This window comes from Cupressus sempervirens, chromosome 1, assembly GCF_028749045.1.
Source record: "Cupressus sempervirens isolate cs-2001-9-10 chromosome 1, ASM2874904v1, whole genome shotgun sequence".
Classification (NCBI taxonomy): domain Eukaryota; kingdom Viridiplantae; phylum Streptophyta; class Pinopsida; order Cupressales; family Cupressaceae; genus Cupressus; species Cupressus sempervirens.
In genome coordinates, this window is record NC_143118.1 from 214,989,230 (window position 1) to 215,061,318 (window position 72,089).

General features: G+C 33.3%; 2 protein-coding genes across 2 annotated transcripts; one reads left to right on the forward strand and one right to left on the reverse strand.

Annotated features, from left to right (window-relative positions):
• Positions 1–13,930: 13,930 nt before the first annotated feature.
• On the reverse strand, positions 13,931–14,929 carry LOC149576912 (putative LRR receptor-like serine/threonine-protein kinase At5g48740). Its single transcript, XM_089795335.1, has 3 exons — positions 14,436–14,929; positions 14,129–14,351; positions 13,931–14,032 (listed from the first exon to the last, which is right to left on the reverse strand). The coding sequence occupies exons 1-3, from the start codon at positions 14,927–14,929 to the stop codon at positions 13,931–13,933; spliced, it is 819 nt and encodes a 272-aa protein (XP_089651461.1).
• Positions 14,930–35,969: 21,040 nt separating this feature from the next.
• Positions 35,970–40,391, forward strand: LOC149576913 (putative LRR receptor-like serine/threonine-protein kinase At1g67720). Its single transcript, XM_089823690.1, has 15 exons — positions 35,970–36,148; positions 36,252–36,801; positions 36,889–37,385; positions 37,484–37,607; positions 37,699–37,770; positions 37,868–37,936; positions 38,051–38,122; positions 38,221–38,292; positions 38,437–38,627; positions 38,735–38,949; positions 39,047–39,173; positions 39,258–39,326; positions 39,421–39,613; positions 39,720–39,852; positions 39,980–40,391. The coding sequence occupies exons 1-15, from the start codon at positions 36,025–36,027 to the stop codon at positions 40,265–40,267; spliced, it is 2,796 nt and encodes a 931-aa protein (XP_089679816.1). The 5' UTR covers positions 35,970–36,024; the 3' UTR covers positions 40,268–40,391.
• The last annotated feature ends 31,698 nt before the right edge of the window (positions 40,392–72,089 follow it).

The window sequence follows — 72,089 nt, forward strand, 5'->3', positions numbered from 1 at the left end:
AATTACTCTAAATCATTATAATATTTAAAAGATTTTAATTGGTGTAAGAAATATCATGATGACTAATGTTATAATAATATTAGGGGTAAACATGATATTATTGTACTATTTACTAGAATGTAATTAAGGTTATTGTAAAATGTCAATCTTCTAAAAATCAAAAAAGTTAGTCACAACCAAAGAGAAAACATTACCATCCTCCAGGGGACTCCCAAACTTTGCTTCAATGGAAATATTGGGACTTCGAAGGAAATCTAACACATCCAAGTCTTTTAGGGGGATAAATCGCTTGATTCATTTCACATGAGTACTCCAACCTAGAATCCATCTTAGGAGTTGATGATTGTTTATAGATCCACTTCTCATTATGCCCTAGGGTGAGATGAGCCTAAACAACCTTCTTAGCTTTTTTGGGGCAATTTTTATCCCATTGACCCATTTTATTGCAAATAAAATAGGCAAAAAAGGAGGGATTCAAATTTGACCTCCCATTTTAGTAAACCCTATGTAAAATTGATTATAGTAAGATATGATATGTTGTCCAATCTACAAATATTAATGCAAATAAGAGTAAAGATCCACCTTGACCTATATGTTGTATACTAGTCAATAGCTAACAGTTGGCTAAAGTAAGAAACAATACCTTAGAAAATAGTTGAACATTCCAAAACTCCAAAGATAACCTGGGGAATCTAACCCAAACATAGACAAAAGAAAAAGTATTCCTCAAAGTTCCATTTGGCATCCCATTTCTAGAATGAGAGAGCTATTTTACCATTATTTCAAGGACCCCAACAAAGGATTCTATTACACTCCTCTTTATTCGAGAACTCAAAGGATAGGAAACTCTTGGGAAGGGAAAGTATCTCAACTTAGCCTTTTAAATACCATTTCTATTTAACATACGAACAAACATTTTTAATATTAGGACTAGAACCAAGAAAAATACCAATAAGAATCATCTCCAACACTAGAATAGGAGAATCCAAGATTGTGTTAGGGATAAAAATAAAGAACTCCCCATTCTGGCATCCTAGTTTAATAGGTTCAATATGAACCAAGTTCTTATTGTTCAAGATGGTCCCAAATAACTTCCCCCAATATTTTTTATCCCACTTGAACATCCATGTCATAAGACCCCCTAATCCAACTTTTGAAGAGACCTCAAGACCCCCTATTCCAAATCAATCATCACCACTAGAAGATAGTGGGACTACTACCTTAGATGCTTCCATCGGAGTCCTCAAAAGTCCATCCTTTAAGGAATTTTTGGAAACACCTCATAGAGATTCTAGGAATAGAATAATATTAGGAATAAAGCCTATAGCAAGGATAGAAGCCCCACAAGTTTCCTCCTAATATTTGACATCTTTCTCACCACCACCATCAAATTTGAACTAGCCTCATCATCCTACTCTTTTGCTGACCTATCCAAGCTCACCATTGTTTAATTCTCTTATTGTTTCTCCATTAAGTTATAGTTTTCTTCAAATATTTAAAAGTATTCATTCTCAAATAGTTTGATCACTCGCACTACAATTTTCTAAATCACTAAAATCTCAAATAGTGAAAATTTGATTAGAAACAACCATTAAATCATCCCAATTTTCTATGTAATTATTATCTTAGGTCACATTTGAAAAAAAATGTTTCATAATCAGTAGCCATGAAAAATCATAATAGTATCTCATGATGATAAGAATGAACCTTTATTAAGGATCCCTATGAGGTACATGCAACCAATCAGTTAAAGGGATGGATTAAGCAGAAAAATGGATGAATCACAATCGTTGATTCATACCTAACCCTAAGCCTCTTAGGTCTTCCTAAGGAGGACAAAACCTAAAACATTATATGTGTGAAGAGAGAAGATTGCATGCACAAACAGAGCATTCATGGTGGCTAAAGAATTGTTAATCAAGTTATACATTGCAAAATCAGTTAGAGGAGAGCAAAGGAAATAAGTTAGAGGGAAAAAGTGATAAATTTGATTAGAGAGGATAAATGATGCATGCAAAGAGGTGATCTATTATGTAGCAGCAGTGTGCTAACCTTAGGATCATTGTTGAGACATTCTAGCAAGTGAATCGGTTAAATCTCTTAATAGAGTAGTCCTAGCAGTTTGTTGTAAATCCTCTAATAGGTTGCTTACTTCATTGTAATTTTTAAGTCCTTTGATCAGGCACACTTCTAATAGGGTGTTGAAATCCTTTAACAAGGGTAAGATCTAACAATCTTGTAAGCCTTTAACAGGGTAGACCTTCCATAGGGTAGATCATAGTTTATGATCAAACATTGTAACCTTCATTCAATATACTTTAGAACTGTAGTAGTGAAGATTTTTGTGTGTCATCCCCACCTTCGTTTTACCTTCTCATTGGACAGTTTCTGGATAACCAAATATTCTATCATATATGTGTTCAATGTTTTATTTGATTTCATGCTATTGATGAATATGTTTAGCTCGCTATTTCAGTTTACATGTGAATTGTGGAATGGATGTGTGGTGAATGATTTTATGGTTAAAATTTTGAAGGAATGATTCATCCCCCTCTTAGAGTTTACTATCCCTACTATATTTTCAACAAAAGATGGAAGGATTTGATTTATTTGACCTAACACTAAGATCGATGGTGATTTTTAAGTAATAAAAGATCAAAATTGCCTAGTTAAGGAGGCATAAGGAATGAATTTTAAGGCCAAGTTCATTTTTTCTTGTCAATCTTAAGGAGAAGTTGTGAAGAGGAAGATAACAGAGGTGAAGTGTTAAGAGTTTGCGAATTGTGATTGCTTGAGGAGGTGCCAAGTAAACTAGTGATGGAGATGTAAATGGAGGCTAGCCAATGAACCAAAAGATGAGAAATTAGAGATATGAATTTTCAAAGTGAGTTTTACTTGACATATTAAAACTATTGTTACGTTCTAACCATTGTATCAGTCCAAAATCCTTAATCAAGGTTGACCTAATAGTAATTTTGTAAATCCTTTAATGAATATGGCATTATAATGGAATGCTCTAAAGTCCTCTAAGAAGGCCACTCCTAATAGGGTGATTAAATCCTTTAACAAGGTCACATTTAATAGTGTCTTGTATAACCATTGACAGGGTTGGCTCTTAATTGAGCTCACTTCAAAAGAGTGAAAAATTGGTAGCATGTTACTTGGTGGTTTTCTCCGAATTGGGTTTCTACATTAAATCACGATGTCAAAGTGTTATTATCATGTGTGGATGTTATTGTTTTGCATGCTATATTTTATAGTAGTTTATTTTCTGGTAGTTGACATATATAGAGATAAAGAGTTAAGTAAATCCATGAAATTTTAAATTTTTGATGATGTGCTATAGAGACAAAGTGGGTATGTGATTTTGTTTAAGTTGTCTAAAGTTTTTAAAAGTTGATCTGGCACATCTGGACTGCAGGATAACTTTTTCAGCCCCACCTCTCAATTATTCTAAATTATTATAATTTTTTATAGATTTGAATTGGTGTTAGAAATAGTGTGATGACTAAGGTTATAATAATATAATGTGTAAGCTTAGTATTATTGTAAAATTTACTAGAATGTAATTAACATTATTGTAAAATGTTAGTCTTCTTTGAAAATTCAAAAGAGCCAGCCATAACCAAAGTGGAAACATTTCCATCCTCCAGGGGACTCCCAAACATTGCTTCAATGTAAATATGGGGACCTTTAAGGGAATCTAACACACCCAAGTCATCTGGGGGTATAAATTTCTTGATTCACTTGACCCAAGTCCTCTGACCTAGAACCTATATTAAGAGTTGATGCTTGTTTATAGATCCACTCCTTATTTTTCCCTAGGGCAAGATGAGGCTAAATAACCTTCTTAGTTTTTTTGGGGAAATTTTTGTCCAAGTGACCCATCTTATTGCAAATAAAATATCAAAGAGAAGGGATTCAAATTAAACCTCTCATTTCAATAAACCATACTTGGAATTGATTGTAATAAGAGATGACAAGTTGTCCAATCTACAAACATTAACACAGATACAAGAAAAGATCAACCTTTACCTATATTTCATACACTAATCAATAGACAAGAGTAGGCTGAAGCAACCAACAATACCTTAGAAAATTGTTGAACATTCTGAAACTCCAAAGACAACCTAGGGAATCTAACTAAAATAGAGACAAAAGAAAAAGAAAAATTCCAAAATAAGAAAGCCATTTTATCATTCTTTCAAGGACCTCCACAAAGGATTCTATTACACTCCTCTTTATTCAAGAACTCAAAGGATAGGGAACTCTTGCAAAGTGAAACTTTCTCAACTTGGCCTTTTAAATACCATTTCTATTAAACATAACAACAAACATTTTCAATATTAGGAATGGAACCAAGAAGCATACCAATAAGCATCATCTCCAACACTAGAATAGGAGAATTCAAGATTAGGTTAGGGATAAAAATAGAGAATTGCCCATTCTGGCATCCTAGTTTAATAGGTTCAATACGGACTAAGTTCTTGTTGTTCAACATGGTCCCAAATAACTTCCCTCAAAAATTTTGATCTAACTTGAGCATTCATGTCATAGGACCCCCAAACCCCACTTTTGAAGAGACCTCAGGACCTCCTTTTCCAAATCCATCATCACCAGTAGAAGGTAGTGGGACCACTACCTTAGTCGCTTCAACCAGAGTCCTCAAAAGTCCATCCTTTAAGGAATTTTTAAAAATAGCTCATAGAGATTCTAGGAACAGAATAATATTAGGAATAAAGCCTACAACAAGGTTAGAAGCCCCACAAGTTCCCTCCTAACATCTGACCTCCTTCTCACCACCACCATCAAATTTGAACTAGCCTCACCATCCTGCTCTTTTGCTGACCTCTCCAAGGTCACCATTGTTTAATTCCCTTATTATTTCTCCATTAAGTTACAGTTATCTTCAAATATTTGCAAGTATCCTTTCTCAAATAGTTTGATCACTCGCGCTACAATTTTCTGAATCACTAAAATTTCAAATGGTGAGAAATTGATTAAAAACAACCATTAAATCATCCCAATTTTTTATGTAATTATTATCTTAGGTCACATTTGAAAAAAAAACATTTCATACATAGTAGCCATGAAAAATCATAACAATATCTCAAATAGAGTCATCAACACTAGAAATAAGAAATATTGTCTCTCAAAACCTTGATTCTCATTAATCCACTAACAATGTGAATTTTAGAAAATATATTTTTCTATGCAATTTTTGCTCCTAAGACCATGCTTGGCCATATCAAGCTGATGTAGAAGGTTACTTATTAGTAGTAGAAGGATCAAATTAAAAGGATCGATCTTACTAAGGAATCATTTTAATTCTTTTATTTTCACACCTTCTCATTCCCATTCTTTCACAAAGGTATCATTGATGTTCTTATACTCTACCAGATTAGATGGATTATTTTTTCTTCCATTGAAATGTTTTCTTATAACTTTAGGTGGTCTTATATTGTTAACAAAACCATTAAATCTGTAGTATCTATCTATATGCCTTAGAGTATTAGTGAATAATATTTGTTAATATATTTACTTGTAAGATGACTTTTAGTTGAAGTCTTATATCTAAGATATTTGAGATCTATAATTAATATATATGTTCAATGTTGCAAGACAATGTACTTATGGTAACCATCTATGTCTCCAAACTGCATGAGTCATCATTTTACTATGTTTCCATTCCTCAAGATATTATCTTGTTATTTCATTTGATCCAACACTTTTCAAGAATCAGCCAAATATTTCTACTTTAGATATTTAAGTAATGTAAGTTTAGCATGAAATGTTGTACATTTGATAACAATGTAATTGTACTTTTACTATTTCAATAAATGTATCTAACCACAATTTTTTTTTTTTTTTTTAAAGCAGAAATACCTCTTTTACTTACCCATTGTGCTATCTAATATTGTATTTACATATTTTATAAGGAAAGATGGCTGAGTATTTCTTAAATTAATATTTTTTCAAATTTTAACAACATATATTTGATTATTTGGACTAGATTTCTAGCATGGCATGTTTTTATGACATAGATACCAGAGTGTCTATGACTATCGCAAGGCTATTGAACTTAATTAAAGAATCTTATTGTTCTATTCGATAAAATATATAAACAATTTAAATTTAAAAAATCTAAAAAAAAATCTTATAATTTGATTAAGATATTCATTAAGATATTCACTTATATAACCAAAATCAATTCCAAATATAAGGAAAAAAGGGCTAAATATTCTATTTGTACAAGTCAATTATAAATATATTGAAATGAACAATATTTCTCTAAATAATTAAACAGCACACATAATATTATAATCAACAAAATCATAAATATATGTTACCTTTCAACAGTTTTATGATATCTTCGCACACTATTATAAGTAGTTATATAGATCCAGACATGCAGATGACATTACCACTAGAGAATAATAATAAAGGGACGATTTGGTAGATAAACTAGGAAATAAAAGGTGCCAGCTCCGTTTATGTAGTATTAAACAATTGAAAGGGTGCCACGATTATTAGCGTATCATAACTTCTAATGTAGTACAAATTAAGGAGGTGAAGCTATGATCGTCTGTGTGGTGTGTTCCAAGAATGGTCTGATCAGGGTTGCCCATCGTTACGAGTATTGAGAGGTGATTGCGCAGGACTTCCTCCATTCATGTACGGAGCTCCTGCTGGAGCCATCTGCAGCAATTTCATAGCCTCCTTAGGACCGTCGGGTACAACAATGGATAAAAAGCATTGTGTACTTAATAAAGAGAAGAATAAGATCTTTATAAGGGATTAATGAGTTTTGGCTTATCCAATCCTCAGTGATTCTATAATCAAGAGCATATAGTAGGTTGAAAGGCATGACAATTAGCTTATTATGCCCAAAATAATTCAATAACATCAACTAAAAACTAAAAATCTATGTTAACTTTTGGAGAGATTCTTGGAATGGTCAAATTCCACTTTTCAATAATTTGATTTTTTTGAGTATTATTGAAGTGTCAGAACTACACTGGGGTACTCAACTTTATCAGTATGTGGCATATGTTTGTGAACTTTCAGGAAAAGTGTTTTGGAAGGATCCAGCGGTTTTACCACTTTCATCTCAGGAAATTAGACAATTCAAAGATATTTTGTCTTCCAGGCAAGTCTTCTTTTCTAGATCTCAAGATAGGATTTTATGGGCTCTAGCTAAAGATGGCAATTATTCAGTAAAAGAGAGGGTTATAAAATTTTGCAGCAAAATGTTTCACATAAAGTTACGTGTAAGGCATTTTCATTTTGTTGGAATCATATTGTACTTCCAAAGGCAGGTTGTTTCACTTGGCTTGCACTAAAACATAGGGTTTTGACCAGTGACAGATTGGCTAGATTGCACATTGCCTCCTCTTTTAACTCTGTTATTTGTGATGAGTGTGAAGAATCAGTGGATCATCTTTTTGTCTCATGCTCATTTTCTTATCAATGCTAGAGTTTTGTCTTGAATAAGCTGCACTATAGTACTCCTCTCCAAAATAATTTGAGGGATCTTTTCCAAGCTTGGCCAGTCCTTTATCCCAAATCATTATTTGCAAACCTTTGGAAATGTATCCCGGCATTGGTTGTTTGGTTTATTTGGTGGGAACGTAACAAACACATTTTTAGAAAAGAGAGCCATTCCTTAGAAATTGTTTTGGAGGGAATTGAAAGATCTATCTCAGAGGTGACAAATTCAAGTTTGCAAAATACAAAATTTAATCCTATTGTTACTTCTTGGGACTCTCAAATTATTCAAAGATGGAAACATTTATTCATTCCAAATGGTTGGAAAATTGGTAATTCCTCCACTTCTTCATTATCCTGTAAGCAAACAGGATGGAGGCCACCAGATGAGGGATATTGGAAATTGAATTTTGATGGCGCATCAAGAGGTAATCTTGGCCCTTTTGAGTTTCGTGCATGTATTAGAAATTCAGATGGAGATGTTGTGGCAATTACAGTATCCCCTTTGCCTATTAATACAAATAACATGGCAAAGGCACAAGCTCTGTTAGCTGGTCTTATTTTAGCAAAACAACATAATTTTTGGTTGCTACATATTGAAGGGAACTCCTCTGTCATTATTAATGCCTGTATTCATAGGACTATCTTCTCTTGGAAGTTAAAATATATTCTTATTCAAATTTGGAGGCTCCTAGATGAGTGCTTGGATGTTTGTATTTCACACACCTATAGGGAAGGAAACCATGTTGCGGATTTTCTTTCGAATTTGGATTGTGATGGGTTGTTGATTTCATCACTTCACCCTTTATCCATAATTGAGAAACATGTTGCCCTCAAAAAATTAATTCGGGAAGATAAGTTTGTTGGATCGTGCTTATGTATACCAGTTTGAAGGAAGGTGATATTCAGTTCTAGATATACTGATGGGTGGTACTTGATTCACCCTTTGTAATTATTTGTTTGAAATATCTAAAACTATGTATACATTAGGGATGATGCTGGGTTTTCTTCACTGATTCTTTCCCAGTTGACTTCGTTGAATCAGATTAATAAAATATTATAGTGGCTTGCCACTTTTCCCTTTTAAAAAAAAAAAAACTAAAAATCTATGTTATTTTTTTTTCTAATGTCATATAGCTAATGATAAGTTTTACATCTCCACCCAAAAGGATTTGGTGGTTTCATATGAGATAGAAAAAACTTGTTATCACTTGCTTCAACATTTCACTTTTAGATTCTTTGAGGATAATGGTGAATTATCCATTAGATGACTTGTAGTCTTTATATACTATTTTTAATTTAATAAACATGTAATATACTAAATTGTAGACTAGTGATGAGGAAATAACCCAAGACAAAATGAACACAAGAGGAAAATGAGAATTTTATTATCAGAAATAATATGCTATTACATTCAACAAACTGAAAATAGAATCCACTACATGCCTTATGGGCTTACAATATTATCAAAATTTGGAGAAAAACCCTTCTCATAGTACCTTCACCCATAGTTCACAAAAAATGCCTTTACAATGCAAGAAATGACCTTAACTAACCCAAATTAGGTTTATAGTTAGGAATACATTTTAGAATATATCATTTAGCACCCACCGCCAAATTAGAAGGTTCTAGAAGGCATGTCAGAAGTTGGTGCAAAATTAGAAGAATCTAGAAATGGTAGTCCAACTTTTAGGAGGCATAACTTTTGATGCGAGAGTCTGATTGACTAATCATTTACATTTTTAGAAATCTCTCCAAGAACCCTATAGCAATATGGGGAGGCTTTACACATTTCCCATTTTTAGGCCCATAGAAGGCCATTTAGTGCCTCTAATATGACTTTGAAGCATTCTTAGGGGGTCTCCAACCAACTTAAAACTACAATAACTTTCAAACTGTAAAGCCTTTTGACTCGATTCTTCTTCTGGAATACTTTAAATTACAAGTACAATAATTGATTCAACTTACACCCTCTAACTAATCATAATTATGGATCAATTACAAAATATCATATTTTTTGCACTAGTACATATCTCAAGGTGCTCAAAAACACTAAACCATAAAACCAATAGTGGAACTATGAGAGTTGTAATCTCTATTTGGCCCAAATGGGTATCCATAAATACACACACCTTAAATAGAAACTAACACTAAGAATATTTTTGGGTGATACAAGATTGCCCTTACAACACTTGATGCTTCTACACCAAACACCCATGGTAACTTGAAAAGTGACTCTATCCCTTTATAGCTGGTACAGGAAAACCCAAATGGGCAACCTTTGTCTTGGATAACCAGGTTGTATCTTTTAATAGTCATCCTTCCACTTCACTCAGTACTCCTCATACTACATATTTATGGTGCTCTGGCCTACATAACTTTCCAAAATTTCTTCAATCTCCTCCTTCTCAGAAGTAGGAATGAGACATAGCTCCAAAATCATCTCCTCCTTTGCACCATCATCATGATATTCTGTTAAGTCTATAATATTGAAAGCATGGGAAATATGGATCCCATCCGGCAACTCCACTTTATATGCATTTCCTGAATCATGTTTCTTCAAAATCTTGCAGGGCCCAAATTTCTTCATCTTGAGCTTGTTCTAGTTGCTAATAGAAATCATTCCTTCCTCAAGTACACCATAACTAGATCCCCAACTTGGAACTCCTTATGTCTCCTCTTTGAGCTTTTCTAGGCTTACACTATAGGTTTATCTTGGTAATATGTGCATGTACCTCTTCATGTAGCTTTTTGACATATTCAACAAAGTCTTCTACCACAATACTAGTCCTCTCTCCTTGCTCCATCATCCTCAATTTTGGTACAATCCTTGGACTACTCCCACACATAATTTGGAATGGCAATCTACTAGTACTCCTATTTAGAGAATTATTGTAAAATAATTTTGCTTGTGGTAGAATCAAATCTCATCCCTTGGGCTTATCTCCTACTAAACACCTCAACATATTGTCCAGACTTGTAATCACCACTTATGTTTGTCCATTAGGCCATGAATGATGTGCAGAATTGAACTTCAATTTTGTCTTCAACTTCTTCCTCAAAGTCCTCTAGAAATACTCAATAGGTTTAGTATCTGTGTCATAAATAATACTTTTTGGGAGACAATATAACCTCACCACCTCTCAGAAAAATAAATCTGCAATATGCACTACATCATGAGTCTTGTGGCATGGAATGAATTGCACCATCTTGGAGAAGCTATCAACAACCACAAATACTGAGTTATTACCCCTTTGTGTCCTTGGAAACCCAAGAACATAATACATACTTATGTCCTCCTAGGGCTTTGATGGAATAGGAAATAATTGATAGAGTCCAGTACTATAACTGACTTATTTGGTGGTCTAATGTACTAGATAACTCTGCAAAAACTTCTTTACATTCTGTGTCAATTGAGCCCAAAAATAGTGCTCACTAAGAAGGAATAGGGTTTTCCTGGCCACCAATAGGGCTATCTTGAACCTTATGTAAGTGTTTCTATCCTCATCCTCCAACTCCCCATAATTTCTCATAGTCACCTTCCTTTTAGGTCTAGGAGAAAATTTCTTCTCAATATTCTCAGTTCAATCCAAGCTAACACATCTATCTTGGCCTGGAGTGGTAGAGAGATTATTTTCTCTCAATCTCTAACTAGTCCTAAGGATTTTTTCTGTTACCCATAACTCCCACAATTCCACATCTAGGACCTCAATCTTTTCAATTTTAAAGTCCTTAAGGGCGGAGAGGGGACCTTTATCATCTAGGGGATGGTTGGAATATGAAGAAACTTGGGGAGTAGAAGAGTCTTTAAGAGGGGAGGGAGCCATATATTGCACCTAAGGGTTAAGGGCCTTATGAAAATTGTAGACATAAAACATAAGAGCTTGGTGGCATATGGTATAGCTCTTTCTCTCATCTCTTTTCTTACACTCATTCCACACACAAGATTCAATAGAGTGTAACAATAGGTGAGGAAAAGATATAATTTTTGTATTGCTAAAGTAATTGAGGATAGAAAAGTGATAATAATAGAGGACCTTAAACCTATCTTCAAGACTAATGTACCTCACAAGAGCATTGTAGACCATGTACCAAGGCTTTGGAAGTTTTTCACAAGAAAACCTATAACATAAGCATTCAAGTTCCTATCCCAGTCAAAAGAATTTTCTCAAACTTGCTTTATTTGCGACCCTAGCGTATTTCCTTCAATTCTTCCTTTCTAGGGATAGCCCATTGGATTCATAATGAACTCCTCACTAAATTCAAATGAGACAACATTAATAGTCCCCCATCAGTCCTTGTAAGATTCCATGAATTGAATGGAGACCTTTTTCTTGTTGTCTTCAATGCATTCCATAAAAGGAATCAAACCCCATTTACATAGATAAGTCCAAGAAATTTTTTCCTTCAAAATAGAGTCCTCAATTCTTAGTGGCTTGATACGAGTAGTGTTACACTTCATCGTTGTGTTGTCTCCAAGCTCAACCACTGAATCTTTAGAAATTTCTAACATACTCATAGCTCTAAGAGATCAAAGAAACCAAAGAAAATGGGAAGAAAACCAAGAAGAACATCTTTTCTCAATTGACAATAAATCACAATAATAATTAGGGCATTAATACCATGGTAACACTTGGTTTTATCACAGGTAAGAAAGGAATAAAATATTTTCCCCACTTTCCACTTCATGCCAATTTCGTAGCCATATAACAAATGAGGAATACTTGAGGCCTTTGAAAAATGGAAAGTCTTATCCTTTGCGATTGTTAAAGATCACTCCATATCCTACCTAGGGCTTTGAACATGTCCTTACCATAATGAAGCATAGTTAAAGTAGTTATTGAAATGATAAGCCATTTCAAAATCACCATTGTATAAACATCTGCAAGGGTAGGCACCAACTCAACTCTACCACACACATAGCACAATTTTGAAAACACCATCATAACAATAAATGTTTATCTTTTTGCACACCGTCAAAAGTTTGTACTCCATTTCCCAAACCTGTTGATTTATGACACTAAAGTATTGAAGTATATAATTGTAGATGTAAAGAAGTTAAAATAGAGCATGCAGATTCTAATCTTGAAAAAGTGATGCAAATACTGTTGCCTATTACCATAGTCAATTGTTAGCCAATGAGTTTAACGTTTGCTTTAGAGATTTGTTAGAGGAAGCATAAGAGTGACATCATTTTGTGGATTCATGGATGATGTCAATTTTAGACATGGTAGGAGGATGACACTAACCAACACAATCAAGACAAGTTGAGCCTGAATTTCAATGGCCCATTTCTCTTCAAGACTCATTTCCAAATTTATATCCATTATTTGGCATATAGCTCTCTATTTATGTCGGTCAATGTGTAATTGTGGATTTTTTAATTTCTCCATGTTGTTTCAGATCAATTTTATTCAATCCATACAAAAGGCTGATAATTTTCACCCAATTTCTACTCAGCTCTTTTCTATTTTAATTGCTTTGACGCTAGGTTAAGTAATTTTCATTCTCCAATATGAAATGATATGAATAGAATTTTTCTATATTATTGTAGTAGAATTTTCATTTTCTAATATGAAATGACGTGAATAGAATTTTTCTATATTATTGTAGTAGATCCTATTCCTTGCCTTGTAATAGTATTTGTTCATCACATAATTATATGTACAATCTAAATTCACTTTAGTATATTTGTTTTTTAAACTAGGGTTATATGGTAGCATTCATGAAGCTTGACCATATACTAAGATTAACATGCACAAATTTTTACAATCAGTCATAGTAGAGAGATGCATATTCTGGATTCAATTGTGTGCCATATTTTTGTATCGATGTTTCGAAAAGAGATAGAGGAGATAAAATAAGTATGATTTGAAACATGGATGCAAAAATATGGTACAAAATCAAATCAAAAATATGCATCCTCCACATACTATCAATTTTATATAAGAGAAATCATATAGCACGAAGGCACAATTTAAAGTCGATATAGGCATAAGTTAATGAAACCTTAGATTAGAATGTAAGAAACATATTAGCATACGTGAAAATTAATGTTGACTCTTAAAAAATGAGGGCATACTTGATGATTATTTCACATCTTAGTTGGCATGGTAACAACTCTAGACAAGCTTTTTCTTAATAACAAATATAATGGCAAGCTTCTCTCCATTATTCTTATAGCAATCGAAACTATATATAAAATCTGTAACTATCTTTACTGAAAATTTCCTTCAGTGCATGTAAATGTTTGATATCGTTACAATCATTTGTCATCATCTGCCAACGTCAAGCATGCTGTAGCTATATTCCATCTACGAGCGAGGCTCGTTTATAGCTTCCGTTGAATAATCGGACTTCATTATATCCATGGTTTCTTTTATATGTATTACAATATCGATTAGGTCCGCCTTTTGGATCCTTCAGTCTCAATGCACTTAAGTCACAGATCAAACACATGACAGAGAGAGTTCATGTCGATGTCGGACATGCACAGCTTTTGGTCTATGATGTTTGGCAATACACCACCATAGTCGTCGCTCCCCTGACAAGAGAACATAAAATGCGTATATTTTACAGTTTTAACAAATCAGACTAATTTTGGTAACGCTACAGATTCAATCTCTGTAGCATAGAGTACTTCTAAAATTTTGGCATACTCTCTTTCCAGATGGAAAGCCAAAGGCTGAGCAGCTGTTTTGGCAATAAGCGCTGTCTGCAATATTACGGGTGGAGGCAAATTCCGGCTATTATTTTTCATGCTGATGAAGCTCGCCGAACGTTTGGATATAGGTAAATTATTAATCTCTAAACCCAAATCATTGTCAGATGACCAAAACCGATCGAATTCATCTTCAGGGTACCTGGGTAATTATATCATATTCTTTTATTAATGATTTAAGTCCTTAATGAGCCTGAAAAATCTTGCTCAAGAAAATGATACATACCTGATACGACCGGGCGAATTATTACCAAGATCGTGTCTGGCCAAACCGCTCAACATTACGCCAGGCTTCACTTGTAAACTGTACATCCCACTAACAAGACTTCTCAGCTGGATTGCAGAAACGAAAGGATCGCTGTCGTCAGAAGTTCGAATGAAGCAAACGTACAGAACACCGTTCGGACTTGTCAACATCTGTTCACTGGTCCACTGTATCGTTTGCGCATAGTTGATTGACTGAACCTTCTGAGTCAGGAGTCCCTCCGTCTCGAAGGAAACATTAAAGCTAGGGAGCTTTTGGGATTCTTTGTAATTACCGAAAAGAAACCACAGTCTTAAGAGATAGTTTACATTCGGAATCAAAAGCAACCGATAACAGGACTTATTCAGAGGCTTTGGGAAAAAGCGCAGAGATTGCATGTGGAACGGTGTATTTGGCATAGAAACATTCGTTGTGTGGCCAACATTTACGTAATTGGCATCCGCTATCCACCTCATATTCGTCTCCGAATCAGTGGAGTTCCTTCTCCCACCGCAGTCAATGTTAAGGAATCTTGTTTTGCCAAAAATAAATAAATATTATCATGATCAGTTAAACAGAACCAAACACACGTTAACTTAGTTATGTCTGCTCAAGTCAGGGGTTCATTTCTGTACCTGGCTGAGCAGAAACAGAGATGAAAAACCAAAGGATGGTCACGGTGAAATGGAGAATAGATACACTTGTATTTCTCCCTCTAGTCTTCTGCATTTTGTCACACAAATCTACAAACACCAGCATTCTCAACAATAATTGCCCAGAGGATCTCAATGTATCTTATTTTCATATCAATAAAGTAACCTCAAACGTTCTATATGCACCACGGGTGCATATAAGTTACACAGTAGACGGTGTCCCTCAATGCAATAAGTCAGTCAAATCTTCAAACGTCACTAATTCGGAGCAGACGTATGGCTTAAATTTGTGGGGCCCATTTGCCGTTGCACCAAAAGCCATGACTATTAGTGAACATGGAACACCACATAATTAACCACCTGTGAGCAGGGGAGCGCCTCGCATCACCCAACAATCTCCCCCTCGATGCGCATACCAGGTGCTTACGTGGGTCGGGAAGGTACCAGGGAGATTTGATCCCATGACCAAGCCAAAACTAGGCTCTGATACCAATTGAAAGGATTTAAACAAAGAAATTAAATGTCGCAATAAGAAGAAATACACAACAATGGATTTATCCTGGTTCACCACAATAGTGGCTACGTCCAGACTGCAGAGTATTGAATTAATAAGAAAAAGTTGTTTACAAAATGAGCAGGAGCAGCATATAAATGGGCTCCAATAATATTACAAATGAAGAGTCTTTGGAAACCAAGAGACTTGATTATTGGAGGGAAAAAAGATGACTGTTGGCCTTCACAATATCAACAAACTCTCACCTGAAGGACAACCAATGCTGCAACTGATCACCCAATACCCTGCTCAAAAAATGATTTATCTTTTCAGTTAAGCTCCAAAGCCTGAAGCCAAACTGATCCTCTCCATAGCCAACGAATATGCAAGGCTCAGATTTAGGATCCAGCTTGCTTCTTTTTTCTTTGGGCACATGTGCAAAAGCCTGACAACCAAAAACTTTAAGATGAGAATAAGAGAGTCTTCTACCTTTCCATTCCTCTTCTGGAATTTCGAAGTTCAACCTTGAAGAAGGACTTCGATTAATTAGATAATCTTTTCCCAATCCTGCATTAGAAAGCATACAACGAGCTTTCTCCATTATTGTCCTATTGAGTCTTTCCGCTGCCTCATTTTCTTGAGGGGTGTAGGGCACAACTTTCACCCTACGAATACCATTATCTGCACAATAATTGTCGAACTCCAGCGAACAAAACTCACCTCCATTATCCGTTTTTAAACATTTGATCTTATGACACCTTTGGTTTTCAACAAGAGCTTTGAAAACTTTAAACTTAGAAAAGACTTCAGATTTATTTGCCATCATATATATCCATACTTTCCTAGTACAGTCATCAAGGAATGTAACAAAAAAATATGAACCTCCTAAAGAGCTTACCTCAACTGGACCAAAGACATCCGAGTGTACAAGTTCCAATGGTTTCTCCTTGAGATCATGTCCACCTTTCAAGAAGCTGACCCGCTTTTGTTTTCTGTAAAGAAAATGTTCACAAAATTGCAAGTTTGTTGATTGGAGACCCGGTAGTTGATCCCTTTTGAGCATTATCTCAAGGCCCTTTTTGCTCATGTGGCCTAATCTTTGATGCCAAAGTGCTGCATCGCTGCCCATGACTATCATAGCAGCCCCTATTTCAGTAGGCTTCTCAAGGAGATAAAGATTGCCAACTTTGTTTCCCTTGGTAATTATTCTCGAACCCTTGGTAACTTTCCAAGTATCCGGATATAAGAATGGATAATATCCTTGGGCAAAGAGCTGACTAACTGAAATTAGATTTCGCTTTAATTTGGGAACATGGCAAACATCTTTTAACAACCATTTCCCTCCATCTTCCAGCGGTAACAAAATGTCACCTTTGCCAACTATTTCGCAGGATTTGTTGTCTCCAAGAAATACCTCTCCAAATTGACCACCATGGTAGTTTGTGAAATAATCCATACATGAAGTAGCATGGAAAGAAGCTCCAGAATCTATTACCCAAGAATCTGATTTTGTGTCACTTGTAGAAAGAACTAAAGCACTTTCATCTTTCTCATAGGCTGTATTTGCTTCCATGTTTCTCACATTTTCTTGTGCTTTCTTGTAAGCCCGACAATTTCTCTTTGTGTGGCCAGGCTTACCACAAAACCAGCATTCACCATTCCTACCTCTTGACCTTGAACGATTGGGTGACTTTGATCTGCGCTGATTGTAATTATTATTTCCTCTATGATGGCTTCTTCCTCTTCTCTCAGTGCTGACCATAGTGAGAGCATCACTGGATGAGGAGTCTTTGTTACTCCTTCTCATGTCTTCACTTAATAAAGTGGCAACAACTTCATCATAGGCCAGCTTTGACTTCGTAGAGCTTGAAGTACTTACAACTGTAACTATGGGATCCCAACTGTCAAGTAAAGAACATAACAAGATGATTCCTTTGGATTCGTCATCTTGAGTCATACCAATCGAGCTTGCTTGACATAATAGGGTGTTCAAATCATTTATATGATTTGACATTGCAATCCCTTCCTTCATTTTCAGTTTGTAGAGTTTCTTCATAATGAAGATTTTGTTTGCAGCCGACGTCGTTTGATACATATTCTAAAGTTTGTCCCAAACATCTTTCGTTGACGTCTCATTTGAGACATTGAACAAGACATTTTTCGCTAGTGAGAGAAAAATGGATGCCATAGCCTTGTCATCCATCTTTTGCCAATCTTCATAAGTCATTGTAGACAGTTTCTTAGACTTTCCTTCGATTGCGAGAGCCAAGTCTTGCTTAACCAGCAAGGAACACATCTGCACTTTCCACAGGCTGTAATTCTTTCCTGTAAATTTCTCTATTTTCAAATCCTCCATCTTTCCGAAAAATTCAACACTAATTTTCCAATCTGCACACCTCGTGCTCTGATACCAATTGTGGGGCCCATTTGTCGTTGCACCAAAAGCCATGACTATTAGTGAACATGGAACACCACATAATTAACCACCTGTGGGTAGGGGAACGCGTCGCATCACCCAACAAAATTAGTCTCCAATGTCAGAGTAGAATTTTATTCTTGTCCATCGAGACTTTTACTGGTTGTCGTTAATTGCAAGTTGTTTTCGATCCGGCTGACTCTGACTCACAACGGCAAAATTAATGAGCTTGTTATCTTTTACCAGAATTCTTACAATTCGTGCTTGACCCGACATAAATTTCTATGGATGTTTCTGTAGTTTATTATTTTTTAAAAAATTATATGACGTCAGACCAGCAAATTGTTGATTACAGGTCAACTAAAGTTGCCTAATCATTTTGACATTTTTTATGAAGAAAAATAATTTATCAAGCATGGGCTTGTCCTCTTTGAGAGCAGTGGTCTGGTGGGGAATTGTAGCCAGTACTATTATTCTACCCTCTAAGTTAACCTTTTCTTAAGGACATCTCTAGATCGGTCTTTTTAGTTCATAGCTACCTCACTGTCATCCTAGGAGCGCACCCCTTAAGATTATTCTTGGACGAGCATCTTCTATCTAAGGCCAACGACATATGCATATGTTTGACAACATCAGAATATTTTGACAACACACAGAATTCTTGGCCATAGTGGTCGGTTCAAGTTGTTAATACCTTGCTACCCCCATGCTTCAAGTCTTATAATTCTCCTCATAGATTAATGTATTATTACTTAATTTCAATATTTATTTTCCATGCAAAGGATTGATTCATAGTGGTTGAGGCCATGGCTTTGGTGTCAGTGAACGTATATGCAGGTTTGTGGGCATTAAGATGTTTTTCAGTTGATGGGAATGCCTTAGCGCCTACTGCAACGTCCTCATCACACGATCTATTTCTTCTCAAACCTTGCAACAATATTGAATATTAAGCTCTTTAAAATTTCTCTCAATAAAAATAAATGAAATTAAATGAATATTCTCTACAGAATAAAAGGGATGCAGATATCCTCCCTACAAATTGCACCATTGACTAAATTTCAAAAAAAATGAAAACAAAATGATTTTTTTTGAAATTTTCACCTTTTGATCTTCATGATCTATATATTTTTTGATCGAAAACAACAAAATTTTTGAGAAGATTTCATTGTGTTTTATCGTAAATCTGAAAAAGAATCATAGTTGATTTTTTTTTTTGTCATCTTTGATTCATTTTGTCAAACTAACATATTAGCATTAGTCCAAATAGAAGGATCAAGTGTAGATTGCTTAGCAATTTGTCTACAACTTTACAAATTTAATGACATATTAAAACTCACTATGCCTACTCAACAAATGACTTTTAAATAAACCTCAATTTTAAAAAAAAAAATATTGAAAAGTTTACAACGATGGATTCTCTCACTCGGGAAGCCTATCGGCTTAACAATTGGAAGGAAATTATTATGCAAATGGTAAACATTTGTTTGAATAAAAATGTCAACAGTAAACATTAAATAGTTTTAGACGTACAATCTAAGCACAGATCTATTGAACGTTGAACTTGTCTGCATTATCTTTCAATCCTATGTGACTTAACCTTGTGGCCCACGCAATGTCATCAAAACATTAGATACTCTATCAATAGTAATTATCATCCCCACAATCCTTTTTTGTCAACTACGCATGGCCTTTATATTAATGGAGTTTTGATATAATTTCGGATGTCTCTTTACTATGATAATAACTGATCTACTTGTTTAGTTAGTCTCTCTATCTACAGAGAAGATTTTTCTGTAAATGCATTGATATTTTAATTGATGGTCCTTATTTCTTTCCTAAAAAATAAATTAATTAACTCAACTATTGTCTATTAGAATCATGACAGCTGACTCCATTTGCATTGAATGGCCCTGAAGTCTTCCTCATAAGTATCAAGTGAGCTCCACCAACAAGACTTTGAAGTAGGTTTTGAACAAACTGATTTTCAGCGGATTTCACACAAGTCATAGTCATTGAAAACCGATGTTTCTTTTATTCACTGCCATTATTATTCTTATAAATTTGAGTATCAGAGACGTTATTCTTGATCATAGGCTTGAATTTCAACTGTATACATTAAATTATTTTGTACATACAATACAGGAAGCGATCTATTAAGCTTTGAACTTCACGTCTGAAATTGTCCACGTTATCCTTTTCAATGTTTCGGTCAATTCAAATTGGGGCCCGCTCCAAGTGATCGAAACCGTACTCTGTTATTAATTGTAAATTGTAATGGTCTTCCCCATGGCAGTGTCTATGTAGCAATATATTTTCACTTTGGGGAAAACTATATTGCTAACAAAGAGTGTAACAATTATGTTATTTAATTTAAGTCTTGCAAATTACTAACACGTAATAATACAATTAGCAAAGATAATTGCTAACATAATATTGTTTGTTAGAAATATGTTTTTTACAATAGTATGTTATCAATTATGTTAGCTATAACTAGATTCATTTGAATGGATTATGTAAAATTTACAATAGTTCAAATATGAAGATCAACATTACAAGAGTTATAATCATACTTGGAGCATTTCTAAACTTTATCTCTTAATGCATTTTAACATAATATGATATCTTGTGGTCTATATAATGTTCATATAATGGGATTTCTATCAAAGGGCTCTTTGTGAGCCTTTCAACCCTACCAGTAGACCAAGGCCCTTTGACATTTCATTAAGATATTATATATCAAAAATTAATTCCAACTGTAAGAAAAAAAAAAAGCTAGATTAATGACTGTGAAAAAAGTCTCGCTGGAATTAATGAGAATTTTGATGAGCTAAACAATAACTTAAAAAAGGTCGATACTAAACTTGAGTAGGGTGTGGTTGTTTCCATGATATGCAAAGTGGAGATGGAAATGATGAGAAAGGTCATGTTTAGGGTGATCAATAGGAAGAGTAAACTAAGAAGGGCGAACCAAACCAAGGAGGAAAAGTGTGACTAACACAGATCAAGAAGTAGAAGTAGATGGAAGAGACAAAGTACCTTAATGAAGATTGGGAGAACATCAACAATGCCTAGATCCTCTTTCTATTTTTTTGGCTCTTTGTTAGTTCTCTCATGATTTTCTGTTTAATTTGTGATTTTTTAAACCCCACCAATGTTGGGGTAGTAAGACCTTTGTTTTGGTTAGTAAGTCTAGATGTTTAGAATTATGTTAGTTTTAGGTATGGATGATTGAAAACTTTTCTAAGAACATGGCTTGTTGGAGTTAGAGTTTTCTTCTCTATTGCCCAGGGAAAGATGGGCTTTGCTTTCTTTTGTTATCTGAATTCAGGACCCTCTTACTACCTTTTTAATCACAACAAAGGATAGATAAAAATATATTGAAATGAACAAGATTTCTCTTAATAATTAAACAGCACACATAATATTATTATCAACAAAATCATAAATATAAGTTAGCTTTCAATCATTTTATAACATCTTCGCACACTATTGTAAGTAGTTATCTAAAACTAACATACCTAGATTTTATTAAATCTATGTAAATTAAGCCAAGAGATATCAAAAATTAAAATATCTATAATATCAAGAGACCTCCTACTTATGGCTATACTTTTCAACCCCTAGTTTACGTAGATTCTCATCTACCATAGATTTCTTGATTGTTTCATTCACCTAAATGCATTCTCTTGAATAGGCTGTTGAAACCATCCTTTGTGCTCAAATCAATTTCCCAAATTCCTTCAATCAACAATTTCTTCCTTTTCTGCCCCTTCATCATCTTCATATCAACTATTTGATTCCCAACCTATAAGTCCATTGCTGATAATATAGCTTGTCTATTAACATAATCACACATATAATTTACATCATATGTTTGCATTTAATTATCTGAACTTCTATTCTAGTTGTATAAATCTTTAATTTAATTGCTTAATACTATGTTGATTATGAAACCCATTGTATAAATTATTTTTCATAATGATTAATTGAATATTTTGCACTTGCAAGCCCAATCCTTATTACCTTCCAACTAATCAAACAAAAAGTCAGAGGATGAATTTATTGCTATAGCAAAAATTTTAGACACACAAAAACTAACACACATGTGAAAATATAATTGATTTGATCCAACTCTCATAAAATAGTAAAGAGACCAAATAATAATAAACACCTCTTTTGTTAGATTTGCATATGCAGTGCATAGATCTAATCTTTGTTCGAATGTTGAGAAGGATAAAAGTGATAGAACATTTTCTTGGTCCATTAATGACAAACATTATTGTTCAATAGAAGGGTTTTTTTGGTATAATTGAACTGTCTCTAGTTGTGATGAGGATTTTGTATCCTAGGCCATCAAATAGAAAAATTTCCAAGATTATTCTATTCCATACAGCATACATAATCAAAAGAGTTGGCTTCAATTGTTTCAAAAGTTGTTGTTTCAGATTTAAATGTGCTTCTTCCACATTATGAAATTCAGGTCTATTCATCCCAATTATCTATTCTGACACGGTCTTTAAATGATGGATTGGAAGCATAGTTGCTAGAAACATGATGGGGAGGCCCCATTTCACATTTCAATAGATGAAACGGGTTTCCTGTCATGAAACCAGCATTTTAGTCAACGTTTATTAAAAAAAGATCTTCATATGATTTTTTTAATTTAAAATATCATAGGAGTTTCAAAAGTTTATTATTATGATTTTTTTAACGTTTTTTCAAAATATCACAAGATCAGTTTCAGTTAGACTAAAGTTTTATTATTATATGCTATAGATATTCCTCTTTTGAGGTTGAATTAACAATTAGTTTAAAAGTTAATAATTAATAGTGATAATTTTTTATTATGAAGTTAAAGCTAAAATAGTAGTTTAACAATTAGTTAGATATAAATATTATAGATATTAAATTTAAATTTTAAAAATTTATGATGGAAATAAATTCACACACACACACACACACACACACACACACACACACACACACACACACACACACACACATGTTTCTTGTATGCAACCTTTAAAAGTTTCATTTCTCATCATATTGCAATTGCAGTTTCTTATTTCTCATTTCAGGTAACTATGATTGGAAGTGATAAACTATTTTAAAGAGATAAATGAAACAATTTGTTTTAGACCATAGTCGAGAAGTAACTGTAATGTCATCTTTCTTGTAACTATTATTGATTCTTTAAATTTAATAAAAAGACAATTGCTAACTTAGTGGACAGGAATGTGAATGTCTTTTTTTTTCAAAAAGCCAAATGTTTACATTAAAATTAATTTGACTTTAGAAAGCCGAAACCTCACTCTAGAAAGCCTCTAGGCTTAACCAGACATGTAGATGACATTACCAGAGAATAATTATAATAAAGGGCGTTTTTATGTGCATTAAAGAAAAATAATAATAAAAAGTACAAATCAATTATAAATATATTGAAATGAACAATATTTCTCTAAATAATTAAACAACACATATAATATTATAATCAACAAAATCATAAATATATGTTACCTTTCAACAGTTTCATGATATCTTCGCACACTATTGTACGTAGTTATCAAAATCCAGACATGTAGATAACATTACCACTAGAGGATAATAATAAAAAGACGATTTGGTAGATAAACCAGGAAATAAGAGGTGCCAACTCCGTTTATGTATTATTAAATAATTGAAAGGGCACCACAATCATTAGCATATCATAATTTCTAATGTAGTAGAAATTAAGTAAGGAGGTGAAGCTATGATCGTCTGTGTAGTGTGTTCCAAGAATGGTCTGATCAGGGTCGCCCATCGTTACGAGTATTGAGAGGTGATTGCGCAGGACTTCCTCCATTCATGTACGGAGCTCCTGCTGGAGCCATTCGGCGCAATTTCATAGCCTCCTCAGGACCGTTGGGTACAACAATGGGTTGAGCATCACTTGAGTAACGCATTTCACAAGTCGCCAGCACTGCCAAAATGAGAAAGAGCGCCACAATGAATCGCCTCATCGCTTTCCTTCAATCGAATGCAAACAAGGGGTAACAATGCGACACATGAAACGGCCGTCTCTTATAATCATCAATGTTTACTCCAAGTTATAAAGGCGTTCCCTTTGGTCATAGGATGAAATTTCAAGAGTCGTTAACATTAAATAGTTTAGAACGTATAACTCACGCAGCGATCTATTGAATGGCGAACATCAAGTTTGATCTCGTCTTCGTTATCCGAGTCAATCCCTCGTCAATTGTAGGTGATCTTGTCACATGCAACCCCGCGCAAAGTGGCCCATCTTTTTTACATCGAAACGTCTCTGTCGTGACGGCAAGGATAGGTCAAATTAAAGTGCTCCTTTTATTAACAGAGTCACTAATTTGTGGGTGTTGTACTTCTCATTAATGAAAACAAAATCTTATATTAGCACGGTCAAGTTGTATCTTAAATATATAGCTTAAGATTGAAATCACATACGACTTTTATGCTAATAGGTTGATATCGTAATTGAGATGGCTCCCATATTAAGAAAATGACTCTTTTTTCTTTGAATTAGATCTCTTGAGGATGTGCCAACGGTTTATCAGGTGCTAAAACACTTTCCAATGAAGTAATTGAATTAATGAATTTGAACTCTTTCTCCAATCAAAGAGAGTGAACTCAATGGTTAAGAAAAGGTTGATAAATAAATTTGAAATGTACTTCAAATTATACAATATTAGTGTTTATCATGTTTCCCTCATACAATATCAACATTCATAGTCAAGATAATCCAATTATGCAAAGATTCACCTATCTCGAAAAACAAAAAAAAAAACATAATTTAGATTAAAGGGATTCTAAAAAATGTAGCTACCAACAACTCAAATTATAAAAAGAGCATTAAAAACATATCTGAGATAGTCTTGGATGTATAGAAAAGACTTTGACATAAGCCTAAAACTACTTATAAGCAACTTTATCATAAATAGTGCAATCTAAAATTTATAAATTAAAATTTGAAATCACAACCTCACTATAAATCACTTCAAGCTTGCATGCTCATGTGACCAACTCTTGCATCTAGAAATAGATGAAGTAAAGTACTCAAGAAAATAAAAAATTTGCAACCTTCCTTAAATGACATAAAAAAAGAAAGGCTTAGCAAATTACTCAAAAATAACAATAAAAAAATTTAACTTATTCTTGAGCATGAAATCCACTAATATTGAAGAAAAATGACCCCTTTTCTTATATTTATGATAAGAAATGAGGTATTCAATTTTATTGAAATTGCATTCTCAATCAGCCTTTTCATAACTATAGGTCTTGTATTTTCAAAATTAGTGAAGTCAACTCCATTCTAAACGTATTCTATAGTATTTATATACTTATCTATATCCTTGAATATCACCCATTCACAGTCCTCTTGAAATTGTAGTGCATAATTAGAAAAACCAACCTCTTGTCTCTTAATCAAAGGTTGTATGTGTCTACTTAAATTAAAAGACCCCAAGTCATCTACCTTTTCTTCTATATTATTGTCACTTTACCATCTTAAAGAAACCATCTTTAGGTATCTAGATATTCATGGTATGTAAGTCATTCTCCATAAAATGAAGCTTCAGTTGAAATCATTGTGAAAGAATAGACCTTATGTAGAGCATTGAATATTTTTATATATTTTATATTCTTTATGATTTTATCATTTAGATGAGTCAAATATAGAAACAAGTCTATCCTAAATTCCCATTAAGAAGTCTTCATACCCTTCATTCCTATTTTGTTAGGTTTCTCATAGCTAATCACTTCTTGAGTGATCACCATTACCTTAGTTTTAAAACCCTCACTTTCTAAGCCAGGACCATGCAATTTCTTCTGTAAGAATTTGATATAGCTCTAATGCCATGTAAGAATTTTCCTAAGGCAATAATGAAATACCAAGATCTATAAGCTCAAGAGATAACACAAGAGAGATAAGATATGATCAAATGAGAATGAATTAATTAGATAATTAGATTTTAGATAACTAGATGATTACATCATACAAGTGCCTTGTATATAAATGCAACTAATATGTCTAGGAGCCATACAAGAGATAAGCATAAGAACTAAGCACATGTCTAGATTATCCTCCACTATGTATAAATGTACATGCAACAATGAGAGGATAAGAATACAATAGTGTATCTCATAAAGAGATGTAGTAGACAACATGTGCTAAATTGAAGTAAAACTACTATATTGTCTACATAACAACTCATATGAATATGTAAACTCCTAGGTGTCTACATGAAAAATAATATGAATATGCATTAAACCAAGTAAACTTAAGTAAAGTCTAAATAGTAAATACTTATTTATACCAACACCCCCACTTAAGTGTAACTTAGGGAAATGTACTTAAGTTGATAAAAAGATAGATAATAATACAAGATGGGTCCTAGCTACTAGGCCATGTTAGGTACCCATGTACAAACTGCACATGCAAAAGATATGCAATGCAATCTCTCATAAAGCATAGAAAGAGGAAAAACTTCAGAGGAAAACCCTCCCTCCAAAAAGAGAGATAAGTACAATAAAAGAAAATGAAAGAGAAGAAGTCCTCATGTGAGGAAAAGATCCCCCATAGGAGAGAAGAAGTGGAAGAGAGAGACCAAGTAGCCCTGCCCCCAACCCCCCCCCCCCCCCCCCCCCCACTATGTAGAATGTACACCTGTGGTAGATGCTACAGGCTCAATGTAGAAACTCCTCCACGAGTGTAGAACAACGTTCCTCCCCTTGTCAATACTGAAAGATGACTCCTCCAAATCATGTGTACTATAAAACTCTACTAAAAAAGACAAATCAAGATCAACTAAGGATGAACATAGAACTTTTGTCAAAGACTCAGTTATCTCCTCTGAATAAAAAGTGAACTTCTCCAACTGTTGTATCAAAGGATCAACCATCATGTCAACCTTGAAAGACTAATCAAGTAGAGAATGAAGATGAGAGACATCATGCTCCCTTGCAACAATTGAAGAAGGATCATCTTCACCAAAGAGAAGATGAATATCATCAATAGTGTCTCCCAAATCTACAATTTTGGATTCCACAAACAAACTAGAAATGTCTATCAAGTAGTCATCCCAAGGAACTAAGTCTGGAAGACAATGAATATCCTACTAAACTAAATCATGTGAATCCATGACTATGTGAATACAAGCATCATCAAGAGAAATAGCTGATGTAGTGATCTCAACCAAAGAGAATGTAGCTAAAACAAGAGTTAAAAGATCTTTTGGATATAGAGGAACATGTGGATCTCCATACATCTCCAAAAGATAGATAGATCCAAATATCATTAAAATATGTTGACTTCATGTCATCAAGTGAGCCCATAACCTCCATATCCATATGTAGATAAAGTGCATGACAAATGATATTAACACTATCACCATTATATGAAAGTCCTTTCACATATGGCAATGCATTATGCTCACTTAGATAAGAGAGAACTAATTCACTCCATTGGTTATAGTTTTGTGTTGTCAAGATAATTAAATCATCCTCAGTGATAATGTATTAATCAATGCAAGCCATCCACAATAGATTCTTTGGCACTTTATATTTAGTGTGTGTACAATTATCACTTGTCAAAATAAACCAAAGTGGACTTCTAATTTTGATAGTTACAACAACAAATATGAAGCTATATATGACTCAACAAGACACAAGATCTCTCTATAATTAATTGCAAGTACCAAAATAGGACAAAAAGGACCAAATGCTAAAAGTACTATGTCCACTCAAAATTACTCCAAACTGATACTAGATCTAGATTGTAGTAAAAAAAAATGCACTTTCAAAAAAAATTGCTCCCAAATATGTGTCCATATGAACTTGAACGAAGCCTTTGAAGTTGCAAAGATTGGAATTTGTAATTTTTCAGGAAAATTTAGGAACAAAGATTACAAATAACATGTAGTAATGTGTAAATCATGCAAAATTCTAGGCCAAAAGAAAAAAAATTACTTGAAAAAAGGAGTTTGTATGAGGGAGATATCATTGTTTGACAACCACCTCTATAATTATTTTTCCTAAATCGCTGCTACCACATCTCTAAAACTCAAATGACTCTATATTTTTCATTAGATGTCCAATTTTGATGAAACAAAAGTTTATTTTGGGTTTTTTTTTACCTTTTGAAGGTGATGCCAACATCTGGTTTGCACCAACAAGCTCCAATCTTGACCTGCAAAAAAAAACTCTGCAATGGCTATGCAATGAAACTCCTATGGCTCTGATACCATGAAATAATTTGGCATAGCTTTGATACCATGTAAGAATTTACCTAAGGCAAGAATTAAATACCAAGATCTAGAAGCTCCAGAGATAGAACAAGAGAGACAAGATGTGATTAAATGAGAATGGATTAATCAGATCATTAGATTTCAAATAATTGGATGATTACATCATAGAAGTGCCCTATATATAAAGCCAACTGATATATCTAGGAGTCATACAATAGATAAGCATAAGAACTAAGCACATGTTCACCAAGAGTGGATTATCCTCCATTGGGAATGAATGTACATGCAACAATGAGAGGATAAGAATACAAAGGTGTATCTCATAAAGAGATGTAGTAGACAACATGTGCTCAATCGGAGTACAAACTGTTGCATTGTTTACATGACAACTCATATGAATATGCAAACTCCTAGGTGTCTACATGACAAGGTTAGCCTACAATAGTGGGTGCCACTTTTGTGGCACGAACAAAATTGGTGATGTTAAAAAAAAATTTAATCAAGATTGTTCATGTAAACTCTATGTTTTTATAGACCCTATTTCATTATGTGTTCATGCGAACATGATGGAAAAAGGTTCACAACTATATACATAAATTTTAAAAACATGTTCGTGTGAACATATAACATATGTTAGCACAAATCACATACAAATATTTTTTAGATAATTAGAATTGTTCTCAAGTTTTGTAATTTATTGATATTGTATATATATTATACAAATTATGTGATTGGATGATTTGATTTTGTGTTATAGGAGCCCTTTTTTTGGAGGGTTTTCCATATTGCATTTTTCTAGCCAAATTTTAGCTACAAACAAAAGAACTTTAGTCTTAGAGATGATGAAAAAATAATAACATTACAACATCTACATTTCTAGATTAAACTTTTAAACATTAATTTTCCCATAGCTTAAATAATAACTATTTTCTATGAATTATAAAAATATCACACTCCATGTTGTGATGTGGAGCCTAATCAAAATCAGAGGTTTATTCGGTGCAATTTTTTCCCCATATTATTTCTATGGGGGTTTGGGGGCAACACTCTTGCAGGGGCTTTCAAGGGTAGCACTCTGAAGCTAAAAATGACTTATATTGTAAAAGGCATTGGTTACTATTTTTTTTTCCATTGGATGACTTATTCTAGCACTAATTTTGTAAGCGACAAAAGCTTGAATAAAAAGGCCCAGGGTTACGGATTTTGTAGTGATATTGTAGCTTCTTGTGGCGGTACCGAGCTATAAGGGATTATGTATTGTAATCACTGGATAATAATAGTATTGTACTTATTGTTGGTGGATGTAACCCAAGGATTAGGTGAACCATGTTAAATCTTGTTGTCTTGTGTTCTCTTCTGTGTGATCTATTATTCTCTAATATTGGTTATATTTGCATGTAACTATTATTCATGTTTGAGGTTTAATCCTAACAAGTGGTATTCAAAGCTAGGTGGTCATCATTTTTTTTTAGCCAAATCATAATCATTTTATTTTTTATCGATCCTCTGTAGGAAGGTATCATGGTTGACTGAGAGTCTTGCAATTGAGTGGAAGCAATGGTAGACGAGGGTAAGCTAAAGGTGGAGAAGTTTAGTGGGAAAAACTTTTAGTTATGGAAGATGCAAATGGAGACTATCTTTTTTGCAAAGATTTATGGAAGTTGTTGGAAGGAAAATCCAAGAAATAAGGAGCTATGTCAGATGAGGACTAGAAGATTTTAGACAGAAAGGCACTTGGAAGCATTCGATTATGCTTGGCACCATTAGTGACATTTAATATTATAAAAGAAATGATGATAGAAGTGTTGATGCAAACCCTACCGAAATTGTATAAAAAGCCCTCTGCTTCAAACAAGATATTTCTGATGAAGCATTTATTTAATATGAAAATGATAGAAGGGGAATCTGTTGCAGATCATTTAAATGAGTTTAATAATGTTACTAGTCAGTTATCTTTTGTGGGTATTAATTTTGATGAAGAAATTAGGGCTCTCTTGATTTTTTGTTCTTTGCTTGAAAGATGGAATGGCTTGGTAATGGTTTTAAGTAATTATGTTTCTTGATCTAATATTCTAAAATTTGATGATGTAATTGGTGTTATTTTGTGTAAAGAAACTCATAGGAAACCTCAAGTGGATCTACATCAGGAAGTGCTTTGAATGCCCAAAGCAAAGGCAGAATGATTGAGAGAGGAAATCATTCTCGAAATCATGGGAAATCAAGAGGAAAGTCAAAGAGGAAGAGGTATCAATCCAAAGGATCAAGAGATTATTGGTACTGTGGTAAACCAAGGCATAAGAAGAAAGATTTTTGGACTCAAAAGAACAATGAAGGAGATAAACTAGAAGGGAACAAGGAGGAAAATGTGGTTAAAAACAAATCCGAAGAGGATACTTTGCTTCCATCTTTAGAAAGTGTTAAAGATTTATGGGTTTTAGATTCTAGTGCTTCATTTCATGCTACACCTCATAAAAATTATTTTATTGATTATGCCCAAATGGATTTTGGGCTTGTTTATTTATGGGATAATGAACCCTGTCATATTATTGAAAAGAAAAAAGTTAAGATTAAGTTGCAGAATGGGAATCATTGGCTACTACATGAAGTAAGACATGTTCCAATGTTGAGTAAGAATTTAATTTTAGCGGGCTAACTTGTTGATGAGGGTTGTGTAGTTACTTTTAATAATAAAAATTCAAAGGTTTCAAAAGGTTTCCTTGTAGTAGCAAAATTTGTGAAAGTAGGCACCTTATATCTTTATACAGGTCGTATTGTTCCTTCTACTTTGATTGCTTCAGAGAAAAATGAAAGTCTAGGAATAGTTGTTGTTGTTGAGTAGGGAGAACAAATAGTTGTAGTAGATTCTGACATAGTGTTGTGGCACAAAAAAGTTGAGCACATGAGTGAAAAAGGTATGAAAGTACTTCATTCAAAGAAATTTTTACTAGGTTTGAAATGTGTTAATATGGATTTGTTTGAAAGTGTTGTGTATGGAAAGCAAAAGAGAGTGAGTTTTGTGAAGACTAGGAAGGAAAAGAAAAGTGAGAGATTAGAGCTTGTGCATACAAATGTATGGGGACCAACTCAAGTATCTTCTCTTGGTGGCTCTCATCATTATGTTATATTTATTAATGATGCAACTAGAAAAGTATGGGTTTATTTCTTTAGACAAAAATCTAATGTATTTCAAAATTTTAAGAAATGAAAATGCTTGGTTGAAAATGAGACTGGTAAGAAATTAAAATGTTTCAAATCTGGTAATGGTGGTGACTATTATAGTCATGAATTTGAAGATTATTGCTCCACTAATGGTATTCATAGACAGAGAACTATTCCAAGGATTCCATAGGGAAATGGAGTGGTTGAATATATGAATAGGACTATAATGGACTGTTCAAGAAGTATGAGGTTGCATCTAGGGTTGCCCTTCAACATGTGGGTGAAGGCTATCAATACTATTGCATATTTGATTAATAGAGGTCCTTATACTCCTTTGGATTGTGGTATTCTAGAGGAAGCATGGACTGGTAAGAAGGTGAGTTATTCTTTTCTCAAAACCTTTGGTTGTGAAGCATTTTCTCATATAGATTTTGAAAATAGAACCAAGCTAGAAGCTAAGTCAGAGAAATGTGTATTTTTCAGATAGGCATTAATGAATTTGGTTATAGGCTTTGGGATTTTGAAAATTATAAAATTTTAAGAAGTAGAGATGTCATATTCAATGAGAAAGTGTTGTACACAGATCTATTGCTGCAACATGAGAAGAAAGAAAGTGATTATGTAGTGGCATTGATTTTGATGCAATATTTTCTCCTGTTGTTAAAATGACTTCTATTCACATTGTTTTAAGTACTGTGGCTACTGAAGATTTTCATTTGGAACAGCTTGATGTTAAAACAACCTTTCTTCATGGTGATTTGGATGAAGAGATATCTATGGCACAACCACATGGATTTGAGGTCAAAGGTAAGGAGAATTTAGTGTACAGATTCAAGAAAAGTTTATATGGCTTGAAGCAAGCGCCTCAGCAATGGTGTCTAAAATTTGACAGGTTTATGCATGAGCATGGATATAGTAGGTGTCATTTAGATCATTGTGTTTACTTTATGAGGCTAGATAATGACAACTACATTATTTTATGTTTATATGTTGATGATATGCTTGTAGCTAGATCTAACATGGATCACATTAAGGGGCTAAAATTCCAATTAATACATGCATTTGCTATGAAGGATTTGGGGGCAACAAAACAAATCCTTGGTATGAACATTTGCAGAGATAGGAAGAATATGAAATTGACTTTATCTCAGGCTAATTATATTGAGAAGGCATTGCAATGTTTCTCTATAGTGAATGCTAAAGTTGTTAGCAGACCTTTACCTAGTCATTTGAAGTTGACTAAAGAGATGTGTCAAAAGACACAAGAAGAGGAGGATAAGATATCCGAGATACCTTATGCTTCAATTGTAGGAAGTTTGATGTATGATATGGTATGTACAAGGCTAGATATTGCACATGTAGTGGGAGTTGTTAGCAGGTATATGAGTCATCCAGGAATTGAGCATTGGAATGTAGTTAAATGGATTCTCAAATATTTGAGAGGTACATCCAGTAAGTGTTTACACTTTGGGGGCTCTAATACTGACTTACAAGGCTTTGTTGATTCAGATTTGGTAGGGGATATTGATACTAGGTAGAGTACTATAGGTTATGTATTTACTATTGGTGGGGCAATAATGGGCTAGGTTTCTAGGTTACAAAAGGTTGATGCTTTATCCACTATAGAGGTAGAGTATGTTGCTGCTACAAACGTAGCCAAAGAGATGATATGGCTTCAATTCTTCATGGAAGAGTTGGGACACTCTATGAAGGATAATTATTTGTATACAGATAGTCAGAGTGCCATTCATCTTGCAAAGAATTCAACTCTATATTCAAAGGAAAAACACATATAGCTACAGTACCATTTTATTCAGTCAGTTTTGGATGATGGACAGTTAAAGCTGGACAAGATACACATAGATGATAATCCAACAGATATGTTTACTAAGGTAGTAGAAAAGGGAGAAGCTAAATTCCTTTTCAGCTTTGGTTGGTCTTTTAGACTAAATAAAATAGAAAAATAACAAAGTCTAGAATGGTTTGATATTCTAGTGGGAGCTATAGGTTTAGCAGTGCTATTATTAGTCTCTAAGTGGGAGGTTATTATTGTAGAGTTTGATTAATTTCCAAGTGGGAGATTTCTGCCATGTGGAGCTTAATTAGAATTAGAAGTTTATTTGGCACAGCTTTCTCCCCATATTATTTCTATAGGGTTTGAGTGTAGTGCCCCTAAGATGGGGTCAAGGGGCGGTGCCCCTATGGGGTCCTGGGGTAGCACCTTAGGTGTGCTCCCTATTGTAGTACAGGGTGTGGTTGAGGGGCAATGTTCCCCCAAGGGTTTTCGAGGGTAGTGCTCCCAAAGCCACAAATGACCTTATATTGTAAAAGGCCAATGTTGGATGTTATTTTTCCCATTGGAAGACTTATTCTAGCCCTAATTTTATAAGTGAAAAAAACTTATATAAAAGGGCTTTGGGTTAGGGATTTCATAGTGATATTGTAGCTTCTTGTGGCAGTATTGAGCTAGAAGGGATTGTGGATTGTAATCGCTAGATAATAATACTATTGGACTTGTTGTTGGTGGACATAGCCCAGGGATTGGGTAAACCATGTTAAATCTTTGTGTCTTGTGTTCTTTTCTGTGTAATCTATTATTTTATGTTATTGTCTATATTTTCATGTAACTGTTATTTCTATTTGAGGTTTAATCATAACACTCCAAATAATATTTAAATTTGAAAATTAAAATAAATAATGAGTTAATCTTTTAATGAAAATTAATAACTTCTGTGACTAAATAATAAACTTTAAAATAATTTTTAAATATTTCATGAAAAATTAAAATTAAAAGCATATTTTTCATTTCTTCAACCATTCCACTATTTTTTATTTCTTATAAATACAATATACAACATATTTGTAATAATCAATTTAAATAAATATGAAATATAACAATGTTAGTTACTATTCAATTTTTGTACTACAGAACTACATCAGCAAGTACTCACCACTACATGGCACTTGTTTACTATAATGTGTAACATAAAAAAATGCCAAGACTAAATGTATTTGTAACCAAAATCCTAATTCTAAGCATAATCCTAATCTAGTATAAATCCTAACTTTGGAAAATATTTGAACTCTAACATTAACACTAACATAATCTTAATCCTAACAACTCTTTCACCCTAATCATAATTCTAACTTTAGTCACTATGCTAATGTTGACATCAATGTAAATTCTAAACATATTCATAACCATACCAAAAAAATTAACCCTAACATTAAACCTTTACACTGAATCCTAATTCTAACTCTAATATTGTAACCATAAAACAAAATTATATCTACAGTCATAAATCTAATCCTATCGTTAAACCTTAACATTAAATCCTACCTGTAATTGTAACCTCGACCAAAGGTCTTAACACTAACTCTAACACTAGTCCTAATTATATTAATTTATTCAACTTATAGCAGTAACCCAAGTACACTAATATTTACCCTAATCATAAGTCTAAACTCTTAAAATAACCTTAAGCATAAACCAAATCGTCTTATTCCACTTATAACACTAACCCTTACTCAAATATTTACCCTAACCATAAGTCTAAACCCTAACCCTAACAATAACCATAAGCTTAAACTAGATCTTGATCATAATGTTAATCCTAACTATTGTCACAAACCATAAACTTAACCAAATCTAAATATTAATGCTTATCCTAATTGTAATTTTAATGCAAACCCATATAAATATTAATGCTTAACCTAATTGTAATTTCAATGCAAACCCTAATAATAATTTACTCAATATGTTACATGCACAATGCCAACTACTAGCTAATATATACTCTATATTAATAATACATCAAAATACATGAAAGTATTGAATTACTCATCATTCACATTAAAAATAAAATCAAAGTTAAAAAATTGAACACTTACATACAACTTACTATATTTTAAATATAGAAAGTATGTTAACTAATAGACAATTCCCGGCTACAATTCCCCACCAAACTACCACTCTTAAAGAGGACAAGTCCGTGCTTGATAAAGTCCGTGGATATTGGACAATATATATGCGCCCCTCCCAAGTGTTAAATAGTGGAAGCCTTTTATACTTCCATTAAATAATGATGCATATATGTTGCCCCATAGACAATAGACAATAGACAAAGGCCTTGATAAATTATTCTAAAAAAACGTCAAAATGATTGGACAGCTTTAGTTGACCTGTAATCAACGATTTGCTGCTCTGACGTCATATAATTTTTTGAAAAATAATAAACTACAGAAACATCCATAGCATCGAAGAAATTTATGTCGGGTCAAGCACGAATTGTAAGAATTCTGGTCAAAGATGACAAGCTCAGTAATTTCGCCATTGTGAGTCAGAGTCAGCCGGATCGAAAACAGCTTGCAATTAGTGACAAGATTAAAATTCTACTCTGACATTGGAGACTAATTTAAGCCATACGTTTACTCCGAATTAGTGACGTTTGAAGATTTGACTGACTTATTGCATTTAGGGGCACCGTCTACTGTGTAACTCATATGCACCCGTGGTGCATATAGAACGTTTGAGGTTACTTTATTGATATGAAAATAAGAGACATTGAGATCCTCTTGGCAATTATTGTTGAGAATGCTGGTGTTTGTAGATTTGTGTGACAAAATGCAGAAGACTAGAGGGAGAAATACAGGTGTATCTATTCTCCATTTCACCGTGACCATCCTTTGGTTTTTCATCTCTGTTTCTGCTCAGCCAGGTACAGAAATGAACCCCTAACTTATGCAGACATAATTAAGTTAACGTGTGTTTGGTTCTGTTTAACTGATCATAATTCTATTTATTTATTTTTGGCAAAACAGGATTCCTTAACATTGACTGCGGTGGGAGAAGGAACTCCACTGATTCGGAGACGAATATGAGGTGGATAGCGGATGCCAATTACGTAAATGTTGGCCACACAGCGAATGTTTCTATGCCAAATACACCATTCCACATGCAATCTATGCGCTTTTTCCCAAAGCCTCTGAATAAGTCCTGTTATCGTCTGCTTTTGATTCCGAATGTAAACTATCTCTTAAGACTGTGGTTTCTTTTCGGTAATTACAAAGAATCCCAAAAGCTCCCTAGCTTTAATGTTTCCTTCGAGACGGAGGGACTCCTGACTCAGAAGGTTCAGTCAATCAACTATGCGCAAACGATACAGTGGACCAGTGAAAAGATCTTGACAAGTCCGAACGGTGTTTTGTACGTTTGCTTCATTCGAACTTCTGACGACAGCGATCCTTTCGTTTCTGCAATCCAGTTGAGAAGCCTTGTTAGTGGGATGTACAGTTTACAAGTGAAGCCTGGCGTAATGTTGAGCGGTTTGGTCAGACACGATCTTGGTAGTAATTCGCCCGGTCGTATAAGGTATGTATCATTTCCTAGTTGAGCAAGATTTTTCAGGTCCATTAAGGACTTAAATCATTAATAAAAGAATATGATATAATTACCCAGGTACCCTGAAGATGAATTCGATCGGTTTTGGTCATCTGACAATGATTTGGGTTTAGAGATTAATAATTTACCTATATCCAAACGTTCGGCTAGCTTCATCAGCATGAAAAATAATAGCCGGAATTTGCCTCCACCCGTAGTATTGCAGACAGCGCTTATTGCCAAAACAGCTACGCAGCCTTTGGCTTTCCATCTGGAAAGAGAGTATGCAAAAACTTTGGTTGTACTCTATGCTGCAGAGATTGAGGAGCTGAATGCTTCGGAATATAGGAAATTCAGTATTGTGATAAATAATATACTAGTTAGGAATATAAGCTTGGATGTAAACGATAATTTTGTAGAAGTACCAGTCACATACAACGACACTGGAGTGGAAATAAAAGTTTCTCTGGAGACTGTTGAAGATGAGCCTAATAGATCTAACCGCAAGGCAATTCTTAATGCTTTCGAGTATTATAAAGTAATCGAGAGCGAGCCCATAACTGATCCTAGCGATGGTAAGATCAACGTGTCTGAAATATAACTACTGGTTTTTGGGTGTTATAGATATTATCTTTTTAGAATATAGACCAATACATGAATATTTAACCTGCAGTTGGTGCTCTTTTGTCGATTAAAACCGCTTTCGGCATGGATGACTGGATATCCGATCCTTGCTTCGCTGTTTCGTGGAATGGAATCAATTGCAACACAAGCCTTGCAGTTAGAGTAGTAGAAATGTAAGTTGAAAAATGTAATCTAAGTTATATTTTTTGTTATTTCAGGAGTGTTGTTTACAGAAAATTGATAAGAATTCGTTTGATCGGATAGTGATCTATCGGGAAGGAATCTGTCAGGATCTCTTCCAAATCATATCAACGACTTGATAGAACTGAGAAGCATGTGAGAACTTTTCTACTATCGCCTATCTTTTTTCTCAATCGCTTACTGTATTATTGTTACAACTGGTCCTGCTTTTTCTATCTTTTGCTTGGAACAGTTCCATCCAGGACAACCATATCTCAGGACATTTACCAGATTTGTGCAAATTAGCAAGACTGGAGATACTGTAAGTGGAGTCGAACCAATGATCTTATCCGTTACATATATTTTGAAATTTTGATATTCACTGGATGTCAATAATTATTTGAAATGAACTGAGCTCTTTCAATGGCATCTTCAGGCGACTTCAAAACAACAATTTCAGCGGTGCCATTCCAGACTGTCTGTCGAGATTGAAATACTTGAAGGAACTGTGTGTTATTTAAATTCTTGAACCAGCTTACTTTTGTACTATAGTAATATTGAAAGTAAATTTGTGTTTAAAGTATGTGCTTTATCTTTGTCTGCCAGAAATTTAGAGAATAACAACTTTAGCGGAACTGTTCCCGAAGGGCTTCTGCGTAATGGATTACTGGACCTTAGGTAATCTCAACTCTCTGTTTTATGTTTTTCCGAATTTAAAACGATATAGAAATTTAGATTTGGGCATTTTCCTGCATCCGACTTAACAGTAGAACGCTGACTCGGGCCTATGTGATTTAAGAATTTGTACAATTTCTGCTCCAGGTACAATGGGAATCAGAATCTTTGCCAAGATGGAAATCACTGTCAGTCCAAGAATTACAAAATTAAGATTCTAGTTGTATCAGCTATAGGTTCTCTAGTTGTTGGGTGTTTGCTGGTGTTGATATCAGTCATTATGTACAGACGAAGAAAACACTTGAAGCAAAAAAATCAGATGAATAGTCACCATTCAAGTACGAAAGACTTGTCAATGTTCACCCAAAACATAAATTCCCATTAGTTTTTTTTGAAACATAGCTCGAATTACCTCATGTAGATTGTTTTGTAAATAAAAAAACAGATGCAGGTTTGATACGGAACATGGTACCAAAACCGTCGAGTTGCGGTTCATTCAGTCTGCTGGAGATGAAGACAGCCACGTCCAATTTTAGCCAAAAGATTGGAGAGGGCGGTTTCGGAAGTGTTTACTTTGGCACGTTAGCTGACGGAAAAGATGTGGCTGTAAAGTTGCTCTCATCCTCCTCAAAACAAGGGCTAGCAGAGTTCTTGAACGAGGTAATATTTCTGTCAATGATGTTCATTATAATATTTCTTGGCATTGAAGATAAAAGCTGCAAACACCAGTTTTTAGCCAAATATTGTTGGTTGTCAGATAAATCTACTTTCTCGAGTGCACCACAAGAATTTAGTTCGCTTGATTGGGTACTGCAACGAGTCAGAAGAACTTATGCTTGTATATGAACATATGTGCGGAGGATCACTTAAGGACCGCCTCTACGGTAGGAGAATTATTACTATGTTTCATCATTAAAATAGGCATATTCACTTGAGATATAGTTACTCATGATTACTCCCTCATCCAGGCTCTTTATCTAACAATTCTACGCTGGATTGGAAAACGAGACTAGGAGTAGCATTCGACTCATTACAAGGTAATACTACGTGCTAGCTAGCCCTTGGTGGATAAAAACTCAATACAATAATTTCTTGATTATTCATTGTCTCTTAACGTCCATACGTTTGAAGGCCTCGAATACCTGCATGTAAGCTGCACTCCGAAAATCGTTCATAGAGATGTGAAGAGCTCCAACATACTTCTCGATAGCAATCTCCGGGCAAAAATGGCGGATTTTGGTCTCTCAAAAATCATTGGCGATGAAGTAATCTCAAGTCATATAACAACAACAGTCAAAGGAACAGTGGGGTACTTAGATCCAGAGTATGATGATTTACACATTTAGTCTCTCTAAAGTTTGTTCCCCAACTTTTGTTCAAGTTATATCATAAACATAAATTGATTAAATATTTTCTTTTGTTATTTATAGGTATTTTCATACGAGTAGGTTAACAGAGAGAAGCGATGTGTATAGCTTTGGAGTAGTTTTGTTGGAGATTATATGCGGGAGGAAAGCGATTGATCCAGATCTATGTGAAGAAGAGCTGAGCCTTTTGAAATGGGTTAGATTTTATATAAGTCGCACTCAACATCTACCAGTTGCTTTAATTCAATGAATCTGTAGCGTTACAAAAATTAGTCTGATTTGTTAGAACTGTAAAATATACGCATTTTATGTTCTCTTGTCAGGTAATGCTACTTGTCGAGGGGAGCGACGATTATGGTGGTGTATTGCCAAAAATCATAGACCAAAAGCTGTGTATGTCCGACATCGACATGAACTCTCTCTGTCATGTGTTTAATCTGTCGCTTAAGTGCATTCAGACTGAAGGATCCAAAAGGCCGACCATAATCGATATTGTAATACATATAAAAGAAGCCATGGATATAATGAAGTCCGATTATTCAACGGAAGCTATAAATGAGCCTCGCTTGTCCATGGAATATAGCTACAGCATGCTTGACGTTGGCAGATGATGGCAAATGATTGTAACGATATCAAACATTTACATGCGCTGAAGGAAATTTTCAGTAAAGTTAGACACAGATTTTATATATAGTTTGGATTGCTATAAGAATAATGGAGAGAAGCTTGCCATTATACTTGTTATTAAGAAAATGCTTGTCTAGAATTGTAACCATGGCAACTAATATGTGAGATAATCATCTAGTATGCCCTCATTTTTAAGAGAATTTTCACGTATGCTAATATGTTTCATACATTCTAATCTAAGGTTTCATTAACTTATGCCTGTATTGACTTTAAATTGTGCCTTCCTGCTATATGATTACTCTTATTTAAAATTCATAGTATGTGGAGAGATGCATACTTTTGATTTGATTGTGTATCATATTTTTGCATCTATATTTCAAATCACTCTCATTTTATCTCCTCTATCTCTTTTTTTTTTATGAATATTCCCTTCCTTATATTAAAATAAATATAATGAAATTACATATTCATTAAAAAGGGGGCCAGGGGAAACAGGATTACCCCACGAGTTCATATGGCCCAAGGCCAGAGATCAACTATTTATTAAAAAAGACAAATAAAAAAAAAAGCCTCAGGCTGTCAGCGTAGTGCCAACCAAGGGAGGAGGATCTTTATCATCATATCCCCACCTAGGGGTAGGGTGAGCGAATGGCTCAGGGGGCTCCTCTATCTCTTTTCAAAACATCAATGCAAAAATATGGCACACAATCGAATCTAGAATATGCATCTATCTACTATGACTGATTGTAGAAATTTGTGCATGTTAATCTTAGTATGTGGTCAAGCTTCATGAATGCTACCATATAATCTTAGTTTTTAAAAAAATATGCTAAAGTGAATTTAGATTGTACATATAATTATGTGATGAACAAATACTATTACAAGGCAAGGAATAAGATCTACTACAATAATATAGAAAAATTCTATTCACATCATTTCATATTAGAGAATGAAATTTCTAGTACAATAATATAGAAAAATTCTATTCACATCATTTCATATTGGAGAATGAAAATTACTTAACCTAGCGTCAAAGCAATTAAAATAGAAAAGAGCTGAGTAGAAATTGGGTGAAAATTATCAGCCTTTTGTATGGATTGAATAAAATTTATCCGAAACAACATGGAGAAATTAAAAAATCCACAGTTACACATTGACCAACATGAATAGAGAGCTATATGCCAAATAATGGATATACAATTGGAAATAAGTCTAAGAGAGAAATGGGCCATTGAAATTTAGGCTCAACATGTCATGACTATGTTGGTTAGTGTCATCAGGTCCTATTATGTCTGAAAATGATATCATCCATGAATCCACAAAATGATGTAACTCTTATGCTTCCTCTAACAAATCTCTAAAACAAACGTCAAACTTATTGGCTAACAATTGACTATGGTAATAGCTAAAAGTGTTTTCATCACTTTTATAGGATTAGAATCTGCATGCCCTATTTTAACTTCTTTACATCTACAATTTACTTCAATACTTTAGTGTCATAAATCGATAGGTTTGGGAAATGGAGTACAAACTTTTGATAGTGATATTATCACTAGTGCAAAGAGATAAACATTTATTGTTATGATGGTGTTTTCAAATTTGTGGTATGTGGGTGGTAGGGTTGAGTTGGCACCTACCCATATAGATGCTTATACAATGGTGATTTTGAAATGGGTTGTCATTTCAATAAGTTCTTTAATTATGCTTCATTATTGTAAGGAAATATCCAAAGCCCTAAATAGGATATGGAGTGATCTTTAACAATCACAAAGGATGGGACTTTCTAATTTTTAAAGGCCTCAAGTATTCCTCATTTGTTATATGGCTACAAAATTGGCATGAAGTTGCAAGTGGAGAAAATATTTCATTCCTTTTGTACTTGTGATAAAACCAAGTGTTACCAAGGTATTAATGCCCTAATTATTATTGTGATTTATTGTCAATTGAGAAAAGGTGATAGTCTTGGTTTTCTTCCCATTTTCCTTTGTTTCTTTGATCTCTTAGCTATGAGTATGTTAGAAATTTCTAAAGATTTGGTGGTTGAGCTTGGAGACAACACAACGATGGAGAGCAACATTACTTATATCAAGTCACCAAGGATTGAGGACTCTATTTAGAAGGAAAAATTGTCTTGGACTTATCTATGCGAATGGGGTTTGATTCCTTTTATGGAATGCATTAAAGAAAACAAGAAAAGGGTCTTGATTCAATTCATCGACTCTTGCAAGGATCAATGGGGGACTGTTAATGTTGTCTCATTTGAATTTAGCAAGGAGTTCATTATGAATCCAATGGGCTATCCCTAGAAAGGAAGAATTGGAGGAAATAGGCTAGGGTCACAGATAAAGCAAGTTTGAGAAAATTCTTTTGACCGGGATAGGAACCTAAATGCTCATTGCTTACATTATAGGTTTTCTTGTGAAAAACTTCTAGAGCCTTGGTACATGGTCTGCAACACTCTTGTAAGGTACATTACTCTTGAAGATAGGTTTAAGGTCCTCTATTATTATCACTTTTCTATCCTCAATTACTTTAGCAATAGAGAAATGATATCTTTTCCTCACCTATTGTTACACTCTACTAAAGCTTGTGTGTGGATTGTGTGTAAGAAAAGAGATGACAAAAAGAGCTATACCATTTACCACCAAGCTCTTATGTTTTATCTCTACAAATTTCATAAGGCCCTTAACCCTTAGGTGCAATATATGGCCCCCTCTCCTCTTTTCTACTCCCCAAGCTTCTTCATATTCCAACCATCCCCTAGATGATAAAGGTCCCCTCTCCACCCTTAAGGAGATTAAAATTGAAAAGATTGAGGTCCTAGATGTGGATAGTGTGGGAGTTATGGGGAAGAAGAAAATCCTTAGGACTAGTTAAAGACTAAGAGAAAATAATCTCTCTACTCCTCTAGGTCAAGATAGATGTCTTAGCTCAGACTGCACTAAGAATACTAAGAAGAAAGTTTCTCCTAGACCTAAAACGAAGGTGACTATGAGAAATTATGGGGAGTTGGAGAATGAGGATACAAACACTAAATACAAGGGTTCAAGATAGTGCTATTGGTGGCCAAGACAACTCTATTCCCTCTTAGTGAGCATTTTTTTCTTGCTTAATTAACACAGAATGTAAAGAAGTTTGTGCAAAGTTGTCCAGTATGTTAGACCACCAAATGAGTTAGTTAGAGTATTGGACTCTATTAGTCATTTCCTATTTCATCAATGCCTTAGGAGGACATAAGTATGAATATTTTTCTTAGATTTCCAAGGACACACAGGGGTAATAACTTAGTATTTGTGGTTTTTGATAGCTTCTCCAAAAATGATGTAATTCATTCCATGCCACAAGACTCATGATGCAGTGCATAATGCAGATTTATTTTTCTGAGAGGTAGTGAGGCTATATGGTCTCCCAAAAAGTATTATTTATGATAGAGATACTAAATCTATTGAGTATTTCTGGAGGACTTTGAGGAAAAAATTGAAGACAAAATTAAAGTTCAATTCTACACATCATTCGTGGCCTAATGGACAAACATAAGTGGTGAATACAAGTCTGGGCAATTTGTTGAGGTGTTTAGTAGGAGATAAGTCCAAGGGATGAGATTTGATTCTACCAGAAGCAGAATTTTTTTATAATAATTCTTTGAATAGGAGTACTAGTAGATTTCCATTCCATATTATGTGTGGGAGTAGTCCAAGGATTGTACCAAAGTTGAGGAAGATGGAACACGGAGAGATGACTAGTGTTAAGGTAGAAGAATTTGTTGAACATGTCAAAAACCTACATGAAGAGGTACATGCACATATTACCAAGATGAACTTGTAGTGTAAGCCTAGATAAGCTCACAAAAGGAGACATAAGGAGTTCCAAGTTGGGGATCTAGTTATGGTGTACTTGAAGAAGGAATTATTTCCACTAGCACCTACAACAAGCTCAAGATGAAGAAATTTGGGCCCTACAAGATTTTGAAGAAACATGATTCAAGAAATGCATATGAAGTGGAGTTGCTTGATGGTATCCATATTTCCCATGTTTTCAATATTGTAGACTTAATAGAATATCATAATGATGGTGCAGAAGAGGAGATGATTCTGGAGTGATGTCCCATTTCTACTTCTGAGGAAAAGATTGAAGAAGTTATGGATAGTTGTCTAAGCTTGAGCACCATAAATATGCAGTATGAGGAGTACCTAGTGAAGTAGAAGGATGACCATTGGAAGATACACATTGGTTATCCAAGACAAAGGTTTCCCATTTGGGTTTTCCTCTACCAGCTATAAAGGGACAGGGTCACTTTTCAATTTACCATGGGTGTTTGATGTAGATGCATCAAGTGGTGTAAGGGAAACTTTTTATCACCCAAAAATATGCTTAGTATTAGTTTCCATTTAAGGTGTGTGTATTTATGTATACCCATTTGGGCCAAATAGATATTACAACTCTCATAGTTCCACTATTGGTTTTATGGGTTAGTGTTTTGGAGCACCTTGAGATATGTACTAGTGCAAAAATAGTTTATTTTGTAATTGAGCCATAATTATGATTAGTTAGAGAGTGTACGTTGTATTAATGATAATATTTGTAATTTAAAGTATTCTGGAAGAAGAATTAGGTCAAAAGGCTTTACACTTTGAAAGTTATTACAGTATTAAGTTGCTTGGAGACCCCCTAAGAATGCTTCAAAGTCATATTAGAGGCACTAAATGGCCTCCTACAGGCCTAAAAATGGGAGATGTGTAAGCCTCCCCATATTTCTATAGATTTCTTGGAGAGATTTCTAAAAATTTAAATGATTAGTCAATTAGAGTCTCACATCAAAAGTTATGCCTCCCAAAAGTTGGACTACCAATTCTAGATTCTTGTTATTTTGCACCAACTTCTAGCGTGTCTTCTAGAACCTTCTGCTTTAGCGATGGATGTTGAATGACATATTATAAAATGTATTCCTAACTGTAAACCTAATTTGGGTTACTTAAGTTCATTTCTTGCATTGTAAAAGAATTTTTTGTGAACTATGGGTGAAGGTACTGTGAGAAGGGTTTTTCTCTAGATTTTGATAATATTCAAAGCCCATAAAGCATGTAGTGGATTCTATTTTCACTTTATTGAATGTAATAACATATTATTTTTGATAATAAAATTCACATTTTCCTATTGTGTTCATTTTGTATTGGGTTGTTCCCTCATCACTAGTCTACCATTTAGCATGTTACATGTTTATTAAATTAAAAATAGTATATAAAGACAACAAGTCATCTAATGAATAATTCATTATTATCCTCAAAGAATCTAAAAGTCAAATGTTGAAGCAAGTGATCACAAGTTTTTTCTATCTCATATGAAACCATCAAATCCTTTTGGGTCGAGATGGAAAACTTATTATTAGCTATATGATATTAGAAAAAAAAAACATAGATTTTTAGTTTTTAGTTAGTGTTATTGAATTATTTTGGGCATAGTAAGCTAATTTTCATGCTCTTCAACCTATTATATTCTCTTGATTATAGAATCACGAAGGATTGGATAAGCCAAAATTCATAAATACCTTATAAAGGTCTTATTCTTCTCTTTATTAAGTACACAATGCTTTTTATCCATCCCTATAAAATCTTTGGAGTCTAATCATTAAATAATTTTTCAAAAAAATGTATATGTGTGTTAATAAAATATGTCCACTATCCTAGATGATGCCCACTTTGATAAAGAACCATGTTTTCATGTTCTTTATTACAAGTACTTCAAACCCACCATTTTTTAATAAACAAACTACCCTCCAAAGGGGAGAATTTTCTAATCTCAGACATTGGAAAATGTCCCAAAGGTGAACAAAGGGAAGAGATCATCTCAAAATGAGATTAATGAAGAATATGTGTGTCATGACCCCATCATCATGAAATATTATGATAATTATTTCTTTGAGGAGATGGTAGGGTAATTCAAAGGGATGGGTAATCAAGGTGGTATTCTAGGCAATACGGTGCACCCTTAGAAGATGGATAGGAATTACAACTTTGAAATGATGATACAAATCATAGTTCCAAGAATCACGGCGATTCATGTGATTCACGCGATTCGGCGATTCGATTCAAGCCAACCGATTTTTTGTGAATCGGTGAATCGAATCAGCGATAAAGGGTTTATGAAATAAGTTACTCACTAAATTTCAAGGGTTTTTTAAATTTTCCGATTCATGGCCGATTCGATTCCGATTCATGGCCGATTCACGATTTGATTCGGCCTTGCCGATTTCGATCCGATTCCGATTCTTGTTACTTTGATACAAATAAAGAAAGAGTCTCTATCAAATCTTTAGAATAATATTACTTTCTTCGAATATGATTTACATGTTGATAGTTACTAAATATGGGTCAAGCATTCAATAGGTTATTTAACTTGTTATTGTCTAAAGTAATTGTTCTGAAAAATAAATTAATACACTCAATGGGAAGGTGAATGATGAATAATACATTATGAGCCAAGGATTAGACACTAAAAACTTGAATAATTTTTTTTCCTTCATTCAAGTTGTGGTCATAGATGTGAAGAAAATAGAATAGATAAAGAAGTATAAATCAGAGTGCTAGAAAAGATTATAAGAAAATAGAATATATAAAGAAGTATAAATCAAAGTGCTAGAAACTATTATAGGCTGGTCTCATAAAAGTTTTAGAGAAGTTCTTAGATTTAGAGAGATAACAATACAATCTGTCTCTAATATTCTCATAATGTCAAATGATAAAGGTGAATCCCTAAAAGGTAGTATAATGAAAATATGCAAAATAGTGTCTTCTAATGTCACTATGATTGATCATAATAAATGTAATCCTCATGATCACAAAAATTATCCTAGTTTTTGAGGCAATGGCTCTTCGCTAGAACCCATGGCCATGTAAAATGTAAGGTGGCCTTGACTCATATACTTATGATCTAATGGACATTAATCAAAATGCTATTTGTAAAAGTGTTGAGGCTAATTTTTTTTTGACAAATCATTAGTTTCTTTAATTAAAGTAAAAATAAGTTTTACATGGGGAGCCAAAAACCCCTAACAAAATATTACATAAAGATAATCAATATAAGCATTATAATTTTAGAACCGCACTAGCAAACAATATAACTAACTACCCACCTAGTAGCCAATAGATTGACAAGACCAATGAAACCAAAAAAAACAATAAAAGGCACAATAGGCCACCCCCAACATCAAAGGACAAAAAATAATCTCCTTAAGATCCTTAGTAGTTTTATTCCTTATTACAGTTATCTCCTCCTTAGTATCTTGCAACTACTTCATAGATTTGGAAGAGGTGTCTGGTTTCTTGTTGAGGCTAAATTAACTTGTTCTTTTTCTAGGACCATCTTTGACAATCGACTCCTTAACATTGTTGTCCAGATCCATGTTGAGTTATTTTGTCAGTATTCAAAATTATTATTATTTTCTATTAGTGTAAGGGGGCCTTGTACTCTATTTTGGTCTCTTGGGCCTTGTTTGGTTGGGGAAGAGGAATTTGGCTCAAAACCTTATTATCTCATAACCAAATTTTCAAAAACCTGATTTTGTGTTTTTGGAAGATAGTTGGACCATTTGGGTGAAATGAAAGATGAATATACAAATCCATCATTTGTGTTTGGTTTCCAATTTAGAAATTGGAATTTGAATGTAATATGACTGGGAAAATCCCTTTCTTGCATTTGGTTGTTCATTTTTGAATTGGAATTGGAATTTAATGTAGATCTTTTAAATCTTATTGCGTAGAAGTACAAAGTTGTGTCACCTTTCAGGCCGACTTATCAGAATGACTGAATTTGAGCATTTCTATCTAAGAATAAATTTTGTTGAAACATATGATCTAGATAAATTTATTTGAGCTAAGTTATATATGGTCTCACACTTTTCCAATTGAAAATGTCTATTAAATGCATGTTTTATAGAAGTTTATATCTAATTACTAAAGAAATAAAATTATTTTAGATTACTAACATTTCAATAACTCATACTATTTTCTATGATATTTTTTTAATAACATATAAACACCATTTCATAGAGTTTATAGTGTTTAATTAGATATAGTATACTGTAATTAAAAAATTCCACAAGCACGTATTTTAACACTTGAAAATATTTCTATTTTGAGAAAGAAAAAATTATTAAATGATATCAATTTTTTTTAAAATCATATGACATTCTAGAGGAGAGACTCCTCTTCTAGAATGAATAATTTTTCTTCTAGTTAGAATAGATTTGTTTTGAAAAATGTGGTGGGAGATGAAAACTATTAATTTTATGTGAGTTAAAATTTGAATCATTATAAAAGAGAAAATATAGGTCTAAAGCCTTTTTTTATTTTTATTATTCTAGCTATATATGTTATCTATGACATAGTCTAAGGTCAGAGAGAAATACATTTATTTTCATATAGTTTTGTTGTGGGAACTGTTGGAAATCTGATTGAAAAGCTCATTGGTTAAGATCAAAGAGGGAGATTGTTACAAAGAAGGAAGATTGTTGTAAAAGAATGTTTTCAATCATTTTTTTGTCATTAGATCAATTTTTTTATTTGTAGGGATGATATTTGTTTATAAGATCCAACTACTATCACTTAGTTGATTGATGAAGAGGATTTGATCAACAAGATGTAACAAGAGCACCTAAGGGAAAGGTTGAGTTATGATGTTGTAATGAAGTGCAAGGATTAGTTAAGACAATGGTTAAATGATGTATTGATGAAATACTCAAGGATACAGAGGTTGGTCACACTTAGAAACATTGGAGGAAGAAGTTATAACAAGGTAGTATGCAAATCCTAAACTAAGATCATTAGTGGGTGCCGAGCAAGTTAGTTGAAGCCGAGTAAATTTTCAATAGAAGCTAAGTAACAGGAAAATCTAGTGTATGCCAATTGATCTTCATGTGACAAGTGAAGATCAGGTGCCAAGCATCAGAAAATTTTCAGTTGGTGCCAAGTGATCTTTAGGTGTTGAGCATCAGGGAAAACACAGTTGATGCCGAGTAACATAGTATGTGTCGAGCACTAGTATTTCAATAGTGTCAAGCTACTGTATTATTTCAAATGATGAAGAATCACCAAATCTTGCTTGACATGGTGGTTACATTGAATTTTTTGAATAACTTGGAAGATAAGGATGATGACTTGGTGGCATAGAATCCTTTGTAAACTAATTTTGAGTGAATTCTAAAGGATTATTCAAGAAGTTTCTAAAGGAAACAGAATATGGGTTAGATGCAATGAATCCTACCTAATCCATGCAAATTGAAATTAAAGAATGGAAGAATCGATCAGGAAAAGGTACTCTAAGACTTATATTTAAGAAGTCATAGACCAAGAAGCAAAAAGCTGTTGATACTGTGCTGCTAAAGAGCCAAATCTGCAAAGTAATTTGAAGAGTGTCAAGAGGGAGACATCTAGGAGAAGGAAGAGCATAGAGGCTCTGCTTCTACGAGTGGTCATGAAGAGATGATTGCACTAGTATATTGAGTATGGAGACTCAAGGGGACTAAGCTTGAAAGGAGGGAAAGCTATCAGAATTGCAGAGATTGAAGGCCAGGCAAGGGTATGAGCTAAGAAGTGATCTAAGATCTACAAGATAAGTTGCATATTGTAGTTAGGTCAAGATTTTCTAATACTCTCTAGCAATTATATTAGATCTAAAAATCCTATGGACTTAGGTTGGCCTAATAGCCATTTGTAAATCCTATAATAGGATGGCATTCCAAGTGAATCTTCTAAAGTCCTCTAACTAGGCCCACTTCTAAAAGGGTGGTTAAATCCTCTAACAAGGTAACATTTGATAGTGTGTTGTAAGCCTTTAACATGGTAGGCCTTTCATAGGGCATCACTTCAAAAGAGTGAGAATTGAGTAGTATGTTACTGGTGGTTTTTTCCCAAATTGGGTTTCCACATAAATCATTGTGTTATGTGTTGATTTCTTATGTGTTATGCTTGCATGTTGATTTACAGTAACCTGGCAATTAGATAAGTTAAATCTTGGATGAAAGAATGGTTGAATGAGTTCACTACAGTTAGTGAAAAGTTTGAATAGGACATCTGGACCTTGAATAACTGATTCACACCCCCCCCAAGCAGTTATTCTAAATCAATTCTAACAATTGGTATCAGAGTCATTTGCTGATTTAGTTTTAAGGTACTAAAAGCATGAAGATTAAGATGTCTAAGAGACAACTTTCCAAGCTCAACAAAGATAACTTAGCTGTATGAAAAAGTCTAATAAAATTGCACCTTGGATCAATAGGTGACTATGCACAAACCTCAATTGGAATAGAACATGTAACTCTAGCAGGACCTCTCACTACAAATGATTTGAACAGAAAGGAGCATAATCAAGTAATGTTGGAGATTGCCTCTGCACTTAACTATGCCAAATATGATGACATCAAAGACTGTGACACTACATTCAAGATGTGGAAAACCTTATTAGAAATTATGGAGGAGATCAGAATGTCCAAAGAGCAAAGAGAGAAAGCCTAAGAGGAAATTTTGATGACATGAAGATGGAGGAAGGTGAAAATGTTGCCCAATATGCTGCAAGAATGAAAGAAGTGGTAAGTGCAATAAGAAGTCTAGGTGGACAATTGGAAAAAGAAATAGCCATCAGCAAATACTTAAGAACTTTGCTTCCTATCTATGCTATTAGAGTTTCAGCCATCCAAGAGTTGAGGTGTGTACAAGGGAACACACTAACCTTTGAAGGAATAGTGGGAAGACTTATTGCATTTGAGCTATCCAATTTTGATAATTACAAACCTGAGAACCTTGAATCTACTATCGAGGCCAAGATGAAAATAAAACACACTGAGGAGGACACTTCAAGCAAGAAGAGAAGAAAAGGAAAACATGCATCCAGTGATAGAAGCACAGATGAGGAAGATGTGGAACAGTTAGAAGCACTACTAGCTAAGAGATTCCATAGAGGTAAGGGAAAATTCAAAGGTAAGTTTTCTATTATATATTTCAATTGCAATGAAGTAGGTCATATAGCTACAAGATGTCTACAAAAGAAGAACTACAAAGAAGGAAATAAATACATGAACAAAAAAGAAGATGACAAAAAAGATTACAAGGAGAAAGGCAAGAGATGCTACATTATTGAAGAAGATTTTGATGAGAATGATGATGAAGTAGTTTATGTGGCCATGAATGATGAATTAGATGAAGATGAAGCAACATCATTGGTTACCTATGTGAATAAGAATGGCAAATGGATCATAGATAGTAGATTCTCACATCACATGACAGGAGATAAAAGTAAGTTCATTACCCTTACTCAATATGATGGAAATAGTGTTAGATTTGGTAATGATGCCCCATGTCAAATCAAAGAAAAAAGTTCTATAAAACTTATAGAGAAAATTTCATGTGATAATGCATATTATGTTGATTGATTGAACTACAACTTGTTGAGTGTATCAGCGTTAGGCAATGTAGGTTGCAAAGTTGAATTTGGAAACAAAATAGCCAAGATCTATGACACTAATGGAAAGCTGATAGGAAAATGTGAACAAACTAGGAGTAATTTGTTTTACCTAGATATGGAAGATGCAACATGTCTTGTTGTTAGACTTGATGATGTGTGGTTATGGCATAAAAGGTTGTGTCATGTTACCTTTGATAATCTACTTAGTATCAACAAGAAAAAGATGGTTAGAGGATTGCCCAAGTTGAAGAAACCTGAAAACACAATGTGTAAACAATTTCAAATAGGGAAGATGACTAAGTCTAGTTTCAAAAGAAAAACATACACTTCCAATGAAGTACTAGCGTTAGTTCATATAGACTTATGTGGCCCAATAGAAGTGCAAAGCTACCTAGAAGATAGATACATAATGTTATTTGTAGATGACTATTCCTGGATGATGGCGACTATGTTCTTAAAGAAAAAATTTGATGCATTTCAAATGTTTAAGTGGTATTTGGCCAGATTTGAGAAGGAAATAGGAAAGAACCTAACATGCCTAAGGTCAGATAGAGGAGGTGAGTTCACATCAAGAGAGTTTGAAATATTTTGCAATGACAAAGGTATCAAAAGGAAAACATCAGCACCAAGAACTCCACCACTGAATGATATTTTTGAAAGGAGGAATAGGTCATTGATTGATTGTGCTAGAACCTTGATGATGGAGAAAAATGTTGCACTAAAGTACTGGAGAGAAGTTCTAAGTACTGCAGTCTACACACTAAATAGAGTTCAAGTCAAGAAAGGTACAAATGCAACACCTTTTGAATTGTGGTATGGTCACTCGCCCAATGTTAAACATTTCAAAATATTTGGTTGTAAATATTATATTCTAAAAGATACTAGAAATAGAAAGTTTGATGCAAAAAGTGATGAAGGCATATTCCTTGGATACTCCACTAGAAGTAAGGCATATAACTGCTTGAATATTAACACTAAAAAAGTTGTGGAGAGTGCAAATGTAAATTTTGATGAGCATGCAGAAGTTTAGATTGATGAGCCAAAGAAAACAAAGGATTATAGATCCTTTGTATACTTCTATGAAGGAATGACAATTGAAGACAATGCTACAAATCAAGTTGGGAATCAACAACACATTTTAGTATATGTCGAGTCTCAACTAGTGAATGTTGAGCTACATTTAGAAGCGGAGCTGCATAATGTAGAAAATGCACATTCTGAATCTAAAAACAATACACATGAATGGAATGATAAAGTTCTTGATGAAGAAGAATGAAATGACTCTGAAGTTGAAGGATCAAATATGGAAAGAAGGACTAAACCAAGATTAGCCAAGTATGTGAGAAGGCATCACCCTGTAGATCAAATCATTGGTGACAAGGTTGCAAGACTAATGAAAAGGAATAGGCTCAAGAATGAATCATGTTTGTTAAACAAGGTTGAACCAAAAACAGTGAAAGATGCACTACAAGATGATGACTAGTATAAAGCCATGGAGGAAGAAATTGATCAGATTGATAAGAACAAAATATAGTCTCTAGTTCCTAGACTAGCTGATAAGAATGTGATTGGTACCAAATGGGTGTTTAGAAACAAACTTGATGAGAATGGTGAGATAACAAGAAATAAAGCTAGACTAGTTTGCAAAGGCTATGCACAAGAAGAAGGACTAGATTATGGAGAAACATTTGGCCCTGTTGCAAGAATGGAAGGAGTAAGAACATTACTTGCATATGCTGCATACAAAGGTTTTAAAGTGTACCAAATGGATGCGAAGTCTTCTTTTTTGAATGGTATACTGGAAGAGGAAGTTTACATAGAAAAATTAGAACAAATATCTTGTGAAGATAGGATTTGGAAAAATAGATGACAACAACAACTTGTACATCAAAGTTGAAAAAGGTAAAGACATTTTAATATTAGAAATCTTTGTTAATGATATAATATTTGGAGGAAAATATTTTTTATGAAAAGATTTTGTTGATCAAATGAAGCATGAATTTGAGATGTCAATGTTTGGATAATCAAATTCTTTGTTGCATCACAAGTACATCACTTGAAACATGGAATATTTGTGACCCAATCCAAACACATCAAGGAGATACTCAAAACACTTGGATTAGAAGACTCAAAACTAGTTAGCACACCAATGGCAACTAGACATAAGCTATCCAAGAATGATGAGTCTTCTGAAGTAAATCAAACATTATATAGGTCAATAATTGGAAAGCTGCAATATGTTGTACATAATAGACTAGACATTGCATTAGTTGTTGGAATAGTAGCAAGATTTTTTGCTATTCCAAGAGAAAATCACTTAATGGCAGTGAAGAGAATATTGAGATACCTGAAAGGAACTGATGACTTTGGTTTGTAGTATAAAAGGAATGAGAAATTTGAGCTGAGAGCCTACATTGATGCAGAATGGGGAGGTAACATTGATGATAGCAAGAGCACTAGTGGAGAAGCACTTTTCTTAGGAAAGAGGTTGATTACATGGACAAGCAAAAAGAAAAGCTACACCTCATAGTCCATTGCTAAAGCTGAATATGTGGCAGCTGCTATAAATTGCACCAATATTGTATGGATCAAACATTTGCTACAAGGTATGAAGGAAGAAGTAACTGAGCCTATGATACTTCATTGTGATAATACAAGTGTTATAAATATATCAAAGAATCTAGTAATGCATGCCAAAACTAAGAATATTGCAATCAAGTATCACTATGTAAGAGAGTTGTTGGAAGGCAAACAAGTGAAGATGGAATATGTTAGCTCAAAGGAACAGATTTCTGATATCTTCACAAAAGCACTACCTAAAGATGCTTTTGAGTATCTTAGAGGTAAGTTAGGGGTGATACCCCTAGCTAAGGCTACTTAAAGCAAAAGCAAGACTGCCCTAAATCAAATGAATTGAGTGATGAAGATATTACACATCGATGTAGAGGATGTTTACTTTGGGATCCATGCCTAAAGTAGTTGATGGCTAAAGTTTCAAATCAGTCACAAGCAAGGTGATAGAGGGAGAAATTGAATGAACTTGTAAGAGCTACAACTGCATATTAAGATGCTAATATGTCTTTGGCATTGTTGTCAAAGAGGGGGAAGACGTTTGAAATTGATCAACAACAAAAAGGATCAACAGGAGAAGTTGTGAGATATTGATCAAATGAAGATAAAGGATGATGTTGATTAGAACAACAGAAGAAGAGCAATATAGAGGGTGAAAGACAAAGAATAAGGATATAGCAGCAAAGAGGGAGAAGCTGAAATGAAGCAACCAGAATAGTAGAAGGAGATGTGATAATACAATTTACTTTTTGGCATTTGACTTACTATTCTAACCTAGCAAGCTTGTGGTTGAATAGTTTAGTTTGATGGTTGATCAATTTGGTTTGCCATCAATGCTAAAGAGAGAGATTGTTGGAAATTTGATTGGAAAGCTCATTGTTGAAGATCAAAGAGGGAGATTGTTGTAAAATAATGTTTTTGATCATTATTTTGTCATTAATGTCAAACCTACTATTTGTAGGGATGATATTTTCTTATAAGATCCAAGTGCTATCACTTAGTTGATTGATGAAGATGATTTGATCAATAAGATGTAACAAGAGCACCTAAGGGAAAGGTTGAGTTATGATTTTGTAATGAAGTGCAAAGATCAGTTAAGACAATGGTTAAATGATGTATTGATGACATACTCAAGGATACAGAGGTTGGTCACACTTAGAAACATTGGAGGAAGAAGTTGTAACAAGGTAGTATGCAAAGCCTAAACTAAAATCATTAGTGGGTGCTAAGAAAGTTAGTTGAAGCTGAGAAAATTCTTAATAGAAGCCGAGTAATAGGAAAATCTAGTGTATGTCGAGTGATCTTCATGTGCTAAGTGAAGATCAGGTGTCGAGCATCAGAAAATTTTTAGTTGGTCCCAAGTGATCTTCAGGTGCCAACCATCAAGAAAAACATAGTTGATGTCGAGTAACATAATATGTGCCGAGCACCAGTATTTCAATAGTGCTGAGCTACTGCATTATTTCAAACGATGAAGATTTTCCAAATATGGTCTGACATAGTGGTTACATTAAATTTTGTGAATATAGTGGAAGATAAGGATGATGAGTTCGTGGCATAGAATCCTATGTAAACTAATTTTGAGTGAATTCTAAAGGATTATTCAAAAAGTTTCTAGAGGAAACATAATATGGGTTAGATGCAATGAATCCTACCTAATCCATGTGAATTGAAATTAAAGAATGGAATAATCTAGTAGGAAAAAGGTACTTCAAGACTTCTATTTAAGAAGTCATAGACCAAGAAGCAAAAAGCTACTGATACTGTTGCTGCTAAAGAGCCAAATCTATGAAGTAGTTTGAAGGGTTTCAAGAGGGAGACATCTAGGAGAAGGAAGAGCATAGAGGCTCTTCTTCTATGAGTGGTCATAAAGAGATGATTGCACTGGTACATTGAGTATGGAGACTTAACGGGACTAAGCCTAAAAGGAGAGCAAGCTATCAGAATTGCAAAGATTGAAGGCCAGGCAAGGGTATGAGCTAAGAAGTAATTTGAGATTTGCAAGATAAGTTGTATGTTGTAGTTAGGTCAAGATTTTCTCATACTCTTTAGCAATTGTATTAGATCTGAAAATCTTATCTACTTAAATTGGCCTAAAAGCCATTTGTAAATCCTTTAATAGGGTGGCATTCCAAGTGAATGTTCTAAAGTCCTCTAACTATGCCCACTTCTAATAAGGTGGTTAAATCCTCTAACAAGGTCACATTTGACAATGTGTTGTAAGCCTTTAACAGGGTAGACCTTTCATAGGGCATCACTTTAGAAGAGTGAGAATTGAGTAGCATGTTACTGGTGGCTTTTTTCCAAATTGGATTTTCACATAAATCACTATGTTATGTGTTGATTTCTTATGTGTTATACTTGCATGTTAATTTACAGTAACTTGTTGATTAGATAAGTTAAAGATTGGATGAAAGAATGGTTGAATGAGTTCACTACACTTAGTGAAAAGTTTGAATAGGACATCTAGACCTTGAATAACCAATTCAGCCCCCCACCTCAATTATTCTAAAGCAATTCTAATAGGAACTAGACCCCTAATTTTCATTTTTTTTCAAGAACTAAAAAGAATCTATAAAAATTAGGAAAACATATCAATTCTTATTCCAAATAATTATTAAAATTTATAATCCTAAATTTTATCCACTTCTACACATTTCATTAGTTTAATTCATTTTTAATTTCTAAATAATAATACCAATTTTATGTCATTGAAAGTGAATAATTATACTTTTGTTAGCCTTTTCCTTTACAAAAGGGTGAAAAAAGTTTGTGCTTTTACCTTATTTTATTATGAAACACAAGTATTATAAACAAATACCAACATTCAAATAACAATGTGATTCTAGCAAAAAACTACAAAACACTAGTGTTTCAATTATGTTCAAATTATGAATCTGATCAATAATTCAAAGTAACATATGTAGCATGGGATAGAAGATGGAAAAACAATATTCATGAACTGATGGGAAAGTAAAATATCCATGATATGAATGGTGGCATGAAAACACACCCTTTAATATTAAAACACAAGGAAATTCATAGTCTACATAAATAATATCCATGAACTGATGGGAAAGAAAATTATCCATGATATGAATGGTGGTGTGAAAACACACCATTAAATATAAAAAATTAGGTAAATCCACACTCTACACCCTTATGCCCCACATTCAATGAGAAACCCTCTCATATGCTACTTAATCTTCCCATTACTATCCGTATTGCTAGATGGTCAATCCTACATATACAAACTAAACATTCTTGAAGAAGTAAAACCTAATTATTTTTTAATCAAATACACCAAGGAGCAGCATCAAAAATATTGACCATTTACAAACATGAATAGTAAAAAATCATCAGATAGCTCATTTTTTTATCAACATTTGTCATCTCACAATATTAACAAATCAGGATCAATTAGAAAAACATAAAAGAAAGACACTTTGTCAATACCATTAACAATCATGTCAAGAAGCACACATACATAGGGAAAAAATGAGAAAAATACAAGAAAAAATAAAATCCAAGAATTAGGAATATACATATAACATGGGACATAATCATGAATTGTACAATCATCTACCAGAAAAACACAACAAAAAAAACACTTTCTCAATACTTTTCATAATCTTGTTAGCAAGAACATAGATAGGAAATCAAATAGAGACAAGAACAAATGAAATAAAAACATATCCTAGAAAATTAGGACTTATAGATATAACATGGGACATAATCATGAATTGTACAATCATCTGTCAAAACACATTTCTTTCAGCATATGCTCTCAAGTTCTACAATTCATTCATCATTCACTACTTAGTGTATTCCATGTAAGTATAGTTCAATTATAGCTCTAATTAGAAATGAGTTCCAATTTAGTGATGTCATAGATCAATGCAATACCATTAAACAAAGGTAGCTCACCAATTGGAATCACTTCAAATGCCAATCATGCCAATGCCAATGAAACAAACAACTAAACTATGTAACAATTTAGTGTTGTAATGAGTTCCAATTTAGTGTTGTCATTGATTCAATGCAATAACCCTAAATAGAGCCAACTCAACAATTGGAATAACTTCAAATGCTAATCATGCCAATGCCAATGAAATGAACAACTAAACTATGTAACAGTTTGTTGTTGTAATGAGTCCCAGTTTAGTGCAGTGAGAGATCAATGCAATACCACTAAACAAGACCAAGTCATAAACTAGAACTAATTTAGATGCCAATCATGCCAATGCCAATGAAATGAACAACTAAACTATGTTACAATTTGTTGTAGTAATGAGTTATAGTTTAGTGCAGTGAGAGATCAATGCAATACCACTAAACAGGGCCAAGTCATAAATCGGAATTACTATAGATGCCAATCATGCCAATGACAATGAAATGAAATGAAAACCTAAACTATGTAATAGTTTGTTGTTGTAATAAGTTCCAATTTAGTGCAGTGAGAGATCAATCATGCCAATGCTAATGAAAGGAGCAACTAAACTATGTAACATTTTTTTGTTATAATGAGTTCTAATTTAGTGCGGTGAGAGATCAATGCAATACCACTAAACAAAGCCAAGTCATAAACTAGAATTACTTTAGATGTCAATCATGCCAATGCCAATGAAATGAACTAAACTATGTAATAATTTAGTGTTGTAATGAGTTCTAGTTTAGTGTTGCGATCTAAATGGTGGTGTGAAAACACACTTTTAAATATAAAAAATGCAACATGAAAATACACTATGTATTGAACAGTGCCAATCATGCCAATGAAATGAACAAGCTATGGAAAGATCATGTATAGATCCATGTCAATCATGGCTCTTATCTATACATAGTTCATCTACACATAACACTATACTATAATAGTTCATCATTTGAACCAATAGCAAAGAAATGTAGAACTATATCAATAGTCTACGAGGTCATAAACTATGGATAGATCAAGTATGTATAGATCCATGCAATACCATTAAACATAGGCAACTCATAAATAGGAATTACTTTAGATGCCAATCATTCCAATGCCAATAAATTGAACAACTAGACTATGTAACAATTTTTTGCTAGACTACTTAGCAAAATAGTCAATATGTGCTCAATAATGGGTTCCACTTTAGTGTTGTGAGAGATGAATGCAATACCATTACACAGAGCCAACTCATTAACTGGAATTTCTTCAGATGCCAATCATGCCAATGTCATGGAAATGAACAACTAAACTATGTATTGATCAATGCCAAGCATGCATAGATCAAGTATGTATATATCATATTCAAAGTTCTAATTATCTATAGCAATATCAATGAAATGTACAACTATAGCAATACTTTATGAGGTCATAAATAGAACCAAATCATAAATTGGAATTTCTACACACACACACACACACACATGTATGCATGTACACACACACAAGTACAAATTATAGCTTGAATTTGGTTTTTATGAATGCAATTTAATAAGTTGTCAGGTCCATCAAAACTACGGTTCATCTTTTAGAAGATGAAAAGGAGCAGCATTGGCATGTGGAAATAGGGTTTATCTTTGCATTGATCTATACATAGTTTAGTTGCTCATTTCATTGACATGATTTGCATTGATCTCATTACTAAGCACATATTAAATGTTTTGCTAAGCAGATTTGAAACAAACTGTTAATAACATATATTAACTATTTTTCTAGGAAGATAGAAATAGAGCCATTGAGTTGATCCATACATAGTTTATGAGTTGGCTATGTTTAATGGAATTGCATTGACCTATACATAGTTTATGACCTCATAAACTATATGTACAAAAAGTATGTATAGATAGTTGATCCATGCATAGTTTATGACTTGGCTCTATTTAGTGGTATTGCATTGATTTCTCATAGCACTAAAATGGAACTCATTACAACAACAAATTGTTACATAGTTTAGTTGTTCATTTCATTGGCATTGGCATGATTGACATTTGAAGTAATTCTAGTTTATGAATTGCCTTTGTTTAATTATATTGGATGGATCTATACATAGATTATGACTCATAAACTATTGTTATAGTTGTACATTTTATTTCTATTGGTACAGATAATCAGAGCTTTAACTATGATATATACAAGTAATCAGAAGTAATGACATGAACACATACTGGAACTCATTTTTGAACAGAAAACCAAAAAATTCAAAGGTGGATGGGAGAAGAGAACTAGACAAAGCTTCCACCATTGTCCAAAGCTAGACAAACCCCATAGCCACAGTCGTCAGCCAAGAAGAATCTAGATAAATAGCTAGCTAAACCCCAAACTCACCCAAGAACAATGACACTAGAAACCCTAAAAACTTGTCAAAGAACAATGTTGCCTCGTCTGCCAAAATGCGTCTTTCATCTTCCAAAAACCTAACCATGATTTTTGAGGACCCGACAGTTTTATTAAAATGACTTCATAATCTGCAATAATTAGGTTTTTATTTCAAATTCCACCTATTTCTTGGAAGATGCATCTTCCAAAATTTGTCCCAAAATGGAAGATGAATTCTAAAACTCAGTTTTGAATTTGATGAACTAAATGACTGTGAAAAGCTCCAAAACGTAGTTTTTCCCCTCGTAACCTGGTTTTTGCCCTCATCTTCCTACAACCAAATGGGGCCTTGGTGTTTTTATGTTGTCTTCCTTACATTATTTGGCTATCCTCTATCAATGTGAGTTTCTTTTTATAGAGGGTTTTTTGGTCTCTTCAAAAAATTGGTTTACTATAGTAAACGAAACTAAGAATTGAAAAGGTCATAATCCAAAAATGAGGAAATAAATAACCCATTTGTAAGAATCTGAAAAGATTAATAACCCAGAAAACTAGTGCAAAGATTAAATATCTAAACTATGAATGCAAATGATACAAAATCAAAATAGCATCATAGAGTTAGTCTCCAAGAGAGTAATGCAAATGCTAGAAGCAAAATAGCATTAAGAAGATGCAAAAACAAGAGATACAAATACAAGCCAGGTAGCATGCTTATATAGGCTAGGAAGAGGGAGGAGGTGGCAACACCAACCAATGAGGAGCAACCATCTATCGGACTAAAGATAGCAAAGTATCTTCCCAAGATAGCTAATGGATGCTCACATGTAGGAAGGTGACACCTCACAAACATTCACCTAATAGTCTTCATGATTTTCCTCATTTTCCTCAAGAATTATTTCATTGTTGTAGGGATACATCCATTGAGATATTTTCCTGGATAAGATTAGTTTTTGATAGTGGATCATTAATTTCCTCTTTCTATTTGGCAATAGAGATTTCCTTATGTATTCTCACAAATATCCTTATACCAAATTTTTTTCTCACCTTTGTCCTATTAATCTTCTCTTCTGCTTCCTCCCTAATAATATATAATATTTTAGTGGTATGGGTTTTGAAAGTTCAAATTTTGTTCAGCAAGGCCAACTTTTTAGTCATTGTTAATTTTATTTGTGGTTAATTAAATAATCTCTTCATGGAAAAGTGAGTTAACTAAATTATTTTTTACAACCTTATCTCCTTCATAATTTGTTTTAGAGATATTTCCTTTGATATAAATCCTTTTTATAAGAATATTATAGAGACCACATGATATTAACATGTGAATAAACCATCCACCTAAGAGTGGGATACCTACCATATCATATTATGCTAAAATACAGTAAGAAATAAAGTCCACAAATACTCCATCTAAGATTAGAACTTTTCAATGATTAGACATAGTATAAATGGATAAGATATTCCTATAGAGACAAACATACATATATATATGAGACATCAATGTCTTTTAGAGATTCACAACCTCTCTTGTAAGGTTGATCTTCATATTTGAACTATTGTAAATTGTCCATTCAAATAAATATAATTATATTCAATCTAGTAACATGATTCATAGTTCAATATATTCTATTTGTGTTTATTAGGCAAGTTTAGACATAGAAAAACATAAAAATGACTCTAAATTTATATTTTTCCACATGTTTGTTTACCATCTCAACTAGCACTAATCAACCTAATTATTAATCTTGACTTTTCTTTACATTTGACTTTTAATTAGCATTAGTTATTTAGTCTTAGCCATTTTAAAAGGCATTTTTATTATTTGTATGTAAATGGTCACTATGGGCATGAGTTCACTTATTGTAAATAAATTAAAGATAATTTATGACATAGGCAATATTTTTATGGTAAGAAATATAGAAGTTTGAATGAAACAATCATTTTAGTTTTTCAAATTGGAAGACAACCCAAAAAACATGTGATTACCTTGCTAAAAAGTGTTGGATACAATTGTTCAATTGTGTGTTATCTTTGATGTTACACAAATGTCATATTAGTTATCAGACAGAGTCTACCAAGCTTAGTTGGTTAGAAAAGTAAATTATAGGGTCTATAGAGAATTCGTGAAAGTTGCTTCATGGAAATAGTTTCTACCTAGCTAACTAGGGCATTGAAGAATTCTGTGGAAAAAGTTAGTTTCTACTGAGCTCACAAGGTCAATGAAGGAAAGTCAATTTTAACCAAGTTCACTTGGTCTCCAAAGAATTTTTCAAAATTTTTAGTGTTCATTGAGCTTCAGTTGGTTAACAATGGAAATCATTTCTAGAGCAATATTTACCGAGCAGGGTTGGCCAATGAAGGATTTCATTGTTTTGGGAAATAAAGTTTAATTATTTCATGTAATATTTTTAGCCAACTAATGTAATGATTATTGGTAATTGCAACTTGTAAATGAGCCAACTTGACAATTTGTAAGATATAAATGAAAGGTCAAGCTGTGAATTCTAAAATGTAATGAGCAAACATGCAAGTGTGTTGATTGTGTGAAGAGGAAAGTGTGAGAAAATTTTGAAGAAGGATCGGATATCCTTGAGGAGCAACAAAGTTGCATTTGATCAGAGAGGATCTAGTGAAGTAGAACAGAGATTTATATATGTAGTTTAGTTGCATCTCATTCAAGTCAACTCACTGTTACTTTCTCACAATTGTAGTTGTGATTTCCAAATCTCTTAACATAGTTGGTTTAATAACCATTTTGTAAATCCTCTAACAAGGTGATAGTTCTATTGAATTTTTCAAAAGTCCTCTAGCAAGGCCACTCCTAGTAGGGTGATTAAATCTTCTAACAAGGTCACACCTAATAGTGTGCTTTGTAACCTTTACCAAGGTTGGTTCTTAACAGGGCTCACTTCAAAAGAGTGACAATCAGTAGCTAGTTACTTGGTGGTTTTTCCCATACTGGATTTCCACATTAAATTTGGTGTCTCTTGTGTTCATGTTATTTCTTTTATGCATGCATGTTAATAACTATGAATGTTTAAAGATCTATTAAAGTTAACACACACTACATCTACCGAGTTGTAGCATTTTTTCTATGTGGCTACCAAGTGATAGTAGTAAATAGTTTTATAAGACATCTAAGGGATCTATGGATTCATTTTTGTGGTAATTAATTGACCCCCCCTCTTAGTTACTCCATCTATATTTCCAACAATTGGTATCAGAGCTTTTGATGCTTGTAGGATGGATTTCAAGGATCTAAGCTAAAGATCAGGATGTCTTACAAGAGGGAAATTCCAAGGCCTAATAGGGATAACTTTTTAGCATGGCAAGGTCTCATGAGACTCCATTTGGCTTCCATTGGAGATACATGATTGAATTATCTTAATGAAGCATATCTAACTCTTGTTGGTACACTATCAGTCAATGACATTGCTAAGAAGAAGACTCATAACACCATGATGATAGATATTGCATCTACCCTAAGCTATGAAGAATTTGATGATATCAAGGACTGCAAGACTACCTTTGAAATGTGGAACAAGCTAAAAGATATATATGGAGGTGATGATAATGTGAGGATAGCCAAAGAAGAAAGTCTAAGGTGATAATTTGATCAGATGAGGATGAGAGAGAATGAAAAAATTTCCAAATATGTTGAAAGAGTCAAAGCAAGTGTTAGTGCAATCAAAGCTTCTAGAGGAGACATCAAGGAAGAAACAATTGTAAGTAAATTTATTAGAACATTGCTTCCCATTTATGCAATTAGAGTTTCTACAATTCAAGAAAGAAGATGTGAAACAAATCATAAGATAAATTTAGAGGCCATAGTAGGAAGATTGAGTGCATTTGAGCTAGATAACTATGATAACTTCCAAGAACATTGAATCAGCATTTGAAGCCAAGCTTTCACTCAAAGAAAAGGGCAAGAAGATAAAGGATTCTCAATCAGAAAGTGAAGACGAATTAGAACATATTTTTGATAGTGATCTTTAGGTGGTTGAAGCTCTACTTGCAAGGAAATATTCAAGAGGCAAAAGAAAATACAAAGGTAAAGTTCCTTTAATCTATTTTTCACATGAGAAAATTGGTCATATTGCTGCTAGGTGCCCAAACATGCAAAATAAGGATGAAAAGAAAGGTAACAAGTGCAATGGAAAGAAAGACTTCAAATCATTCAAGGACAAAGGTAAGAAAACATGTTTCATGGCTAAGGATTCTAAGGATTCTGACAATAGTGAAGATGAAATTATTTACATTGCTATGAAAGATGAATCTCATAATGATGAGGAAGATAAGATGGAACTTATCTCTCATGTGAGCAAAAATGATACATGGATCATAAATAGTGGTTGTTCACATCATATTATTGGTAACAAAACAAAGTTTGAATATTTTGAAGACTATGATGGTGCTAGTGTGAGGTTTGGTAATAATGAACCTTGTTGCATAAAAGGAAGAGGAAGAATCTCACTAACCAAAGAGCTTGTTTGTGATAATGCCTATTGGGTTGAAGGTCTAAAACACATTTTTTTGAGTGTGGCATAACTAATCAATATTGGATTCATGGTGGAATTCATGCATGGAAAAGCAAGACTGCTAGATGACAAAGGAAAGCTGATTGGATCAGGCATACAAACAAAAGGTAACTTGTTCTATCTTGAACTTGGTGAATGTTCATGTTTTATTACTCAAGTTGAAGAAAATTGGTTATGACACAGAAGGTTATATCATGTGAATTTTGATAACCTGGTGAAAATAAGAAAATTTAGGAATGTGAGAGGCATTCCTAGTATAAAGAAACCTAAAGTTGGTCTATGCAAGAATTGTCAGATTGGTAAGATGGGAAAGACTAGCTTTAAATATAAAAACTATCAGTCTAAAGAAGTTTTGAAAATTGTGCATACTAATTTGTGTGGACCTATTGGAATTGAGAGCTATAATGGAGAAAAGTTTTTCATTCTTTTTGTTGATTATTACTCTAGAATAATGATTGTCATGTATCTGAGAAGAAATCAAAAGCATTTGAGAAGTTCAATGGTATTTGGCTAGAGTAGAGAAGGAAATAGGGAAAAGATTGAAATTCTTGAGGTCAGACAGAGGTGGTGAATTCATCTCCCATGAATTCAATAACTTTTGCATTGAAAGTGCAATCAAAAGATAGGTATCAGCCCTTGGAACTCTCGAGTAGACTTAAATAGCTGAAAGGAGGAATAGATCTATCGTGGATTGTGCAAGAACTCTAATGATTGAAAAGAACATTTCTATCAAATAATGGAAGGAAGCTATCAACACTGCAGTTCATACCTTGAACCGAGGACAGTTGAAGAAGGACTCATTTAAAACCCCCTATGAGTTATGGTATGGCTATAAACCCAATGTAAGTTACCTAAAAGTATTTGGGAGAAAATGTTATATTTTGAAAGAATCTAGAAAAAGTAAATTTGATGTGAACAGTGATGAAGGCATATTTTTGGGATATTCTTGCAAGAGTAAGGCATATAGATTTTTGAATTTATCTACTCACAAAGTTATAGAAAGTGCAGATGTGAAAGTTGATGAGTTTACAGAAAGGACTGAAGAAGAAAGAAAAAAGGAACCACAGGATTATAGCAGATTTGTTTTCATTGAACCTAATATAGTGCCAGATATATCTATCAATCAGGAAACTTCTACTCTCAAGCCTTCAGTCACCAAGTTGCAAGAAGTTCAAATTGAGTTGTAGGAACCCGAGTCACATTCAGATGCTACCCAGCCAATGCCTACCAAGTTTGAAGGACCTAAGCAATAGTAAGATCAACCAGAGCCAGAAGTTGAAACTCAAAATGAAGATAGTGGAACTCAGTCAAAAGGCAAGGAACCTGTATTGGCAAAGTATGTCAGAAGACATCATGCACCAGATCAGATTATTGGAGACAAATTTGAAGGTACTATGAAAAGAAGTAAACTAAAAGGTGCTTGTTTACTTGTTGATTTTGAATCTAGAAATGTCAAAGATGCATTAGAAAATGAAAGCTGGATTGAGGCTATGAATGAAGAGATAGAGAAAATAGAGAAGAACAAAACATGAAATCTTGTACCTAGGCCTAAAGATAAAAATATGATTGGAACAAAGTGGGTATTTAGAAATAAGTTGAATGAAGATGGTAAAGTACAAGAAACAAAGCCAGACTAGTATGTAAAGGCTACTCTCAAGAAGAAAGAATAGACTATGGAAAAAATTTTGCTCCTGTTGCAAGACTAGAAGGTGTTAGGACCCTACTTGTATATGCTACACACAAAGGATTTAAGGTATATCAAATGGATGTCAAATCTACATTTCTCAATGGTATTTTGGATGAAGAAGTTTACATTGAGAAACCTGAAGGTTTTGTTGATCCAAACAAGAAGGACATGGTCTACAAATTGCACAAAGCATTGTATGGTCTAAAACAAGCCCCTAGAGCATGGTATGAAAGATTGCATAACTATCTTATTTAGACAAGGTTTTAGAGAAATAATGATAATAGTAGCTTGTATATCAAGGAAGGACTAGATAACAAAATTGTTTTGGCATAAATATTTGTAGATGATACTTTGTTTACAGGGAATGATGATCTATGCAAAGAATTTTCAAAACAAATGAATAAAGAATTTGAGATACCAATGTTTGGTGAGATTAAATTCTTTGTTAGTCTTCAAATTCAGCAAAGCAAGAATGATATCTACATCACTTAGTTTAAATACATCAAGGAGATACTCAAAATGTTTGGCATGGAAGATTGTAAACTAATTGGGACTCCCATGTGTACTAGACTAAAGCTTACCAAGGATGATAAATCAGAAAAGGTAGATCAGACCTTATATAGATCAATAATTTGAAAGTTATAGTATATAGTTCATACAATGCCTGATATTGCTCTTGCAATTGGTATTGTAGCAAGATTTTTAGCAAAACCAAGAGAAAATCACATGATGGCAATCAAAAAGATCATGATATACTTCAAAGGCACTGAAGATTATGGATTATGGTACAAATTTGGAGGTAATATGGACTTGAAATTGTTTACTGATGTGGATTGGGTATAAAACATTGATGAAAAAAAAAAGTACAAGTGGAGGAGCATTCTTTCTTGGAAAGAGGTTGGTTTCTTGGACAAGTAAAAAGAAAAATTGTATATCCCAATCTACAGCAGAAGCAGAGTATGTTGTAGAAGCAGTAAATTGTTCTTATATTGTTTGGTTTAAGCAGTTATTGGAAGGCATGAAGGTGGAAATCAAAGAACTAGTTGTTATATTTTGTGACAATACAAGTGCAATTAAAATATCAAAGGATCCAGTAATGCATTTCAAAACTAAGCATATTGAAATACAATATCATTTTGTCAGAGAATTGGTGTAGGATAAGGAGATTAGATTGGAATATGTCCATACAAAAGAATAAATTGCTGACATATTCACCAAGCCATTACCTAAGGATGCATTCTTGTATCTAAGAGGTAAGTTAGGGGTCATTCCATATCTGAAGCTCACTAAAATGAAGTTTTAGTGATGCATCAATAGGTACCAAGTTGAAAATCTATCAGTTGATGTAGCATAGTCATGGAAACATTGCATATGAATCACTATTTAAGGTACATTGTCACTCATTTGGCTTGTGTTGTCTTTGACATGTGTTGTCAAATAGGAAGAGTGTACTATCATATCTTTCTAAAATTTGAATTTGTTTGTGGAGAGTTTGCTGTTTGAAAAGAAGCTATGCAACTCCTTCACAGAGGGAGATTATAGCATTAGAGAAGATTGTGGCATAAAATCTAAGAGGGAGAAATGTTTTATCAGAAAAAGGCTTGTTCTCAAATTTCATCTGCTATGACATGTTGTGTTGCCATCAATGCTAAAGAGGGAGATTGTTGGATACAATTGTTCAATTATGTGTTGTCTTTGATGTTACACAAATGCCATATCAGTTATCAGACAAAGTCCACCAAGCTCAGTTGGTTAGCAAAGCAAATTACAAATTCTACCAAGCATTCTTAAAAGTTACTCTATGAAAATAGTTTCTACCAAGCTAACTCGGGCATTGAAGGATTCTGTTGCAAAATTTAGTTTCTACTGAGCTCATAAGGTCAGTGAAGGAAAGTAGGTGTTTACCAAGTTCACTCGATCTCCAAAGGATTTTGTAGAATTTACAGTGTTCACCGAGCTTCAGTTGGTTAACAATGGAAATCATTTCTGGAGCAGTATTTACCAAGCAAGGTTGACCAATGAAGGATTTCATTATTTTGAGAAATAAAGTTTAATTATTTCATATAATGTTTGTAGCTGACTGATGTAATTATTATTGGTAATTTTAACTTGTAAATGAGTCGACTTGACAATTTGTAAGGTATAAATGAAAGGTCAAGCTGTGAATTCCAAAATGTAATGAACGAGCATGCAAGTGTGTTGATTGTGTGAAGAGGAAAGTGTGAGCAAATTTTGAAGAAGGATAAGATATCCTTGAGGAGTAGCAAAGTTGCATTCGATCAAAGAGGATCTAGTGAAGTAGAACAGAGATCTATATCAATAATTCAGTTGCATCTCATTCAAGTCAACTCATTGTTACTTTCTCACAATTGTAGCAGTGATTTTCAAATCTCTTAATAGAGTTGGTTTAATAGCTATTTTGTAAATCCTCTAACAAGGTGACAATTCTATTGAATTGTTCAAAAGTCCTCTAGCAAGGCCACTCCTAATAGGGTGATTAAATCCTCTAACAAGGTCACACCTAATAGGGCTCACTTCAGAAGAGTGAAAATTAGTAGCTAGTTACTTGGTGGTTTTTCCCATATTGGGTTTCCACATTAAATCTAGTGTCTCTTGTGTTCATGTTATTTTCTTTTATGCATGCATATTAATAACTGTGAATTTTTAAAGATCTATTAAAGTTAACACACATTACATCTACTGAGTTACAACATTTTTTCTATGTGGCTACTGAGTGACAGCAGTAACTAGTTTTGTAAGACATCTAAGGGATCTATGGATTTGTTTTTGTGGTAACTGATTCACCCCCCCCCTCTCTTAGTTACTCCATCCATATTTCCAACAAAAAGATCATTCTAATCATAACATTATTCTATTTAATTTTAATAATACATGTTTGTCAACTTTTTAATTACTATTTGATGATAAATGTAATCTTTTATTATACTTAATTAAAAGAAACATATTTTTTTTTATTAATTTTAAAATAAATTATTTGGAAATTTTGAAGAAAAAAGAAATCAATCATATCTTATTGAGATGACCCCATCAATATAATATCATTCCATTAACACAAGAATAATATATCTAAAGACATATTTATTTTGAACTTTCAACAAGTGTCACATAGTGGCTTGTATTTTCTTTAAGAATAAAAAAAATTAATAGTTAGAAAATAGTGAATTGCCATAAGTTATACTATTTTAATATTAAAAATCTCATAGAGAATAGTGATTTTTAATGATGATATTTGGTATAATTTAATCAATAATTGATTAAGATTAAAAAATTATCATAAATATTTGAAGAAAAGTAGTTTTTAATAATATATAATCAAAAAGTTAAGTTATATATAAATGTAATGCTACTATTCACTTTATTTTATTTTAAATATCATTCAAATTACATACATATTAAACTATTTTAAAAATAATATTTTCTAATATTAAATATTTATAATTAAAAAAAAAATTTAATCTATCATATGTAATTATTATATCTTAAAAATTATTTGATATGTTTTATGGGTTTCATCTTTTATATATATTTCAATGCTTAAATATTGGGGTAGTGGTTCCTTGAAATATATTCCTATAAGACCCAAAGTATATGAGCCAATGAAACCAAAGTTAATATTTTTCTTGATTTTAGAAATTTAGATTTGACATATAAACATTTGAAAAAATCAAAGAATTAAATTAATAAGAAAAATACTAAAATTTTATTTGTTCAAGTAGGAAAAAATAATCACTAGTTATGCACACATGATTGCAATAGTATATTGCTTAGGACAAATATAATAATATAAGGAGGAATTGACCAAGGATTGAAATGTACAATGTAGACAACTTCAAATGTGAATTTCAAAGTTTAATAGACTGCTTCGTAGATTGTATGTCCAAAATAATTTAATGTTTACAGTTGAAATTCCATCGTATGATCAAGAATGGATGCAGTTATCCTCCCTACAAATTGCACCATTGACTAAATTTCAAAAAAATGAAAACACAATGATTTTTTTGAAATTTTCACCATTTGATCTTCATGATCAGTATATTTTGTGATAAAAACCAACAAAATTTTGAGAACATTTTTCTGTGCTTTCATGAATTTGAAAAAGAATCATATTTAACTTTTTTTTTGTATTTAGTGCATTTTTTCTGGAGATTAGCCGGTGCCATCAAGAATAACGTCTCTTTATGAAGTTAATGGGATACTCAAATTTTTGAGAACAATAATGGTAGTGAATAAAAAAAACATTCATTTCCAGTGACTATGACTTGTCTGAAATCAACTGAGAATGAGTGGTTCAAAACATACTTCAAAGTCTTGTTGGCAGATCTCACTTGATGCCTATGAGGAAACATTCAAGGTTTAGAGTCACATAGTGCAAATGGAATTAGCCTTCATGAGTGTAACAGACAATAGCTATAGATCATACATTTTATGACCCCTAGTTTCTAACAATATTTATTTGAAAAGATAACATTTCAAGGACATTTTATGTGTTAATTTATTTATTTTTTAAGGAAAGGAATAAGGATCATCAACTAAAAGATCAATGCACCAGTAGAACAAGCGATCAAGTCTTGCTAAGTGCAAGGCCGGTGATTTCTTGGCTCTAAGATGAAGAGGTGCACGTATGGGCCCATATAAAATTCCTAAACCCTCCATAAAAGAAAATACATTTAAGAGAAATCATCTATATAGATAGAGATACTAACTAAACAAGTAGATCACTTATTGTACCTACTGCAGGCTAGTACTATTGCATTAGAAAAAGTGAATTAGTTTTGAATAGACGAACCAATTGTATTCAAATATTTTTACCTTATTTCAATATTTCTAAAATTTACATTTTTTTCACAATTAAATATATAATTTAAAATTATTTATCTCAATTACTATTGGTTATTTTCAACGGCAACATTTTTGGAGATTAAGTAAGCTCAACTACATAATTAAGCTAGTTAATTTTTTTAATGCATCCAATCTTTACCATTAAGAAAAATTGTATGTTATATAAACCAAATTCATAGATATTAATTACATTTTAAATGCACAGTAAACTTAATTATTCATTTTCAAGCTAATGTAAATTTTTATTTATTCCTTAGATATAACTTGTTTATATTTACTATATCATGATAACAATTTATTAACTATAATTATAATTATTACTTAAGTACATTTAGTACAAAAAATATATATAATATAACAAAAATTCATAGATAATATTAAATTTTAAATGCACAAGCAACTTAATTATT

What these genes read in the sequence shown, in the direction of transcription:
- LOC149576912 (XM_089795335.1), bottom strand. Translation starts at nt 14,929, where the DNA reads ATGAGGTGGATAGCGGATGCCAATTACGTAAATGTTGGCCACACAACG. An exon ending in AATTCGCCCGGTCGTATCAG is followed by an intron (nt 14,352 to 14,435) that starts GTATGTATCATT and finishes ATAATTACCCAG; the next exon opens with GTACCCTGAAGATGAATTCG. An exon ending in AGTATGCCAAAATTTTAGAA is followed by an intron (nt 14,033 to 14,128) that starts GTACTCTATGCT and finishes TTCTCTTGTCAG; the next exon opens with GGGAGCGACGACTATGGTGG.
- LOC149576913 (XM_089823690.1), top strand. Translation starts at nt 36,025, where the DNA reads ATGCTGGTGTTTGTAGATTTGTGTGACAAAATGCAGAAGACTAGAGGG. An exon ending in AATTCGCCCGGTCGTATAAG is followed by an intron (nt 36,802 to 36,888) that starts GTATGTATCATT and finishes ATAATTACCCAG; the next exon opens with GTACCCTGAAGATGAATTCG. An exon ending in TTGATAGAACTGAGAAGCAT is followed by an intron (nt 37,771 to 37,867) that starts GTGAGAACTTTT and finishes TGCTTGGAACAG; the next exon opens with TTCCATCCAGGACAACCATA.